The following is a 72,089-nucleotide window of genomic DNA, read 5'->3' as shown; positions in this document are numbered from 1 at the left end:
ATTTAAGTAATTTCGCTACAAAAATCAATCAACTATATGATTGATCCAATTAAATTATTAATTGATATGGGCAATAAATTTCAATCAAAAAATGTATATATTGCGCCCCCAAAATCTTATTTAGTTTTATTTGAAATAAAAGAAAATATCCGTTGATTATAAAAAAATCTTAAATATTTTATTTTTCTGAATTATGCTATAGACTAAAGAATTTGGTTTTTGTTATTTGTGTGTTTTGTTCTAACATAACTTTATGATCATACATACACTGTTAGAAAAATATGTTTTTCATATGTTCCGATATAAACAAAATGTGTTTCGGGCACAATTTTTAAACACAATATATTTACGTGCAAAAATGTAATGTTCCTAAACTAGCATTAAATGTTTGGGACACATATGTTAATATGTTACAATATATTATGTTTAGGGTATGAATGTTTCATAAAAAATAATATGTGTGAATGTAAACACATATACAAATTAATAAATTTCGAGTAAACATATATATTATTATTCAACATATATATTATTATTATTATATATTATTATTATTATGTTGTGATATTTTATTCAAAGCGACAGAGAGAGTATAGAGAAAGAAATAGAGATGGAAACCGGGAGGGTTGACCAAAGATATCAACATAACACAGCGAGAGAATCAAAAGAGAGCAATTTCTGTGAAACCGCTTGTATGTTGTTTCGGAAACCTATTTTATTATAAGGTCCAAAATTTGATATGCTTAAGTCTAAATGTTATTTAATTTTAATATTAAATTGCGTATTCGGAGTAAAGAGAATAGACATTGGGAACCAAGACAATAAACATTTGAAAAAAAAAAAACAGCATGCGTTTTCTCCTTGAGAGTAGCATTTTATGTATGTGTGGACATTTGTTTTGTTTATCATTTTGACATTATGGACAAATTTTTTTTTCTTGGTTCGTTAAAAGAAATCAGAACGGACGAGGAGTAAGTCCAAATATTCAGGGAAAGGAAATTTTAAAAAAAGGTGGAAAATATACAAAAATTACAAAGGGATCTTCATAAAAATAACGAAAGTGCACTATACTCTTTTTAGAGTTGGGACAGTAAAATGAAAAAAGGAGGAAATAGTGAAAAATTAAACAGGAGGATCTATAAAACCAAAGTTTAGTTCCTCTTCATTAATAAGTAGTCCAAGAGGAGTTGACGGACACCTTCAAATATAAAAGCGTGCATTAAGTTCGAGTTTTGCAGCTAAAACAATTGAAATATTTTGTTTTCTTTAAAATGAATTATTACAGAAAAGTAAAAGGCAAAACAGGGTCATTTTAGAGCGATAATGCCAACTTAATACCGGCCTTAAAGGTAAAAATGAAATTAAGTACAAAACACGATAAGTTTTAAATGCGTGTAAAATGGTGTTAAATGCTAGTAAAAAACTGTTCGCGCCTAAATAAATTTATGTGTATATTATAAAATTATTTATATATGTTTATACTCAACTCCACGTTCTTCTGTTGTTAGAGTTTTTGAATGCCTTCCAAAATTTCAAACTTTTATACCAAAAGCAGTTTTTTGTTATAAAATTGTTACTTTTGCAATAAAAAAATAATATTTTATCCAAAAGCTCAGTCCATTTCGTTTATATCAAGCACTGTTTCTTACACAGAAAAAAAAGTGTCTCGTAAATTTAAGAAGATTTTTACAATAATTTATTACAAGAATTTTCCAGAATTTTAGTTCATTTTTCGTATCTTTAACGAAAATTATCTACTCGAAAGGAAATTTTACAAATTTTAAGTAGCAATCGTTTAGTTCATAGCCTACAAAATACGATGGAAATTTCCTTAAAAATTTTCTTAACTGGTAGTTAAAAATTCTTTCGTCATACTATAAAACTACTTATGAAATGTAAAATACTTTCTAAATAATAAGTGTAATTTACTATAAAGAGTTTTTGTATGAGAAAATATTTTTTGACGAAAATTGAACTTGAAAGCGGATAGCAATTTCTTACTGGCAATTTCTATAGTTAATAATAGTTGGTACAACATTTCTCAATGAAATATTTTTAGTTCACATGTAATTAAATTTATAGACATTTTCGTCAAAAATGGGTAGATATCATTTCATGAAGTTTTTGCTGATTTTAAGTTAAACGTTTCATCGTTCTTATACTGATATGCATTTAAGAGTATTGTTTTTAGAGTAAATTGTGGACAGATGCGATGAACTAATGCATAGTACAGAGATCTTTCTCGTCAAAGTGGAATATGTTTAATGTAAAGATGATGTTACTTGAAATTTTTTTGAGAGTGAGAGCGTGCAATGCAATAATGAGAAATGGTAGGGAGTGATGGGGATGTTGTGTTTGTTCCCAGAGAGCAATTATGTCCGACGTGTCGGACGTCCGAAAACGTCTGCTAAATCTCTGCACCCTCACAAAAAATCGCTTCTGTAACATATACTCCCAAACATATTTTGCTTCAAGCATATACATTTTTGGGTATTGCCCAAACATTTATATGTTTGATCTCTTCCAATATATAATATGTTTGAAAGCATATTGGTCTAAACAATATATGTTTGGGTAGTCTAAGTTCCAAACATTTTGTATTTTTGCATCCAAATTCAATAATGTTGTCTTCCAAAAAACAATATGTTATTATGTGAACATATGATATGTTTTGAAGCATTTTGCACCCAAAAATATTATATGCTTAAAAAAATTCTCCCAAACAATATTGTGCTCAAAATTTTATTTATTTATTTATATATTTACAATCATAATGAATTATGAAAATAAAAAGGTAATATAGGTGCTAACAACATAGGTTTTCGACCTGAATGCTCAAAATTTTGTTTCTGCCCAATTGTATATTCCCCCACATCTTTCTCACTTCCACGAGATTTTTTAGTTCTTAGCACCTTTTTCTGTAATACAAACATTGTAGAAGAAATTATTCAATTTTATGATTTTTTTTATTTTAAATTTACCTTTTGCCGGACGGGGAGTCGAACAGCGGACCACACAGTTTGTAAGGATCAAAGAAGTAGCTGATCAATTGCCCAAGGAAAAATAAAATGTTAATTTTGTAATAACAAGCAACAACCACCAACTTAGTTCAATATCGCTCCCTGTTAAATAGCGCTCCAAGCTACTAAACACATATATGTTTATAGGCTATTTCTAAATTAATATATGTTTGCATCCAAGCATATTATATTTACAAACATTTTATGTCCCAAACATAATATGTTCTAACATATTAACATATATGTCCCAAACATGTTATGCTAGTTTATGAACATTATATGCTTGCACTCAAAAATATTGTGTTTAAAAATTTGTGTTCCAAACATATAATGTTTATAGCCAAACATATGAAAAACAGTCTTTTTCATCCGTGTGGTATTATATCAGATATTTAGCCGAAAATCTGTTATTTCTTCCGAGGTTTATCCGACTTTGTCTGCACATTCTCTGATATTTTTTCAGACGATGTCTGCACAATCTCTGAAGTTTTGTACGAGAACTAACCGACGTAGTCGGCAGAATCTCTGAAAGGAATTTTGTCAACTGAGATTTGACCGAAAACCTCTGCCAAAGTTCGGAGGGAATTTTTGTTTTTGCATTTTGTTATTATTTTTGCATTCCATTGTCAGTTTCTATTGTAATATCACAGATCGTACAAATAAAACGGTGAGTGATAAACAAAATAGTGGCAAAGTGAAGTGTTAAAATATAACAATATCATAACGGTGTTCTAAAAAAAATAAAAAACTTATATTTAAAGACGACAACATTGCTTCAAAATTTTCTTGGTCAAATACGAACAACAACATACCTGTCAAGGGTTTCTATTTTATAAAGTTGCTTAAAGGTATTTAAAATAGCGCTATTGTTATTATTATTATTTTAATGATTATAAATTTATTTTTTAGATGACACATTTGAAAGAATTCCTCAAACGTCGAACTCTACTATTGAATTAAATATGAAGGCTTTTTTCAATGCAGCAAAAGATCGACTGAGTAAAAGAAATAAGAGAAGGATTGCCGAACTATAATGTATATATTTTTTAACAATATCAGGTTACATTATATTTAACCGCTATTTATGCGTATTGAATTGACTTTAAAAAATGAATTGTAATACGTTTCAAAACAAACATTGATCTCTTAGCATAACATAGATTTTTAATAACTTTGAAATATAATTTTAGTTTAAAATCTTTTTAAATAACTTTGAAATAAAGGAGCAACTCTAGTTTAGCTATACCTCGTAAAAAAAAATTTTTTTTTTTGGGTCGATAGAGAATTAAATTTGACATCGAAATAAAAAGTAACCGGTTGGCGGTCGCAACCGGTTAACCGGTTATTCGAGCCTAAAATGTAAGCAAATAATCGTTAATAAAACCGGTTTTAGTGAACCGATTACTTTAAAATGTACATCACTAGAAAGCTAAAGGTACGACCTTTCAAATGAGGTACAACTCAAGTTTATCCGGTTATCAGTTTAGGTTTTAGATGAAAAAATACGTGTTTTTGAACCGGTTTTTTGACAAAACCGGCTTTTAATCCAAAAACGCTCGATGTAAAGGTTCAAAATTACTAATTGCATTGTGTAGCTAACACTTCTACCTATCCGTCAATCTTATTTGCAAGCCGATATCTCCGTTAGAACCGGATATATTTGATCTGAAATTTAATTGTAACCGTGAATTTGAATTTATCGTTAATAAAACCGGTTTTAGTGAACCGATTACTTTAAAATGTACATCACTAGAAAGCTAAAGGTACGACCTTTCAAATGAGGTACAACTTGTGTTTATCCGGTTATCAGTTTAGGTTTTAGATGAAAAAATACGTGTTTTTGAACCGGTTTTTGGATTAAAAACCGGCATTTAATCCAAAAACGCTCGATGTAAAGGTTCAAATCGCACGATTTCTTTGAAAAAAATTTCATTTTGTCTTTTCAAACCGGATATGGATAGGATCTTGGTAATATGTCTAATTGTAGGAATAAGAAAGCGCCGCAGGCAAAAATTTTTTCAAAAAAATCGCGAGATTTTTTTAAAATTTTTTTTTATTTTTCAAACCGTATATGGATGGGATCCGGGTAATATGTCTAATTATAATAAGAAAGCGCCGCAGGCAAAAATTTTTTTATTTTTTAACCCGTATATGGATATATAATAGTTAATATCACCGGTTATAGTAAAGATAGCAGCTTGACTTTGACCTTGACGGAAAGGTAGAAGTGTTAGCTACACAATGCAATCCGTTATTTAGTACTTTTATATGGAGAAGTTTTTGAGATATAAGCTTATTTATAAAAAACCGGTTCCGAAAAATACAAGTTTTTACCCGTACAGCTGGAACAGATGAAGCTGATATAACGGTTCATACATCATTTTAAAGGTCTCTTCAAAAACTTTCTAGTGATGTACTTTCAAAAGTAATCGGATCTCTAGAACCGGTTATATTAAGGATTTTTAACTTACACTTTGGAACCGAATAACCGGTTATCCGGTTACGACCGCCAAGAAAAAAAAGTTGTTGTTGTAATCTACTCAAAGAGTACTACCATCTGTGAAGTTTTGAAAAAAATCTGAGAGGTATAGCTAAACTAGAGTTTAGCCCTCGGTAGAAAGTCGGACAAAGTGTCCGACAATCGTCCGAATTTCTCCGAACAAAATCGGACATAATGTCCGAGAAAGGTCCGAAATTCTCTGCTAAATGTCGGTAAAATTGTCAGAGAAAGTTCCGAGATGCTCTGCTAAATGTCGGGAAAATGTCCGAGAATTGTCCGAACTTCTCTGCATATTGTCGGTCAAACTATCAGATTTCCCTCAGAATTGCCCATCCGAATTCGGACCGAATTCTGTCGGAATGTCTGGACAATCTTCCGATTTCCCTCAGACATTTCGGTCCGAATTCTTGTCAACCGTTCATTACACTTTCCGAACGATTTCGGGCCGAATTCGGAATCAGACTCGGATGATTTAGCAGACGTTCTTTCAGAATTCGGACCGAATTCGGAAGTAATTGTTCGCTGGGTTCTTTCAGTGGTTTGTGTGTGTGTGTTTATTATTCGATAATGGATTATTTGTCTGGGTGAGGTGTTGTTTTCAATAAAGGCACATGTGTTTTTGTTGTTGTAGAAATGTTTTGGCTTTGCTTGGTTTTGTTTGGCATGCTTCAGTTGTATAGTTGGCGTTGGCGTGGGCTGTTGCACCTTTTTAGCAAGTATGTAACAAAGGAATATAAAGGTATGAAATATTTTGGTTTTTTTGAGACATATATTGGTGTTTGTTTATTAAAACTTTTAAATGAAAGTTATTAATATTTTAGCGATGAGGTGTACAATGGCGAAGTGATGGTCGGTAGAAAAAAGTTATTAAGAATGTTCAAAATGCTGAAATGGAAAGTATATTGAAATTGTTTTATCTAATTTAATTTTTATTATTCAATGTAAAAAATAAGTATTCAATTTCAGAGTAACTCCAGATGAATTTGAAAAATTATTTGTTACACCTCAGCGTATAGTTTAATTATAAATAGTTAAGTGTTCTTTTTTCAATGTGGGTTTCTTTTAAAAAATAATATTCTTTATGTATATTATTATTTGCTAATTATTATTATTATTCTTTGTTGTAAAAAAATATTTAATTTAAGAGCAACCCCAGATGGATTCGGGCGAATTTTTATATTTCTCCTCAGGGTATAATTTAATAGAGAAGTGATAAGTTTTCTTTTAAAAATTGGCTTTCTTTTCACTAGAATATTTACGTTTTTATGACCTTTTTATTATCAAAATTACATGTTTTTAATACTTTATTATACCCTCCATCATAGGATGGGGGTATATTAACTTTGTCATTCCGTTTGTAACACATCGAAATATTGCTCTAAGACCCCATAAAGTATATATATTCTGGGTCGTGGTGAAATTCTGAGTCGATCTAAGCATGTCCGTCCGTCCGTCCGTCCGTCCGTCCGTCTGTTGAAATCACGCTAACTTCCGAACGAATCAAGCTATCGACTTGAAACTTGGCACAAGTAGTTGTTATCGATGTAGGTCGGATGGTATTGAAAATGGGCCATATCGGTCCACTTTTACGTATAGCCCCCATATAAAGGGACCCTCAGATTTGGCTTGTGGAGCCTCTAACAGAAGCATATTTCATCCGATCCGGCTGAAATTTGGTATATGGTGTTGGTATATGGTCTCTAACAACCATGCAAAAATTGGTTCACATCGGTCCATAATTATATATAGCCCCCATATAAACCGATCCCCAGATTTGTCTTGCGGAGCCTCAAAGAGAAGCAAATTTCATCCGATCCGGCTGAAATTTGGTACATGATGTTGGTATATGGTCTCTAATAACCATGCAAAAATTGGTCCACATCGGTCCATAATTATATATAGCCCCCATATAAACCGATCCCCAGATTTGGCTTGTGGAGCCTCTAAGAGAAGCATATTTCATCCGATTCGGCTGAAATTTGGTACATGGTGTTGGTATATGGTCTCTAACAATCATACAAAAATTGATCCACATCGGTCCATAATTATATATAGCCCCCATATAAACCGATCCCCAGATTTGGCTTGCGGAGCCTCAAAGAGAAGCAAATTTCATCCGATTCGCCTGAAATTTGGTACATGATATTGGTATATGGTCACTAACAACCATACCAAAATTGGTCCAATCACACAAAAATTGGTCCATATCGGTTCATAATCATGGTTGCCACTAGAGCCAAAAATAATCTACCAAAATTTTATTTCTATAGAAAATTTTGTCAAAATTTTATTTCTGTAGAAAATTTTGTAAAAATTTTATTTCTATAGAAATTTTGTTAAAATTTTATTCGGTTCATAATAAAATTTTCATCATTGTCATAATTTTATTTCTATAAAAAATTTTGTCAAAATTTTATTTCTATAGAAAATTTTGTTCAAATTTTATTCGGTTCATAATCATGGTTGCCACTCGAGCCAAAAATAATCTACCAAGATTTTATTTCTATAGAAAATTTTGTCAAAAGTTTATTTCTATAGAAAATTTTGTTAAAATTTTATTTCTATAGAAATTTTTGTCAAAATTTTCTTTCTATAGAAAATTTTGTCAAAATTTTTATTTCTATAGAAAATTTTGTGAAAATTTTATTTCTATAGAAAATTTTGTTAAAATTTTATTTCTGTAGAAAATTTTGTCAAAATTGTATGTCTACTTTACCGCAACTTAAGTAATTCGATTGTGGATGGCAGTGTTTAGATGAAGGTTCTACGCAATCCATGATGGAGGGTACATAAGCTTTGGCCTGGCCGAACTTACGGCCGTATATACTTGTTTTAGTATTAATTTAATCAAATATTTTTGGAAACCAATTTAATATTTTTAATGTAAAAAACAAATATCTAATTTCAGAACAACAATTTGGAAACATTTTTATGAATTGGTAAGCTTTATTTAAGATTTTTTAACCAGAATATTTACTTTTTTTATGCATATTATTTCTTTAATTAGATTTTTGGAAACCAATTTAATGTTTTTTATTTAATGTAGAAAATAAATATTTAATTTCAGGGTAACCCCAAATGAATTTCGATAACTTTTTAACCTCAGCGTACAATGTAATAGAGAATTGGTAAGTTTTAAATTAAAACTTTGGCTTTCTTTTAACAAGAATATTTATTGTATTATGTCCTTCACATCGATAACAACACAATTTTATGAGTTAATATATTACTTAATTCATTATTTCTCTAATTGTTTCAGGTACCAACTTTATGAGGTACGTTTAATAAAATGCCCCCAAATATGGTAAGTTACAATCTAATTAAAAGAGCTAAAAAATTATATTTATTACATGTTAATTTTTAACCATTTTCATTATTCCTTCCATTTTTTTCAGCAAGATATGTGAAAAATATACTTACGATGAATAAAAAACTAAGGAAAAGTCAAAATGTCCGAAAAGCGAGTTAAAATAAACTACTTTCTTTTTCCACGTGGTCACAATTTTCATTCACAAAAACATTGTATTAAGAACTTCCATCATAAGTTTTTTATAATAAACTACTTTTGCTTAAAGAAAGTTTACTTTTAATGTATGAACATTTTCGTAATAGTATAACGGTTTGTTGTTCATTTAATTATTTAATTTCTCTGTACTGTGGAATGATTGATTTAAAAATAGTTTAGTCGTCGACATTTTAAAGAGACTGTTAACCAATTTTTATTATCGGGTTTCCCAAAAAATAAGCAAGTAAACCAAAATAATACTGACTTTTTAACTTGGTAGGGGTATATAAATCTTATGGTGTTGTAAAAATGAACTAAAATACAATCTTATAGATTAACTAAAATTTAAGAGAATTATAAACTAGACAAGTTGAAAAAAATCTTAAGGGCTAAATCATGGTCAATATTACTACAGTTTAGTTCATTTTGCAATGGAAAAGGGTTCACTGTTTTTTCAGTGTACAGTAAATCTTTAATAACCCACATTTCGAAGTTTCACTATAAAAAATTTCTTACAGTATAAATATAAATGTGTAAATTGAACCCACGACTCTTTGCATACATGGCAGACATGCTAACCACTGCTCCACGTGGCCAACAAATGTATGTTTCTGTTGAATAGTGTTATGTTTGCAAGGGCTCGTGGGCTCTGCAACTAATATTTTTGGGCTCAAAATGCTTCCAAACATATAATATGTTCACATTAAACAAACATATTAATGTTTCAGCAGTATCCAATAATATATGTGCTTCATGCAAAATACAAAAAACATATGTTAGAGAGGCGATTTTTTTGAGGGTGTAGTTTATCGTTCTTATGTTTTAATTCTGTCAGTTGGTACTTGTGCGCGTGGCACGAAAATAGCTTGACGTGCGTGAGCATGCCTGAATAAACATTTTGTTGCTTGAACGTGGGTGAGTGTGAGCCAAATTGCACTTACGCACACACCTTTACAGTACAGTATTCATATAAAGCGTGTTGATTTATCCCCTCTTAAGGTCGAGTTTAGCCGCATAAATCGTCATTTTTCACGATTACCCATTTTCTTTATCCATTTTAAGGAATACAAACTTTGTTCTTTGTGCCATTCCACACCAAGTTATAATAAAATTTGCAACAAATACTCAGCAAAAAAATTTGGAAGTTCTTCCAAAGGCATAACTTTAAAAGCACTTCCAGAAGATGCACTCCCAATGATGTTCTTTATTTAACTACCCAGGAAGTTCTTTTAATTCAATGCTTTATATTTGGGTTTTTCATACTCTTAATGGGTAATTTTAAATTTCTTGTTTCAAATTGGTTAAAAACAGAGTAAGAATTCATAAAATGGTACACATTATTTAAATTTTGGCAAAAAAAAAGGCTAAATCCAATCTGAAAAAATTGTTAATTTTTGAAAATATTTGAGGTCAAACGTTTCCGACAAGCGTTAGAATTCATTAAAAATTACAAAATTTATTTATTTGACAAAATATTACAGAATTTTTTAATTTACATCCAAAACATTGAATTCAGATCACACCTAAAGAAGTGATGCAAAGTCAGTGCACCGGCTGTTGAAATGGAGGACTTCCGTCCTACACGCAAAAAAATAATTGTTTCCCCCAAACGAAATTTTAGACAAACAAAGTTCTTTCTCATAAAGACTAACTCAAAAAAAAAAACATTGTTTTCTTGCTAATTGCATTTTCCCTCATATCTTTCTTACATCCACGAGGTTTTTTAGTTCTTAGCACCTTTACCTGTAATACCAACAATGTAGAAGAAATTATACGATTTTATAAATTTCTAATTTTTTTTTTACCTTTCGCCTGGACGGAGAATCGAACCGCGGACCATGCACTTTGTAAACCAACACACTAACTACTGAGCTATGTACCTGTTATGGTCATCAATAGATAATTATCCATATAAGTTATATTTATATAGCATAGCTTGCGGCGCCCACGAACCGAATAAACAAAGTTTATTTAACAGAAACAAACATTTAGTTTGGTACGTGGGTTCGATCCCTGCTTCGACCAAAGTTTTTTTACATATATTTCAGATATGTTCAGAAGATTCCGAAAAAATGTTCAACATTACATTGTACTATATTAAATTTTGAAGTGTAAAATGTGTCTTATTAAAGACCTAAAGTCAGAAAAGAACAGTGTTTGATATAAACGAAATGGACTGTGTTGTTGTTTCAAAAATAACTTTTTTTATTGAAAAAATAAAAATTTTGTAACAAACGAATTTTTTGGTGATAAAAGTTTAAAATTTTCGAAGCAATTCAAAAAACTCTAACAAAAGAAAAACGTTTTCGGTACACGTTTTCCAAACGTTTTTTTTTTTTTGCACCACTTCCGGATCCAAAAAGAAAATTTTCATTAGTTTTTTGGCGGCGCTTTTTTTGCTGGGTATGTATAATTTTATACCTTTTTTACTGATTTAGTTTTCACTTTAGCGGCTAAACTCGAACTTAATACTCGTACTCACCTTTATAGTTAAAACCTTTTGCTTTTTAAATTAATTTATACGACATGAGATTATCTGTATATGTTCGTTTTCAATTGTATCTGTTACCATCGAGGCAGTTGAAATACATGTGTTCGCATAAAATTTGTGAGACAATGCAGAATGCGTGCGGGAGAGTGTGGGCGGTAGGTTCTTCCAATTTGTCGATGCATCGCTTCAGTAGGGTTGTCGTCGTACCATCCTTGCCTTTGACATTAGCAATACTCTCAGGAATTTCGGAGTAGATTTCTTTCATCCCATTGTGGCTCTTTGGCGGATAAATCTGAATTTTATTTATTTTGATTTTTTTGTCATGCCCTTCAAGTTCAAAAGATTAGGCTATTACGCTATACAAATTTCAACGAATAACTCTACACACTGAAAAAAAAAGTTAATTCAGTTGTGGTGAAAATGAACTACCCTGTGCGAAAATTGAACTGAATTGTATTCATATTTTGAAATTTCCATAATACGTTGTTAACGAGAATTCACTGATATATTGGAATTTGTAACTGCACGCAGAGAATGAATATGATCACCTCAAACATGTTTCAAGAGCAAAATGTTATTTTTGTATGGTGACCATGAACATGTTTGTCACTAAAATGATATTTTCTCGTCATATATCAGATACATGATTTCCGACAAAATAACATGGTTGCGAAAACCATGTTACATGGTCACCACCCAAAAATTACATTTTGCTCTTAAAACATGTTTGAGGTGATCATATTCCTTCTCTGTGTGTACCATTTGCAAAATCCATCCTTCTCATAAAAACAAAAAAAAAAATCATTGGCATTAAATCATTACCATATTAACCATGCCGTATTTCAATATACTTGCTATTGTTGTTCACAAAATTTTTGAGATATACTTGGAATAAAGATAATTTCATTGAGAAAAATTCTTAAAACATTTTAAAAATAAAATAAAACAAAATTCCAAGCCAAAAAAGCGGACAATTGAAGTAAGGATACTCTCATAAAATTTAAAAGAAAAGACACAATTCTCATTTAAAATTGAATTTGACGTACTTGATTCTAGGAAACAAAATTTAAATTAGTCTTTTTCAACTTTTTTTCTTAAGGAGCTATCAAAGATCTTTAAAAAAGTTTTAAAGGCAACTTACATATCCAAATTCAGACTCGGCTTCAAGTAGAAATTATCCTATGTTTCAAGTAATAACTACACTGAAAGAAGAGTTTTCTTTTCTGAGGAGCTAAGATTTAGACAAGCAAAGTTTTCTTTTGCCGCTAAAGAATTTTCTTTAAAGTAAAACAAAACCAATTAGAGACTATCGTTGAATCAGATATCATAAATTTGGCTTTGTTTGGTCTAAAAGAATATAGTTTATTAGAAAGGGAATATCGTTTGTCTAAAATTTCGTTCCTGAGGAAAGTATTTTTTCTTTGGGTGTAAAGTATTGAAAAATATCTCCTATTTTGAACGCTTTTTTGCTTTGCAGCAAAGATACAAAAAGTCAATTAATTCAAAGACGATTTAATTAATTTTAAAGCATTTTTCTTTTATTAATTAAGCCATGTTGACTTTACACAGCAAAAAATAACACCAAAATATTTCCATTATATTTTATAATATGCAATTACTATTTTTTAAGAAACGGAATAGCAACGAGCCGTACATAACTCAATGAGCTATCTTGAATGAAGACATTTAATGCTTGCATTAATCCGATCCGAAGCTGTTTTCATTATTGTTATTATTTATATTATTGTTTATGCCGGCTCAGTTCTTGATTTACGTTAAACAGTTATCAATTCAATCTATTTAGTACTCGATTCAATCATGAACATGTCTCAAATTTGTCATCATTTGTTCTTAATTTAAGTATGAAAGGTACTTAAGTTTTGTAAATACATTGCTGATTTTAAGAACGACCTTTTCTTAATTCAATCATTTATCGAACTTTATTTAGGAACACTCAGCACTTAAAACCGAAAAAGAGTGAACTATAGTTTACGAAAAATGAACTAGCCCATAGTAAGAATGACCATAGACTATAGAAGTAGAAACCACCAATAAAAACAAAACACGAATGAAGTAAGAGGAAGCACGCTCAAAAAACCCAGCCAACTGCACTCAAATCGATGATTTGATGGTAGAGTAGAGGATGATGATGAGTAATGTGGTAATTCCGAAACGTGCGTCCATCCATGTATTTGGGCTTTGCCCAAATACATTTGACAAACATTCTTTTCCTCTGTTGGTTAAGCTACACTTGTAGTTTAGTCGATACATGGTTTTAAGCTGAAATCAAAAACAACAACAATGATTAAAGAAAGAAACCAACAATAACAAAACAAAACGAATGAAATTTTTATTTTTTCCAAAACAAAAAACAACAAAAATATTGTTTTCGTAAATACTTGTTGTGAAATTATGAATTTTTTAATAATATATATGGACGGTTTCATAAAATTAATGAAACTTTACTTAATATATGAAAAAAATACTGGTTTTCTCTTAGCGTGAGAGAGCCACAACATAGAGTTACTCTCATATATAACAATACAAGCATATAATATGAGACAAAAAAGGAAACATGACGTATTGGAGGCAATACGTGTGTTTGAGTTTTTCAGTACAGTTTGAGTCGCCGTCACGATTCGAAGATTATTTATTGCTGTAAAACAGAAACAATATTAAATGGAAGCGCTGGTGATCATAAGTAATATAAAATATGATAAAATTATGTTCTTTACTGGCTGGACTTGCGATTTTTCGTAAATGGGTTGATACATTTTGACCAATTATGCAGGCTTGAAAGGGGAAAAATCTAAAAGAAAAGTTACATGTACTGCATGACGATTGTAGTATATATATGTAAAAGTACATATTTTTCAATGACGAAAAATATGTATACTTCATTTATAATATTAAAAACTCCATTCATACACTGTTAGAAAAATATGTTTTTCATATGTTCCGATATAAATAAAATGTGTTTCGGGCACAATTTTAAAACACAATATATTTAAGTGCAAACATATAATGTTCCTAAACTAACACTAAATGTTTGGGACATCTATGTTAATATGTTAGAATATATTATGTTTGTGGCATGAATGTTTCATAAAAATCATATGTGTGAATGCAAACATGTATAAATTTACAAATTTCGACTAAACATACATATGTTGTGATATTTTATTCAAAGCGACAGAGAGAGTATAGAAAAAGAAATAGAGATGGAAACCGGGAGAGTTGACGAAAGATATCAACATAACACAGCGAAAGAATCAAAAGAGAACAATTTTTGTTAAACCGCTTTTATGATAAGGCCAAAAATTTGATATGCTTAAGTCTAAATATTACTTAATTTGAATATTTAATTTGAATAAAGGGAATAGACATTCGGAACCAAGAGAATAGACATTTGAAGGCATATGTTTTCGCCTTGAGAGCAGCATTTTATGTATGTGTGGGCATGTGTTTTGATTATCAATTTGGCATTATGGGCACAATTTTTTTCTTGGTTCGTTAAAAGAAATCAGGGGTCTTCATAAAAATAACGAAAGGGCACTATACTCTTTTTAGAGTTGGGACAGTAAAATGAAATAAGGAGGAAATAGTGAAAAATTACACAGTAAAATGTATAAAAACAAAGTTTAGTTCCTCTTTATTAATAAGTAGTCCATGAGGAGTTGACAGACACCTTCAAATATAAAAGCGGGCATTAAGTTCGAGTTTTGCAGCTAAAACAATATAAAAAGTTTATTTTCTTTAAAATTAATTATTAAAGAAAAATAAAAGACATTTTAGAGCGATGGTGTTAAATGCTAGTAAAAAACTGTTCACGCCTAAATAAATTTATGTTTATATTCTTCTTCTTTTGTTAGAGTTTTTAAATTCCTTCCAAATTTTAAAGTTTTGTGCCAAAAACAGTTTTTTGTTACAAAATTGTTATTTTTGCAATAAAAAAATAATAATTTACCAAAAATCAGTCAATTTCGTTTATATCAAGCACTGTTATTGACTATAAATCTTTAATAAGCCACATTTCGAAGTTTCATTATAAAAATTTAATATAGTATAGATATAAATGTGTAAATAAAAAAAAAATGTTCGGTCGGAGCAGGAATTGAACCCACGACCCTTTGTATGCAAGGCAGACATGCTAACCACTGCTCCACGTGGCAAACAAATGTATGTTTCTGTTAAATAATGTTATGTTTGCATGGGCTCGTGGGCGCTGCAAACTATGCTATATAAATGTAACTTATAACGATAATTATCTACTGGTGACTATAACAGCTACGTAGCCCAGTGGATAGTGTGTTGGCTTACAAATTGTATGGTCCTCGGTTCGATTCTCCGTGCAGGCGAAAGGTAAAATTAAAAAAAAAATTAAAAAAGTGAATAATTTCTTCATCATTATTTGTATTACAGAAAAAGGTGCCAAGAACTAAAATATTTCGTGGAAGTGAAAATTACGAGTATGTTAGGCAATGAGCACAATCGTCTTTGGGAAAAATTCTTCCAAGCATATAATATTTTTGGGCTCAAAATGCTTCCAAACATATAATATGTTCACATAAAACAAACATATTAATGTTTCGGCAGTATCCAATAATATATGTGCTTCCTGCAAAATATGTTTGGAATATATGTTAAAGAAGCGATTTTTTTGAGGGTGTATTATGTATACATTCTTGGTAAATGAAAACCTGTATTTTTATACCCACCACCATAGAATGGTGACGGGGGTATAATAAGTTTGTCATTCCGTTTGTAACACATCGAAATATCGATTTCCGACTATATAAAGTATATATATTCTTGATATATTCTGTCTGTCTGTCTGTTGTAATCACGCTACAGTCATGCAATAATGAAGCAATCGTGCTGAAATTTTGCACAAACTCGACTTTTGTCTGCAGGCAGGTCAAGTTCGAAGATGGGCTATATCGGTCCAGGTTTTGATATAGTCCCCATATAAACCGACCTCACGATTTGGGGTCTTGGGCTTATAGAAATCGTAGTTTTCATCCAATTTGCCTGAAATTTGAAATCTAGAGGTATTTTATGACCATGAAGAGGTGTGACAAAAATGGTGAGTATCGGTCCATGTTTTGGTATAGCCCCCATATAGACCGATCTCCCGATTTTACTTCTTGGGCTTATAGAAACCGCAGTTTTTATTCAATTTACCTGAAATTGGAAATCTAGAGGTATTGTAGGACCACAAATGCGTGTGCCAAAAATTGTGAGTATCGGTCCATGTTTTGGTATGGTCCCCATATAAAACGACCTCCCGATTTGGGGTCTTGGGCTTTTAGAAACCGTAGTTTTTATCCAATTTGTCTGGAATTGGAAATCTAGAGGTATATTAGGACCATAAGGAGGTGTGCTGAAAATGGTGAGTATCGGTCCATATTTTGGTATAGTCCCCATAAGAACGATCTCCCGATTTAACTCCTTGGGTTTCTAGAAACCGAAGTTTTTATCCTATTTGCCTGAAATTGGAAATATTCTGGTATTTTAGGCTGACAAAAACGTGTATCGGATTAAGTTTTTATCGGTCCATTTGGTAATGCTTCCATAGAGACAATGTAAAATTTCCAGATTTTACTTCTACAGATTTAAGATTTCAAATCAAGACGTTATTTTATAATTTTCTTGCACACTTGCAAGAGATGTTAATGATTCCTCTAAAACTCAAACAAAAATGGTTCTTATAAATCCAGAATCTGATATAGTCCTCATAGGTGAAATCTTTAAATTTATCTTCGGGAAGTGTCCTCAAGTCCTCAAGCCCTCCTGAAATTTCAAAGGAAACCCTAATATTTGGTTCATGGTGGTGGGTATTTAAGATTCGGCCCGGCCGAACTTAGTGCTGTATATACTTGTTTATTTTATGAATTGTTTTCATATAATTTATGAATCCCGTTGTTGGAAAACTTTTATGAACACTATTCATAAAATAAATGTATTATTTTTTTGTGTGTATTACATTTGAGTCATGGTGGTGTGTATGTAATATTTGGCCGGGCCGAACTTAATGACGTATATACTTGTTTCTTCTTGGTTCGTCAAAACAAATCGACACGTACAACGAATAAGTCAAAATATGCATACAAAGGAAATTAAAAAAAATTAAAACTATAAAACAATAAAATTCATATTTATTAGTGTTTCTAAGTACGATAAAATTTTTAATGCAATCAAAATGTTTTTAAATGCTGGTAAAAAATAGTTCTAAATAAATTTATATGTCGGTTTTTGCAACCAAAAATAATTTTTGATCGAAAAACACAGTCCATTTCGTTTATATCAAGCACTGTTCTTTTCTGACTTTAAGCCTTTAATAAGACACATTTTGAAGTTTCATAGTAAAAATTTAATATACGAGTATGTAATGTCGAACATCTTTTCGGAATCTTCCGAACATTTTTGGAGTATATGTAAAAACAAAACTCTTTGATGTTCGGTCGAAGCAGGGCCCAAAACAAAAAATAGCGAAAAACTAAAAATAACGGGATATCTCAAAAACTGTTCCATAAAAAAAATTGTTAACCTCCATTTTCGAATTCAGCAGATCAAACTACATAGTCACCTCTCATCAAATGTACATGAAAAAATTTTATTTTGTAAACTAGTTTAATTGTATACTGATGACAATAACAGTTACGTAGCCCAGAAGATAATGTGTTGGCTTACAAACTCTGTGGTCCGCCGTTCGATTCTCCGTCCAGGCGAATAATTTATTGTACATTGTTAACAGAAAAAGGTGTTAAGAACAGAAATAAAGGGTGATTTGTTAAGAGCTTGATAACTTTTTTTAAAAAAAACGCATAAAATTTGCAAAATCTCATCGGTTCTTTATTTGAAACGTTAGATCGGTCCATGACATTTACTTTTTGAAGATAATTTCATTTAAATGTTGACCGCGGCTGCGTCTTAGGTGGTCCATTCGGAAAGTCCAATTTTGGGCAACTTTTTCGAGCATTTCGGCCGGAATAGCCCGAATTTCTTCGGAAATGTTGTCTTCCAAAGCTGGAATAGTTGCTGGCTTATTTCTGTAGACTTTAGACTTGACGTAGCCCCCAAAAAATAGTCTAAAGGCGTCAAATCGCATGATCTTGGTGGCCAACTTACCGGTCCATTTCTTGAGATGAATTGTTCTCCGAAGTTTTCCCTCAAAATGGCCATAGAATCGCGAGCTGTGTGGCATGTAGCGCCATCTTGTTGAAACCACATGTCAACCAAGTTCAGTTCTTCCATTTTTGGCAACAAAAAGTTTGTTAGCATCGAACGATAGCGATCGCCATTCACCGTAACGTTGCGTCCAACAGCATCTTTGAAAAAATACGGTCCAATGATTCCACCAGCGTACAAACCACACCAAACAGTGCATTTTTCGGGATGCATGGGCAGTTCTTGAACGGCTTCTGGTTGCTCTTCACTCCAAATGCGGCAATTTTGCTTATTTACGTAGCCATTCAACCAGAAATGAGCCTCATCGCTGAACAAAATTTGTCGATAAAAAAGCGGATTTTCTGCCAACTTTTCTAGGGCCCATTCACTGAAAATTCGTCGTTGTGGCAGATCGTTCGGCTTCAGTTCTTGCACGAGCTGTATTTTATACGGTTTTACACCAAGATCTTTGCGTAAAATCTTCCATGTGGTCGAATAACACAAACCCAATTGCTGCGACATTTCATTCATCGACATTTCACGGTCTTCAGCAACACTCTCAGAAACAGACGCAATATTCTCTTCTGTACGCACTGTACGCATTCGTGTGGTTGGTTTAATGTCCAATAAAGTAAACTGAGTGCGAAACTTGGTCACAATCGCATTAATTGTTTGCTCACTTGGTCGATTATGTAGACCATAAGTCGGACGTAAAGCGCGAAACACATTTCGAACCGAACACTGATTTTGGTAATAAAGGGTGATTCTTTTGAGGTTAGGATTTTCATGCATTAGTATTTGACAGATCACGTGGGATTTCAGACATGGTGTCAAAGAGAAAGATGCTCAGTATGCTTTGACATTTCATCATGAATAGACTTACTAACGAGCCACAACGTCGAATTTTCAGTGAATGGGCCCTAGAAAAGTTGGCAGAAAATCCGCTTTTTTATCGACAAATTTTGTTCAGCGATGAGGCTCATTTCTGGTTGAATGGCTACGTAAATAAGCAAAATTGCCGCATTTGGAGTGAAGAGCAACCAGAAGCCGTTCAAGAACTGCCCATGCATCCCGAAAAATGCACTGTTTGGTGTGGTTTGTACGCTGGTGGAATCATTGGACCGTATTTTTTCAAAGATGCTGTTGGACGCAAGGTTACGGTGAATGGCGATCGCTATCGTTCGATGCTAACAAACTTTTTGTTGCCAAAAATGGAAGAACTGAACTTGGTTGACATGTGGTTTCAACAAGATGGCGCTACATGCCACACAGCTCGCGATTCTATGGCCATTTTGAGGGAAAACTTCGGAGAACAATTCATCTCAAGAAATGGACCGGTAAGTTGGCCACCAAGATCATGCGATTTGACGCCTTTAGACTATTTTTTGTGGGGCTACGTCAAGTCTAAAGTCTACAGAAATAAGCCAGCAACTATTCCAGCTTTGGAAGACAACATTTCCGAAGAAATTCGGGCTATTCCGGCCGAAATGCTCGAAAAAGTTGCCCAAAATTGGACTTTCCGAATGGACCACCTAAGACGCAGCCGCGGTCAACATTTAAATGAAATTATCTTCAAAAAGTAAATGTCATGGTCCATTTCTTGAGATGAATTGTTCTCCGAAGTTTTCCCTCAAAATGGCCATAGAATCGCGAGCTGTGTGGCATGTAGCGCCATCTTGTTGAAACCACATGTCAACCAAGTTCAGTTCTTCCATTTTTGGCAACAAAAAGTTTGTTAGCATCGAACGATAGCGATCGCCATTCACCGTAACGTTGCGTCCAACAGCATCTTTGAAAAAATACGGTCCAATGATTCCACCAGCGTACAAACCACACCAAACAGTGCATTTTTCGGGATGCATGGGCAGTTCTTGAACGGCTTCTGGTTGCTCTTCACTCCAAATGCGGCAATTTTGCTTATTTACGTAGCCATTCAACCAGAAATGAGCCTCATCGCTGAACAAAATTTGTCGGACGTAAAGCGCGAAACACATTTCGAACCGAACACTGATTTTGGTAATAAAATTCAATGATTTGCAAGCGTTGCTCGTTACTAAGTCTATTCATGATGAAATGTCAAAGCATACTGAGCATCTTTCTCTTTGACACCATGTCTGAAATCCCACGTGATCTGTCAAATACTAATGCATGAAAATCCTAACCTCAAAAGAATCACCCTTTACATACAGTGGCCACAGTGACATGGTATCAATTAGTCCAGAGGAAATGGACTGGGCGAAGATGGCTTGGCGTAATTGCTGGTAACCTAATGGAGTGCAATGGACAAAAATAACTGTTTGTGACGCTCGGACCGGATTTCGTAACGTTCAATGGTGTGTAAAGAATGCATGTCCTTAAAAATGTAAGTGCGTGCATGCTAATCGTGTGATGCTGCAACCAGATCTGTTCTTTGGAACGCCTTTCCAATGTTGCTGAATCAAATTAATCATCAACGACTGCCTAGTCGAATGTTGTCCCAGCCACAAGGCTCCCGAAATTAAGACAAATTAGCATAGCGCATTAGTTCATAAATTTACCAATTGAATAGAAGGAACTTAATGGAAAACAATGCGCCTGTAAAGGAGAAGAAGATATTTTTTGAATGAAATTTCTGGCCTTTAACGACATATTTTTATCAGTTATAATAAAAAAATTTTTTCCTCCCAAACGAAATTTTAGACAAACAAAGATCGTTTCTCATTTGCTTTTCGCTGTAAGGAAGTTTATTTGGAAGAAAAGACGTATTTCACAAAGTCTAAACTAAAAAAGAACCTTTTCTGGCAAATTGGATTTTCCCTTCACATCTTTCTCCCTTCCACGAGGTTTTTTAGGTCTTAGCACCTTTTCATGTAATACAAACAATGTAGAAGAAATTATTCGATTTTATAATTTTTACCTTTTTTACCTTTCGCCTGGACGGAGAATCAAACCGCGGACATTAGCGTAGCTAGGCAATTTTCCTAGGGGGGGCTATAGCCCCCCTAGCTAAAACTTTATAGACTGAACTTATAGGTTCAACTAATGTTTTATTTCATAAAATTGAATAAAAAAATAGACATCAATATAACTCGACAATTAATTCATAATAAAGCAACTAAAAGTACCCTACGGGAAATTGGTGCAAATTGCCACTGACAGACCTATCACAGAACTGGTACGTGTGGTCCAGTTAGTTGCAATTTTCACATTTAGTGAAATAAAATTATCAGAATATCCTTTTGTTCGACATATTTCAAAAGTTTTTTTTTTTTTCATTTCGGGTTCGATTAGGAGCCCAAATTGAAAGAGATTTCTAAGAGTTTGTCCGAGACTGGTTCCTGAGGACCTGTTTATGGGTTGCTCCTGCTAAATTGTCCCAGGACGTGTCCTTTGGGATGAGTCCAAGACGCGTCCTAAAATGTAAGTTTACTCCGTCAATGACAAACCAATGTTAAAGTGGACGGTCCCTTCCATACGTTTTGATCAGAACTGGGACTGGTCCATACACACCAGTGACTAGTCCTGTACCAGTTCTGTGGTTGATCCATTTCCCGTAGGGTAGTTCCACACTTTTCCCAGAAAAAAATTGGGAGTTGTTCTAAAGGCACAACTTTAAAAGCACTTCCAAAAATGTCCTCACAAAGAAGTTAACTATTTTAACTACACAGGAAGTTTTTTTACTTAATTTTTTTATATTTTAATGCGTAATTTTTTGTTTTCTTTTTTAAATAGTTTAAAAAAAGAGTAAGAATAAATAAAATGGTACAAATTATTCAAATTTTGCAAAAAAAAATACTAAATCCATTATAGAAAAATCGATAATATTTAAAAAAAAACGTTTCAAACAAGCGTTAGAATGCATTAAAAATCATAAAAAAGTATAAAATTATTTATTTGGGAAAATATCACAAAATTCTTAATTCACATTCAAAACACTGAATTCAGATCACACCTTAAGAAGTGATGCAAATTCATTGCAACAGTTGTTGAAACGGTGGACATTCGTTCTATGACAAGTTCATATTACATTCATCGCTTCTCCGCCAATTTTGTACCACTTCCAGATCCAAAAAGAACATTTTCACTTCTTTTTTGCAGCATTAAGGTATAAATTTATGAAAGAATAGTTTTAATATCAATTACTATTTTTTATTCAACTAAATCATAAGTTCAACCACAGCTTTATTTCATAAATATCAGACTTCTACCACAACCCAAGTAATTCGATTGTGCATGAAAGTCTTTAGTGAAACTTTGTGCGTTGTACGAGTATATACTTGTTTAATTTTTATAAAAATGTAAAATCGTAAATAGGTTTTCAAATTCTGGGGGGGCTAAAATTTTTCTGGGGGGGTCGAAGCCCCCTCCCCAGAGGCCTTCCTACGCTTATGACCGCGGACCATGCAATTTGTAAGCCAACACACTATCCACTGGGCTACGTAGCTGTTATTGACATCAATAGACAATTATGGTTATAAGTTATATTTATATAGCATAGTTTGCGGCGCCCACGAGACGATTAAACAAACTTTTTATAATAGACGTCCGCCTTGTATACCAACACGCAAAAAATTAATTCTTTCCTCCCAAACGAAATTTTAGACAAACAAAGTTCGTTTCTCATTTGCTTTTCGCTGCAAGGCAGTGTATTTGGAAGAAAAGTATATACTTTTTGTGATAAACGTTTATTCTTTTCCAAGATGTAAAAACATTTTCATAAAGACTAACTCAAAAAAAACATTGTTTTCTTGATAATTGCATTTCCCTCACATCTTTCTCACATGCACGAGGTTTTTTAGTTCTTAACACCTTTTTCTGTAATACCAACGATGTAGAAGAAATTATACGATTTTATAAATTAAATTTTTTTACATTTCGCCTCGACGGAGAATCGAACCGCGGACCATGCACTTTGTAAGCCAACACACTAACCACTGAGCTATGTACCTGTTATGGTCATCAATAGATAATTATCCATATAAGTTATATTTATATAGCATAGCTTGCGGCGCCCACGAACTGAATAAACAAAGTTTATTTAACAGAAACAAACATTTAGTTTGGCACCGTGGAGCAGTGGTTGCTACGTCCGACTTGCATGCCAAGGGTCGTGGGTTCGATCCCTGCTTCGACCAAGATTTTTTTGTTTTGTTCAACATTACATTGTACTGTATTAAATTTTGAACTGTAAAATGTGTATTACTAAAGACCTAAAGTCAGAAAAGAACAGTGTTTGATATAAACGAAATGGACTGTGTCTACGCCACGGGCCAAATATGGTACAGAGAAGGACGTACGTAACATAAAGGGAAAATAAAAAAAAAAAAAAAAATATATATATATATATATATATATATATATATATATATATATATATATATATATATATATATATATATATATATATATATATATATATATATATATATATATATATATATATATATATATATATATATATATATATATATATATATATATATATATATATATATATATATATATATATATATATATATATATATATATATATATATATATATATATATATATATATATATATATAAATGAATTACATTAAACTTAGTGACAGTGAATTGTATTAAACTGTGTATATACACCCTCAAAAAAATCGCTTCTGTAACATATACTCCCAAACATATTTTGTTTCAAGCATATACATTTTTGGGTATTGCCCAAACATTTATATGTTTGATTTCTTCCAATATATAATATTTTTGAAAGCATATTGGTCTAAACAATATAATATGTTTGGGTAGTCTAAGTTCCAAACATTTTGTATTTTTCCATCCAAATTCAATAATGTTGTCTTCCAAAAAACTATATGTTATTATGTGAACATATAATATGCTTGGAGGCATTTTGGACCCAAAAATATTATATGCTGAGAAAACTTTTCTCCCAAAGAATATTATGCTCAAAATTTTTTTTTGCCTAATTGTATATTGCCCCACATTTTTTTCACTTCTATGAGTTTTTTTAATTCTTAGCACCTTTTTCTGTAATACAAACGTTGTAGAAGAAATTATTAAATTTTATAATTTTTTTTTTCAATTTTACCTTTTGCCGGACGGGGATTCGAACAGCGGACCACACAGTTTGTAAGCCAGCACACTAACCACTGGGCTACGTAGCTGTTATGGTCATCAAGAGATAATTATCGTTATAAATTATATTTATATAGCATAGCTTGCGGCGCCCACGAGCCGATGCAAACATAACATTGTTTAACATCATAACATTGTTAAACATACATTTGTTGGCAGCTTGGAGCAGTGGTTGGTCGTCCGCCTTGCGTGACAGGGGTCCTGGGTTCGATCCCTGCTTCGACCAACACCATTTTTTTTAAATATATTTTTTAACATATATTCCAGATTCGTTCGGAAGTTCCCGAAAAGGTGTTCAGCATTACATACTATTATATTAAATTTTTACTACGAAATTGTAAAGTGTGTTTTATAAAAGATTTAAAGTCAGAAAAGAAAAATGCTTGATATAAACGAAATGGACTGAGTTCAAATCAAATATTATTTTTTTATTGCAAAAATAAAAATTGTGTAACAAATAAAGGTTTTTGTATACAAGTTTAAAATTTTCGAAAAAATTCAAAAACTCTTACAAAAGAAGAACGTGAATTCGAGTATATAAAAATATTTTTCCATCGAATCCTAAGGTTAACGATAACCATTCAAAAGCACATTATATTTAAATTCTAAACAGTAATTTTACAACAGCACATAAATTTATTATTAATTTATTATTAATATAGAAATACAAATAAATATGAATTTTTATTAACGAATAATTTTGTACTTAATTTAATTCTTAAGGCCGGTATAAATTGGTATTATCGCGTTAAAATGGCAATGTTTACCCTTTTACTTTTCTTTAATAATTTCTTTTAAAGAAAATAAACTTATTCAATTGTTACTTTGGATCTTTCCCCACCATGTTATAATACAATTTACCGGAAAAAGTTGTAATGTTATTCTGGTTTTGTCGCTAAAATGAGAAATAATTTTTTTATTTTATTTTCGAAAAAATCCGTCAACTCCTCTTGGACTACTCATTAATAAAGATGAACTAATCTTTGTTTTTATAGATCTTACTGTTTAATTTTTCACTGTTTCGCCCTGTTTTCATTTTACTTTCACAACTCTAAAAAGAGTGCACTGAAAAAATATTGTCGTGAGGCCAAAGAGTTCATGTCCTTAAAATAAGAATACAACTTTTGCTTAGCTTAGAAGACGCATTTCTCTAATATAAAGTTTTTTCCATGTTCAAAGGTCGATACTTTCAATGAAGTCGTGTTGTCGTTATAATTAAGTGATTTGACTTAAAAATGGGTATCATAACATGAAAGAACAAATTTTTGGACTAAGGTCAACTTGACTTTAATAATTCAGAAAAATTCTTTAAAATTAATGAAACTGTCTTTAAATTTGTTGCATTTTTGCATCTTGACTACAAGGCAAAAATCATTAAAAAATAGGATATGTTTTTCAATACTTTATTTTAAAGACATTTTTTACTTGAAACATAGCATAATTTCTACTGGAAGTCTTGTTTTTAACGGACATTTTATAGCATATGAAAAAAAAAACTGAAAAAGCGAAAAATTGAAATGTGCTTCGTAGAGTCAAGTACACAAAACCCCACTTAAACGAGGATTGTGTCTTAAAAGCATCCTTACTTGTATTCTCCGCTTCTTTGGTTCGGAATCAATACAAAAATTGTTAAAGTGGAGACACAATCTTTGGAACCGGACATGCTTTTTGTTCAGTGTATAGTGCCCTTTCGTTAGTTTTTATGAAGATCCCTTTAATTACCTTTGTTTGAATATTTTGACTTACTCGTCCTACGCTCCGATTTGTTTTGACGAAACAAAAAAATTGTGCCCGTAATGCGAAATTGATAAACAAAACTCATGCTCTTTTTTTCAAATATATTTTATCTTGGTTCCGAATGAATTTTCTCTCCGAATACTCATTTTAATATTTTACTTAAGCATATACAATTTTTGGCGAAGTCTTATATCACAACATATATATGTTTACTCATAATATGTAAATTTATACTTGTTTATATTCACACGTAGTATTTTTCCTATATTTAATGAAATTTTCTTTGTGTATATATATTTGTGATGCGCCAATTGGTTACTTTCATTATTTTACTTCCAGCGTACACTTTGTCTCTCTTTGTAAACACATATATGTTTATGGGCTATTTCTAAATTAATATATGTTTGAATCCAAGCATATTATATTTACAAACATTTTATGTCCCAAACATAATATGTTCTAACATAGTAACATATAAGTCACAAACATATTATGCTAGTTTATGAACATTATATGTTTGCACTCAAAAATATTGTGTTTAAACATTTGAGTTCCAAACATATAATGTTTATACCCAAACATATGAAAAACAGTCTTTTTCGTCCGTGTATTAACCAGAAGATTAAAACACATTTTATCCGAGAAATAAGACATTGAATAAAATCGAATTTCAAAACGAACAAGAAAAGGTGTGTGAAATCATTCAACAAGTGTCAGCTGGGCGCATTAACAGACTGTGTTGTTGTTTCAAAAATAACTTTTTTTATTGAAAAAATAAAAATTTTGTAAAAAACGAATTTTTTTGGTGATAAAAGTTTAAAATTTTCGAAGCAATTCAAAAAACTCTAACAAAAGAAAGATGTTTTCGGTACACGTTTTCCAAACGTTTTTTTCTTTGCGTGAAGGATCCTGCTTCGACCGAACACCAAAAAGTTTTTGTTTACATATATTCCAGATGTGCTCGGAACATTCGGAAAATATGTTCAACCTTACATACTACTATATTAAATTTTTACTATGAAACTTAAAGTCAGAAAAGTGCTTGATATGAACGAAAGGGACTGTGTTTTTGGTTCAAAAATAATGTTTTATTTTATTGAAAACATAAAAATTTTGTAAAAAACAAATTTTTTTTTTGGTGATAAAAATTTAAAATTTTCACAGAAATCCAAAAAAATGTACACACAAAGAAAGTTTCATTAAAAGTTTTCTTCTACCATTGTATGCTAGGGTGAAACATAATATATTTGAACAATACAAACAATATTTTGTTTTGACCAATCCTGAAAATCACTCACTTTCGTCTAGATTTGGGTTTCCGTAACTTCCTTTCGTTCGTTCGCATGACTTACGTTACTGTCAAATGCGTTAATAAAGTTTATCGATTATGAAGTTTTTTCTTATTTATGAATGCCTTTTTCCACAAAACGAAAGGTTTGTGCAAAGTGACTGGATTTGACATTTCTGTTCGACAAAATGCGAACGAATTGGGTTAGAGAAACCCAATTTTGGTGGTTAAAATTACGTTTTCGTTCGCATTGATTGTCGTCTCACTTGTCGTTTAAAGAGAGCTTAGAGAAACCCCAATCTGCAGATTTTCGTTTTGTATGCGAACGAAGACTAGAATTCGGATAACAGAAATAGGCTGTTATTTAAACTTCACAATAAACAATTTTGTTTTGTGGGTGGGTTATCTTCCTTATTTCCACATGATTGGTTTTGTCATCTACACTTGCTCTTCTATAATTCAAACAATTTAGAAACATATATTCAATTTCATAGATTGCTGTAATGTCTCCTTCTGTTCGGACGGAGCAAGAACCTTCTGAAACACGAACCCTGCGTTTTCGAAGCAAACGCATTTTCCTGTGGGCCACTTAGTCCTGGTAATCTGGTCTTATATCGATGTGTTTATTTTTCAATCTTATCTACTTACAGACCAGTATGAAATAGAGGTATGCCCGTGACAAGAAATTGTCATGTCTAACACGTGAGTTACTCTGATGGCACGGTGTGAGTGTGCGTGAGCGTGATTAACCACCCAAATGTCGTGCTTGAGTCACAAAAATGATATCTTCGTGAGTGTGCGTGAGTAATGAAAGTAATCCCGCTCTCGAGCATAAAACGCTTACGAGAATTCATAATCATGCTCATGTTTTCAGTTGGGTCCCACAGGTGAATTACTCATAAAATTGTCATGAGTCATTTCTCATGAGTCACGACATTTTTCTTGAGTCAAGATATTTTTCGTAACTCACGACATTTCTAACCGTCTTTAAAAGATGTTCGTGCGTATTTAATACATTTTCCAAAATTATTTCTAAAGGTTCAGGATGCGTGGAATTATATATAGGAAGAATTCTATTAGATAATTTAACTAACTATTCTTTGTATATTCTCCCTTGAAATAGTTACCGAATTTCGTAAATATTGTGAAGAACTTTTTACTCAAATACGAAATAAATAAATAAATTTTGTACTAAATACCCTACACTAACTTTTATCGTAAACTATACGTACTGTCAACGAAATTTTCTTCATCATTCGTAATTAAAGACCAATTGGAATGGTCGTAAGTCACTAGACTTTTCTTTCAATATTGTACTTTTCTGTCAATACTTTGGGGAAAAATTAATTTTCAATTTGATCGTGGATGCTTTGAAAGTTATGTTCTGTTAGGTTGGTTATGTGGCAGCCCGATGTATCAGGCTCACTTAGACTATTCAGTCCATTGTGATACCATATTGGTGAACTTCTCTCTTATCACTGAGTGCTGCCCGATTCCATGTTACGCTCAATACAAGGGACCTCCTTTTTATAGCCGAGACCGAACGGCGTTCCACATTACAGTGAAACCACTTATAGAAGCTTTGAAACCTTCAGAAATGTCACCGGGAGGTGGGATGATCCACCGCTGACAAAACTTTTTGGTGTTCGGTCGAAGCAGGAGTTGACCCCACGACCTTGTGTATGCAAGGCGGGCATGCTAACCATTGCACCACGGTGTGATTCAACATAATTGCACAGAGAGCAACGACCACTTCCATCGTCTGGCGCAACTAACTTCACATGTAATATAACTTGAATGTCCCAGTGTAGCAGTTGTTACTATAATCTCAGTACATGCTCAAAAAAGCACGCACGGTTCCAAAGATTTTGTCGTTACACTAATGAATTTGGTATTCATTCCGAGCCAAAGAAGCGTAGAACTGATGTAAGGATACATTTAAGACACAATTTTCTTTTAAGTTTCGAGTTTTTCTAGTAAACAAATTTTAATTTATTCGTTTTTTCCAGTTTGTTTCATCTATATATATTATATTTCAACGCTTTTTTGTTTTGTAGTAAATATACAAAAAGTCAAAAAAAAAAAAAATTAAAAACTATTTCATTAAGTTTGAAGAATTCTTTAGAATTTTTAAAATCAAGTTGACCTTAGTCAAACAAAATTTTCTTTCATGTAAAGATACCCATTTTTAAATCGAATCACCTAACTATAGGGACAAAATTAATTTAAAATTAAAAATAATTAAGTTTATCGGATATTGGACAAGGAAAAAAACTTTATATCAGAGAAATATGTCTTTTATACTAAGAAAAATTCACACTCGTATTTTAAGGACATGCAATCTTTGGCCTCACGACAATATTTTTTTCAATGTATGACCAAAGTTGTTTTACAGATCTAAGTTAATATTATCTGGCCTCAATTAACGTTATAGAGACTTGATAAATAAACGATGTTACATTGTTCTCCTCGCAGACGTAGTATACTCTTATGCTACTTTGTCCAGTGATGCCAACTCCCGGAAGGCAAAAAGCACCAAAACTGTATTATAAATTCTGACATACCACCTCCCACCACAAAAACTACTAACACCAACTAAAATTCAATGCTCTACTAAAAAAAACTCCTAAGGTATATTATAGAAGATTTCGTGTATTGATTTGACGCATTTGTACTTTTATGAAGTTATGAACCTCTATTCAAATGTACACCTTGATCACTTTGAATGCTTTCATCCAATTCATTTTGGTCAGTAATGTCTTTCAAATTTCAAAATATTTTTTTAAAGGAGAAAAAAAATTTTTTTACATTAAATTTGGAAATATTAATATTTATTTCAGTTATGAGTGCTTTTGTTAATTTAATACAAACGTTTTTAATTACATCTTTATCAAGTTCACAAATTTACATTTGGCAATGTAGTTGAGTTTAAGATTTTGAAAGTCTAATCCGAATTTTTAAATGAAAATATATCGTCAATTGAAATTAATACTGTTCAAATTAAAAAAAAAAAACACCAAAAGCACCAAATTGGCATCACTGACTTTGTCAATTGCTTTCATGTTTTAACTGGATACAAATATAGGATATATCAAGTTGAATAAGTTTTACTGAAAGCATTCGTTTCAATACGAATGGAAACAATATTTCGAAAGATATTAGCTGCGACTCTACTCTTTTGAGGAGAAATTACCCACTCCCTTAAGGGGAAATTTGGTATTTCAACACGGTCAGCTTGAATACACATCGATTCTTTGTTTTTAGGTCAAACCACGTGGTGGAACTCAACTCATTTACAAATCTCTCCTCAGTTTGTGGAACATGATTGCGTGCAATGTGTTTCCACTAACAGCTCTCTTCACCATTACGTGTGTGAGGTTACCGACTACCACTCACAAAGCACAAATCCATTGAAAAGTTTTTGCTTTGATTTTGGATAATTCGAGAATGATGAATTGCAACACTTCATAACAAACATTTTAGCACTATTTGTGATAATGGAATAATGATGAGAGATGGCATTGCCAATTTCTTCATCAGTTGAAGAATTTGTCACATATGGCAACATAATATATACTTCAAAGACTAAGAAGCAGTAATCCTTTACGAAAACTACAAAAACAAGGAATTAAGTAATTTTGGCATGGAAAAGCTGTAAGACGTATTCGTCCTACCCAGAATATGTAAAAAAGGGGCCAGAACGCTCTTTAGTTGGATTTGCCGGACATACGTAAATGAAAGAAAGAATTTTTTTTGTAAAAATATTTATTTCATATTCACAAAAACTCATTTTTATACCCACCACCATATGATGGGGGGGTATATTAACTTTGTCATTCCGTTTGTAACACATCGAAATATTGCTCTAAGACCCCATAAAGTATATATATTCTGGGTCGTGGTGAAATTCTGAGTCGATCTGAGCATGTCCGTCCGTCCGTCCGTCCGACCGTCTGTTGAAATCACGCTAACTTCCGAACGAAACAAGCTATCGACTTGAAACTTGGCACAAGTAGTTGTTATTGATGTAGGTCGGATGGTATTGCAAATGGGCCATATCGGTCCACTTTTACGTATAGCCCCCATATAAACGGACCTCAAAATTTGGCTTGCGAGGCCTCTAAGAGAAGCAAATTTTTTGAAATTTGGTATATGGTGTTAGTATATGGTCTCTAACAACCATGCAAAATTTCATCCGATCCGGCTGAAATTTGGTACATGGTGTCAGTATATGGTCTCTAACAACCATGTAAAAATTGGTCCACAACGGTCCATAATTATATATAGCCCCCATATAAACCGATCCCCCGATTTGGCTTGCGAGGCCCCTAAGAGAAGCAAATTTCATCCGATCCGGCTGAAATTTGGTACATGGTGTCAGTATATGGTCTCTAACAACCATGCAAAAATTGGTCCACATCGGTCCATAATTATATATAGCCCCCATATAAACCGATCCCCCGATTTGGCTTGCGAGGCCTCTAAGAGAAGCAAATTTCATCCGATCCAGCTGAAATTTGGTACGTGATGTTAGTATATGGTCTCTAACAACCATGCAAAAATTGGTCCACATCGGTTCATAATTATATATAGCCCCCATATAAACCGATCCCCAGATTTGACCTCCAGAGCCCCTTGGAAGAGCAAAATTCTTCCCATTCGGTTGGAATTTGGTACGTGATGTTAGTATATGGTATCCAACAACCATGCAGGAATTGGTTCATATCAGTCCATAATTATATATAGTCCCATATAAACCGATGCCCAGATTTGACCTTCGGTGCCTTTTGGAGAAGCAAAATTCATCCGATCTGGTTGAAATTTGGTACGTGGTGGTAGTATATGATATTTAACAACCATGCCAAAAGTGGTCCATATCAGTCCATAATCGTACATACCCCATATAAACCGATCCCGAGATTTGGTTTTGGAACCTCTTGGAGGAGCAAATTTCATCCGAGTGAGTTGAAATTTGGTACATTGTGCTAGTATATGGTCGTTAACAACCATGCCTAACTAGGTCCATATCGGTCTATAGTTATATATGGCCCTCAGATAAATCGATCCCCAATCACACAAAAATTGGTCCATATCAAGTTCATAATTGTATGTAGCCCCCATATAAGCGACCCCCATATTTCAATTCTGGCTCTCTACGTACAAAAAGTCCATATCGATTCGTAATTATTTGTAGACTTAACTATACATACCTTTTTTGTCTAATATATACTTTGTATGGACTAAATCACAATTTAGAAAACGATGTTAAGAAGTTTTAAGATACCACAACCCAAGTAATTCGATTGTGGATGATAGTCTTTCGTAGGTTTCTACGCAATCCATGGTGGTGGGTACATAAGATTCGGCCTGGCCGAACTTGCGGCCGTATATACTTGTTTTTTCTTAAAATTCCTCAACCATTCCATACATAAATAATAGCTTTTAGTTTGTTTGTTTTAATAAAATATGTTTGTAAGGTTATTTGGCCTTTTTCATTCCGTCACTGATACACTTAATATAGTAAGATCAAACTCTCTTGTAAATATTAAAGTTGTAAAGTCACAATAACTTTTTTAAATATGTAACTATCTCCCTATTCTAATGTAAATATATAAAAATGGTGATATTGAATTTTGAGGTCGGTGATTGGGAAAACGGTTCATGGCATTTGAACGATTTAGTGTGGGATATTTAACAAACAAACGTGGGAGTGGTCACAGCAAAGACAACAAACTCTAGGAAGATAGGAAATTGGCTACTGAGGAGATCAAACCATTTACCGTGTTAGTTTCATACTCGAACCAAAAGCGTATACTACATGTATTGACATAGCATTAAAATGCAAATAAAAAGAAATTAATTGCACGAAATAAATTTTCTTAAACGGGAAAATGTAATTTTTTTTTGTTGCCTAAAATTTAACATTGTTTCATTAAGAAAATTAAGTTTTTCATTTAAAAAATAAAAACGAAAAACAAATAAAAAAATTACAAACATGTATGGAACTAACATAAATGCAACATTTGGTATGACGCAAGCCAATTTCCTATCTTTCTCAAGTTTATTGTCTTTGGGTCACACAACTAGAAATTTAAAAAATCCAATATCATGGGAGATACGACGTTGAAACTTTGCAGTTGCATGTTATTTGATAAAGACGACTTCAGGAATTGATCATTGTTCCTCTCATACAACTAGAAAAAAGTCACCCCTTCTTTAAGTTAAAATGAACTAATTGTGAAGAAAGTTGGACATCGTTTTCTAGGTCAAACCACGTGGTGGAACTCAACTCATATAACATAACATAGGTTTGTCATGGAAGGGGTAAATTTACACTTTTTGACTCGTCTTGGACTCATTCCAACGGACACGTCCTGGGACAATTTAGTAGGAGCACCCATGAACCAGTCTCGGACAAAATTTTGGGAATCTGTTTCGTTTTTGGCACGAACCCCATCAGAAGTGAAAAACTTTCGAAATATATTGAACACTACACTCAAAAAAAAGTGAACCCTATATTTCACTAAAGCCGATTTAACTCTCTTTTAGTTCATGGAATTATTGCTTTTTCAGAATTATTCCATTACTTTATTATTTTTTTGTGTACATTAGTTAAATTAACTAAAACAGAGGAAAAAATTATACACAAATAAAGCATAAAGATTAACTAAATTCGTGTCTCCCACAAAATAGTGCAGAATTTCTTAAAATTTGTAAATTTTACCAATAATGCGTCTATCGTGAACTTCGTATGTCACTAAAGACATTCTTGCAATTTTGAACTCCAATTTTTTTCCTTCAAACAACAAAATTTTCTTTAGCAAGCGAAAAAAGTTAATTACGTCTAAAAAATTTTCTTGAATTTGCCGAAAAATATTTACTTATTTCTTTGATGTCGGCGTGATGTCAACGTTTGTAATACTGTTTAGTTAAATTTTTGTAAAAATAATCGAAATTTTCTAAAATTAACCAAAATTGTTCTTCCTGGTGGGTTCACTGTTTTTTCAGTGTAGGTTATTCTGATCAAAGACAATAAACTCTAGGAAGATAGGAAATTGGCTTGCGTCATACCAAATGTTGCATTTACCATGTTAGTTCAATACATGTTTGTAATTTTTTTATTTGTTTTTATTTTTTAAATGAAAAACTTAATTTTCTTAATGAAACAATGTTAAATTTTAGGCAACAACAAAAAAATTACATTTTCCCCTTTATCGAAATTTATTTCGTTCTGTTAATTTCTTTTTATTTGCATTTTAATGTTATGTCAATATTTGTCGTAAACGAGTTTAGTTCGATAAACGAAAAGTATGAAACTAACACAGTAAATGGTTTGATCTCCTCAGTAGCCAATTCCCTATCTTCCTAGAGTTTATTGTCTTTGATTCCTACCAAAAACAATGGAAGATGAAGATGGGAAAATGGCAGCAGAGGGTATCTGCAAACGTGTCGTTTATGATTTTTTGTTCCACAAATTAAACTAAGAATAAAAAGAAATTTATATCAGGGAATGACGTAGAACAATCGGTCAAAAGTTTCTCATTATTATTTACACAAAATTTAACATCACTTGTGAGTTTTTAACAAAAAATATTGCAAATTAAAAATGAACGAACGTGTATGTATCGAACACCGTAAATGCAACTTTTGGTATGACGTCGCCCATTTTCCAATCTTCCTTTTCGATTGTTTTTGATTCCTACTACAAAAAAATAATACACATAGGGTCCTTCCTTAAAAACAACATACAGATAAATAAACCATCCGCTAATAACAAACACATACACTTTTTCACTTCCATGGGAGTTATTTTGAGAATGTCTTGCAAATTACGATAATTTGTTATTTTTTGTTGATTTTTAGTGGAAAAAATAATGTTATGCAAAAATATATGTATAAGATCCAAAAAAAAGAATACTTTTTTTTAGAAAAATATTTAATAAATTAAATTTCCGTTGCTGAGATTTGTATCAGCGTTCTTTATTTTTTCATTCATAATATAAAAGAACATCTTAGGAAGCTGTTAGAATGTCATGCCGTGGTGTCATATTAGGTTCATGTTACAAACATTTCAATAGACGTTTTGATGCCCCTTTGTTCAATGGCGTTTGTGGCTGAGTGTGATAAGGCGTTCTGTTATTGTGCCAACAGTCCCAGATTCAACCCCCGGTAGAAGCGATGAAGTTTTTCAATTTGTAAAAATTATATAATAAGAAAATAAAAGTGTAACAAAAAATATTGATAAAAATAAAAAGTGAACAAAAAAAATAAAAAGTGATAAAAATAAAAAGTGAACAACAAAATTGTTTTTTAATTTCTTAAATTTCTTCATCCAACACGCAGAGAAGAAACATGATTGTCACAATCATATTCGAAGAGCAAAATAATATGATAAGGGATATTTTTGCGGCGACCATGTAACATTTTCACCTGCAACCATGTTTGCTCAGTGAACGTGGTTCTAAGAAAAATAAAATTGTCCTCATCTAAAATGTTACTATATTGATAAAAAATTATTTTGTTTGAATCAAAAGACAATGGTCACGATCTAAAATATTTTGATCTTTATGAAAACACTTTTTTCGTCGTCGAAAAAAGGACGTCACTTGAGAAAAGAAAACACCAAGTTAACTTTATTTATTTGTTTTTATTTGCCCATCAAATGTTCAAACCAAAAACAATAGATGATGAAGACGGGAGAATGGGCGACGTCATACCAAAAGTTGCATTTACGGTGTTCGATACATACACGTTCGTTCATTTTTAATTTGCAATATTTTTTGTTAAAAACTCACAAATTATGTTAAATTTTGTGTAAATAATAATGAGAAACTTTTGACCGATTGTTCTACGTCATTCCCTGATATAAATTTCTTTTTATTCTTAGTTTAATTTGTGGAACAAAAAATCATAAACGACACGTTTGCATCGAACGCCGTCAATGGTTTGATACCCTCTGCTGCCATTTTCCCATCTTCATCTTCCATTGTTTTTGGTTCAAACCAAAAACAATAGATGATGAAGACGGGAGAATGGGCGACGTCATACCAAAAGTTGCATTTACGGTGTTCGATACATACACGTTCGTTCATTTTTAATTTGCAATATTTTTTGTTAAAAACTCACAAATTATGTTAAATTTTGTGTAAATAATAATGAGAAACTTTTGACCGATTGTTCTACGTCATTCCCCGATATAAATTTCTTTTTATTCTTAGTTTAATTTGTGGAACAAAAAATCATAAACGACACGTTTGCATCGAACGCCGTCAATGGTTTGATACCCTCTGCTGCCATTTTCCCATCTTCATCTTCCATTGTTTTTGGTTCAAACGCAGGCATCATGTAACTGAAAATAAAAATAAATTATACCATAAGCAAAATGCAGAACAAAAACCAGGTAACTTTTTTTTCAATTACACTTTCCTTTTTTGTGTTCACATAAAAGCACGTGCCTCTTCTGAATAAATAAATTAACACAAAACACTGTAATTCCGTATTCTCCGTCTATTCCAAGCAAAAATCAACACGCGACTGACGCGCAAAATGAAAATCGTGTGTATCTACTCAATGTTTTTATAAAATTCTTTTCGCTGCAAAAAAGTTAAAAAAATAATGGTCTCAAAAATGTACATGGTCTTTATGGCCATGTAATGGTTCTAGACATGTTTATACCTAACCTACAAAAATATTTTTTTCCATGAAAAAATCGAAAAATTGAATGGTCAGGTACATGATTTTCCTGACCATGTAATGGTCTCAAATTCTATCATTTAAATAATAGAACATGTTTGCAGCATTTGAGAACCATTTAAATGCTTATTGCCAGCATACATTTTTCTCTGCTCGAAAATTATTTTTACAAATACAAAATACATGGTTTTCGCGACAATTACATACTCCAGATAAGCATTAAATGGATGCGGCAACCATGACCACACATGTTTTTTTCTGTGCGTGAAGGCACAACTTCTAAAGCAATGCAAAGTATCCAAAAATGGTGTACTTGCGTTCTATGACAAGCCCATGTAAAATTCATAGGAGATGATCCAAGTTTGCACTACTTCCGGATCACAAATTGGGTATTCAAACTACTTTTTTGGAAGCTCTTTTTCTACTGGGTTTACTTTCAATTTTGCACAAGGATTAGAATTAGTCAAGTGTGCTAAATTTGGTGGACATCGGTTCAGCTTTAGAAATAGCTCTATATTCTATATTCTAGGTGTGCATGCCCAATTTAGTTGATCTATTTCACCCGAGTTGGTGAGTTTTAGGGCAAATTTTTGGAGCAGTTTGTTAAGCAACGGTCTAAATATATCGTTGGAAAGGTACTTACCCAGCAAAACCTGGGTAAGCACTTGTGGTTCTTCCAGTAACACCGGTAATCAAAAACTTACCACTTGTAGTAATAACAGGTTGGCTGATAAGTCCCCGGTCTAACAAAGACAAACACATTTTTTTTGTCAAAATTCGTTTTTATTATTCAAAATAGTTCCCTTCAAGAACGATACAACGATTATAACGACGTTCCAATTTTTTGATACCATTTTGGTAGTACTCCTTCGGTTTTGCCTCAAAATAGGCCTCAGTTTCGGCGATCACCTCTTCATTGCAGCCAAATTTTTTCCCTCCGAGCATCCTTTTGAGGTCTGCGAACAAGAAAAGTCGTTGGGGGTCAGATCTGGAGAATACGGTGGGTGGGGAAGCAAATCGAAGCCCAATTCATGAATTTTTGTCATCGTTCTCAATGACTTGTGGCACGGTGCGTTGTCTTGGTGGAACAACACTTTTTATACCCAGCGCCAAACTGTGGAACAGGGTATTATAAGTTAGTGCACATGTTTGTAACACCCAGAAGGAGACGAGATAGACACATGGTGTCTTTGACAATAATGCTCAGGGTGGGTCCCTGAGTCGATATAACCATGTTCGTCTGTCCGTCCGTCCGTCTGTCTGTGAACACATTTTTGTGATCAAAGTCTAGGTCGCAATTTAAGTCCAATCGCCTTCAAAATTGGCACATGTTCCTAATTTGGGTCAGAATAGAACCCTATTGATTTTGGAGGAAATCGGTTCAGATTTAGATATAGCTCCCATATATATCTTTCGCCCGATATGCACTAATATGGACCCAGCAGCCAGAGTTTTGTACCGATTTGCTTGAAATTTTGTACAAACATAACACTTTGTCGTATAGTAAAGTGAGCAAAATTTGATTGAAATCGGTTCAGATTTAGATATAGCTCCCATATATATCTTTCGCCGGATATGGACTAATATGGTCCTAGAAGCCAGAGTTTTGGGCAAATTTGTTTGAAATTTTGCACTAGGAGTACAATTAGTAGTATAGTCAAGTGTGCAAAATTTGGTTGAAATCGATTCAGATTTAGATATAGCTACCATATATATCTTTCGCCGGATATGGACTAATATGGTCCTAGAAGCCAGAGTCTTGGCCCAATTTGTTTGAAATTTTGCAGTAGCAGTACAATTAGTAGTGCAGTTAAGTGTGCAAAATTTGATTGAAATCGGTCCAAATTTAGATATAGCTCCCATATATATCTTTCGCCCGATATGGACTAATATGATTCTAATAGCCAGAGTTTTGGCCCAATTTGGTTGAAATTTTGCACAGAGAGTAGATTTAGCACTGTAGCTATGCGTGCCAAATTTGTTTGAAATCGGTTCAGATTTATACATAGCTCCCATATATAGCTTTCGCCCGATTTACACTCATATGACCACAGAGGCCAATTTTTTACTCCGATTTAGTTGAAATTTTGCACACGGTATAGAATTAGCATTGTAGCTATGCGTGCCAAATCGGTTGAAATCGGTTCAGATTTAGATATAGCTCCCATACACATGTTTTTCTGATTTCGACAAAAATGGTCAAAATACCAACATTTTCCTTGTAAAATCGCCACTGCTTAGTCGAAAAGTTGTAAAAATGACTCTAATTTTCCTAAACTTCTAATACATATATATCGAGCGATAAATCATAAATAAACTTTTGCGAAGTTTCCTTAAAATTGCTTAAGATTTAAATGTTTCCCATATTTTTTACTAACATTGTGTTCCACCCTAGTGTATAGCCGACTTAAATTTTGAGTCTATAGATTTTGTAGAAGTCTGTTAAATTCTGTCCAGATCGAGTGATATTTAAATGTATGTATTTGGGACAAACCTTTATATATAGCCCCCAACACATTTGACGGATATGATATGGTATCGAAAATTTAGATCTACAAAGTGGTGCAGGGTATAATATAGTCGGCCCCGCCCGACTTTAAACTTTCCTTACTTGTTTCTTCTTCATATGGGGCCGTTTTGCTGCGATTTCGACCTTCAAACGCTCCAATAACGCCATATAATAGTCACTGTTGATGGTTTTTCCCTTCTTAAGAAAATCGATAAAAATTATTCCATGCGCATCCCAAAAAACAGAGGCCATTACTTTGCCAGCGGACTTTTGAGTCTTTCCACACTTCGGAGACGAAAAAACGCGGGTGTATTACGAGTTAACAACTGCAAACACCGCTCAGAATCATCAACACGTTATTGTTTTGGTCAAATGTGAGCTCGCGCGGCACCCATTTTGCACAGAGCTTCCGCATATCCAAATATTGATGAATGATATGACCAACACGTTCCGTTGATATCTTTAAGGCCTCTGCTATCTCGAGCAACTTCATTTTACGGTCATTCAAAATCATTTTGTTGATTTTTTTTTGATATTTTCGTCGGTAACCACCTCTTTCGGGCGTCCACTGCGTTCACCGTCCTCCGTGCTCATTTCACCACGCTTGAATTTTTCATACCAATCAATTATTGTTGATTTCCCTGGGGCAGAGCCCGGAAACTCATTATCAAGCCAAGTTTTTGCTTCCACCGTATTTTTTCCCTTCAGAAAACAGTATTTTATCAAAACACGAAATTCCTTCTTTTTCCATTTTTGTCACAATAACAAAAGTTGATTCACAACAGACGCTCTATCTCACAAACTAATTGACTTACAGATTCGTGACACCAATCATTTGAAGGTTGGTAGTATATAAAAATAATATGCATTTAATACTAGCGACGCCATCTATGTGTCAGACCGGGGACTTATCAGCCAACCTGTTACTTACGATTTAAAAATAATAACTTACTTGTGTAGACCAAAAGTGATTCCTTTTATTAATTCCAGTAATTAAAATCGTATCTTGAGGTCCGGGTTCGAATCCTGTTGAAACCTTTTTTTATTCTTATTAAATATTTATTAATTGATTTTTTCTTTACTTGTTTTTAATAGAATAACCAAAAACTCCTATTACCATCAGTGACCCCAAATTATGATATTTTCCTCCCCAAAAATACCCAATTTAAATTCCGCACAAAAATCTCCAATACAAGTTTTTTTTTTTTTGAAAACAAAAAATATTTTAAAGTAGAAAAATTGTGTGGCCAAAGTTGGTAGAATTCTACCAGAAATTTTAGTTTTTTTATTGTTTTATAGATTGGTAGAAGTTTTGACGTTTTCTATAGACATATGACATAAACAAAAAAAAAAAAAACAAAATTCAAAATTTGATAAAATTTCGACAAAATTATCTATAGAAATAAATTTTTTACAAAATTTTCTATAGAAATAAAATTTTGGCAAAATTGTCTATAGAAATAGATTTTTGACCAAATTTCCTATAGAAATAAAATTTTGTTAAAAAGGAATAAAACGATTTCTCGAAAAAAAAAATCCCCACAAAAATTCCCACATTTATCCACGCAGAAAAAAGTGTCTTCAAAACTAAAGGAAAAAAGTTCATCAATTTAGTTTAGCCATTTTGTTTCCATTCAGTTACATTTTTGTGTGAAATAATAAAATTTACTTGTTTCAGTAAAAAAATCCTAAACTGAAAGCAGTTACGAATAGTTCATTAACTAGAATAAGGCATGGAATTTTACTAATACTGTTTTCTTTGATGAGTATAATAATTTACTACTGAAAAAGAAAATTTTATTCACTGATATTAAAGCATTCGTAAAAATAAACAAAAGCCGAAGTAAAACCAAGCTTCCTCAAATTTAGTAAAATTTACTACTAAGACGTACGTTACGTACTAAGAAGTATTTAATCCTTTCAAAACTTAAGGAAACACACTTGTTATAATATAGGAAAATTTCCTACATTTCTTTATCTACCTGTAATCGATACCTGCACCCTCAAAAAAAATCGCTTCTTTAACATATGTTCCAAACATATTTTGCAGGAAGCATATATTATTGGATACTGCCGAAACATTAATATGTTTGTTTTATGTGAACATATTATATGTTTGGAAGCATTTTGAGCCCAAAAATATTATATGCTTGGAAGAATTTTTCCCAAAGACGATTGTGCTCATTGCCTACCATACTCGTAATTTTCACTTCCACGAAATATTTTAGTTCTTGGCACCTTTTTCTGTAATACAAATAATGTTGAAGAAATTATTCACTCTTATAATTTTCTTAAATTTTACCTTTTGCCTGCACGGAGAATCGAACCGAGGACCATACAATTTGTAAGCCAACACACAATCCACTGGGCTACGTAGCTGTTATAGTCGCCAGTAGATAATTATTGTTATAAGTTACATTTATATAGCATAGTTTGCAGCGCCCACGAGCCCATGCAAACATAACATTATTTAACAGAAACATACATTTGTTTGCCACGTGGAGCAGTGGTTAGCATGTCTGCCTTGCATGCAAAGGGTCGTGGGTTCAATTCCTGCTCCGACCGAACATTTTTTTTTATTTACACATTTATATCTATACTATATTAAATTTTTATAATGAAACTTCGAAATGTGGGTTATTAAAGATTTATAGTCAGTAACAGTGCTTGATATAAACAAAATTGACTGATTTTTGGATAAAATATTATTTTTTTATTGCCAAAAAAAATAATAATTTTGTAAAAAAAAAACTGTTTTTGGTACAAAACTTGAAAATTTGGAAGGAATTAAAAAACTCTAACAAAAGAAGAACGTGGAGTCGAGTATAAACATACATAAATAATTTTATAATATAAACATAAACTTATTTAGGCGTGAACAGTTTTTTACTAGTATTTAACACATTCGCTCTAAAATGCCTTTTATTTTTCTTTAATAATTTATTTTAAAGAAAATAAACTTTTTAAATTGTTTTAGCTGCAAAACTCGAACTTAATGCCCGTCAACTCCTCGTGGACTACTTATTAATAAAGAGGAACTAAACTTTGTTTTTATACATTTTACTGGGTCATTTTTCACTATTTCCTCCTTATTTCATTTTACTGTCCCAACTTTAAAAAGAGTATAGTGCCCTTTTGTAATTTTTATGAAGACCCCTGATTTCTTTTAACGAACCAAGAAAAAAATTGTGCCCATAATGCCAAAATGATAAACAAAACACATGTCCACACATACATAAAATGCTGCTCTCAAGGCGAAAAAATATGCTGTTTGTTTTTCAAAAGTCTATTCTCTTTGTTCCGAATGTCTATTCTCTTTATTCAAATTAAATAATATTTATGGCCTTATCATAAAACAGTTTTCCGAAACAACATACAAGCGGTTTCACAGAAATTGCTCTCATTTCATTCTCTCGCTGTGTTATGTTGATATCTTTTTATTCAACCCTCCCGGTTTCCATCTCTATTTCTTTCTCTATACTAACTCTTTCTCTGTGTCGCTCTCTGAATAAAGTATCACAACATATATATGTTTACTCGAAATTTGTAAATTTATATATGTTTACATTCACGCATATTATTTTTATGAAACATTCATGCCCCAAACATAATATATTCTAACATATTAACATATTTGTCCCAAACATTTTGTGTTAGTTTAGGAACATTACATGTTTGCACTTAAATATATTGTGTTTTAAAATTGCGCCCGAAACACATTTTGTTTATATCGGAACATATGAAAAACATATTTTTCTAACAGTGTGCCATCGATGTAATCGACATGTTTGCGCGTGGGTTGTTTTTTTAGTTGGAATCGCGTTGTTATGGTATACGGAGAGATTGTTAAAAAATAATATAGTAAAATAATATAATAAAAAACAAATAAAATATATAAAATATTTGTTATTTGAGATTAGTGAGAAAAATGTTCGTTTTTTGAAAATTGGTTTATAAAAAAAGAAAACACCAGCAGTATAGCAACCCCTTCATTCGTCTTCGTTTTGGAATTTCAATTATCAGGTAAAATTCAGTGACGCTAACCTTTTGTGAAAAAATTGGTTTAGGATTTTTTTGTTTATATTTGTAGGTATTGAAATTGTAAAAGGTGCACCCAGAGAAGGAATATGATCACCTCAAACATGTTTTAAGAGCAAAATGTTATTTTTGGGTGGTGACCATGTAACATGGTTTTCGCAACCATGTTATTTTCTCGCAAATCATGTATCTGTTTTCGGCAAGCAGGTTATATTTGGCGAGAAAATAACATTTTAGTGACAAACATGTTACATGGTCACCATACAAAAATAACATTTTGCTCTTGAAACATGTTTGAGTTGATCATATTCCTTCTCTGCGTGTGGACAACATTGCTAGGCAGCAACTTATTCAAAGTGAAAGGTACTAGAAGAAGAAAAAAATGTGTTTTAATATTTCAAGGCCAGTCGATTCTGTTGATTCTAAATTAATATATTTAATATATTAATAAAACATGTCTTTTATTGAAGAAAAAGTTGCTTATATAAACACATAAAATTGTATTTAAAAACAAAGTTAAGCAGTTCTAATTTTGAAGTAGAAGGTTTACCACAAATATGTAAGATTTGTCCAAATGAAATGAATTCAATTCAGTTAAATTTTTCCATTCTGTAGTATAGTGGTACATAAATATAGGAAAATGTTAACTAATATATGGAATGCATTCTACCTAATTTCTACGAAAATCATATAGTTCAAACAAATAAAAGTGTCTTTGGCGCTATACGAAGTTCAACTTTCTTCACAATGAGTTCTTTTTAACTTAAAGAAGGGGTCATTTTTTTCTGAGTGTGGAAATTCCCCACCAAATCCTTATGTTCCAACTCAGAAATTCTATCCCCATCAGCGTTGCCAGAATTGTTTCACCAAAAACCGCAAGATTTGCCCAAAAAATAGCTAAGAAAAGCTTAAAAATGCTAAAAAAATAGCTAGAAACAAAGCAAATTTTTTTTGTATCAAAAGTCACATTTTTGATTGAAATTTAACAAACTTAAAGGTTTTATTTCACTTAAAATGCATTTTATTTTAATTGTATTCATTTTAAATCTACTTCTGTGAGACTGTGACAATATCTAAGCCATATGAGCTCTGTTTGCGTACTCGATACATTTTGATTGATATCACAATTTTTACTGTAAGTCCTTCGTTTACATTTCCCAGTAAAAACTTGCAATTATCAGCTGGTTAATCATCAACAAATCCAATGTGCAATATATTGCACAATGTCACATAGAAGTGCATTCGAAAATATCAATACATTTCGTTTTAATTGGTTTAAAACCGCTGAATTAATGATAAATTCGTGAACGTGTACACTGCTCCTAATTTTACCCAAGAGAATAAAACCCATTTTTACTGTCTTACAAGTTTATACAGAATAACCTTTATTGGGAAATTACCCAAACAAACTTATTGTTGTCCAGTTTTCGTAAATGTTAATCCATTCCATTAATAAATAGACGATTTGTTGTTATCGCGCGTTTAATAATGTTTTGATCCTATCAATACGATTGTTTTTTATTTATTTTTTTGTGGTGTGAAAAACTAATACCAAAAAAAATTCAAAACTTTATTTCCTTAATTATTTCTTACATACACTGAAAACAAACATGTCCGATTCCAAAGATTTTGTACACTAATGATTTTGGTATTGATTCCGAGTCAAATTTGAATTTATTCGTTTCAGCTTTTTCTTCGTGAATGAAATGAAATAAGGTGTTGAAAAACATCTTCTATTTTTGAACGCTTTTTTGGGATGCGGTCAAGATACAAAAACTCCACAAATTTAAAGACTATTTCATTAACTTTAAGAAGTTTTTAGAATTGACCCTAGCATTCTTCCATGTAAAGTTACCCATTTTTAAGTTGAATCTCTTAACTATTAGGAAAAAACAACTTTATCGCCTTTGGGACAAGGAAAACAGTTTATATAAGAGAAATTCACAAATGCTATTATAATCAAAATTCGCGTTCCTATTTTAAGAACATGAAATCTTTCGCCTCACGACAATATTTTTTCAGTGTACAAAGCAATTCACATCTACTTTTTTAAAATAAAAATGATAAACGAGTCAAATGCTAATATTCCTAATAATTTACTGACAGTTTAAGGAATCTGTATGGTAATGGTAGATTTAAAGTTTACGATAACTTTTATGAATATGAGGAAAAAACTTTACAACAAGGTGTATTTACTGCAAAAATGCCCGCATAATGGCTGGAACCATTATCAATGTTTCAATTGAGTTTTGAAATATGTGGACACGAAAATAAAAAAGCCAAAAATAGCTAAAAGAGTCATGAAAAAAAGCCAGAAAAAAGCTAAAAACTAAATGCATTTTTCCCGCTAAACGTCTTCAAAAAAAAAAGTCAAATCTAGCGGGAAAATAGCTAAATTGGCAACACTGATCCGCATTCACGAAAAAATATCCCCAATTTGGGGGAAAATCCCCAATACTGGCAACACTGATTACCATGTATGAGTACAAGTATGCCTGCGCCAAATAAGTAACAACTTCTTCGTACATATATCAGCAGTAATACTATTACATGCACGCAGAGAAGAAACATGATTGTCACAATCATATTCGAAGAGCAAAATAATATGATAGCAGCTATTTTTGCGGCGACCATGTAACATTTGAACCTGCAACCATGTTGGCTCAGTGAACATGGTTCTAAGAAAAATACAATTGTCCTCATCTAAAATGTTATTATATTGATAAAAAGAATTTTGTTTCCATTAAAAGACAATGGTCACGATCTAAAATGTTATGTTATTCGTCAAAAATGTTTTTCTTCTAGTTAAAAGAACATGGTCACAACCTAAAATGTTTTGATTTTTATGAAAAAACTTTTTTCGTCGTCGAAAAAAGGACGCCACTTGAGAAAAGAAAACACAAAATCAACTTTATTTATTTGTTTTTATTTATTTATAAACTAATTCATTGTTTATTTGTATTTATAATGTCGTGCAAGCAAACTTCACATATTTTTACACACTCTAGTTTGGTTCAATTTCAACAATAAGTAATCATTCCATATTTACTTCGTGCCCATCAAATGTACAAACGCAGACATCATGTAACTGCAAATAAAAATAAATTATACCATATATCAAAATGCAGAACAAAAACCAGGTATATTTTTTTCAATTACACTTTCCTTTTTTGTATTCACATAAAACCACGTGCCATTTCTGAATAAATAAATTAACACAAAACACAATAATTCCGTATTCTCCGTCCATTCCAAGAAACAATCAACACACGACTGACGCGCAAAATGAAAATCGTGTGTACCTGCTCAATGTTTTTATAAAATTCTTGTCGCTGCAAAAAAATTAATAAATTAAATGGTCACGAAAACAATGTACATGGTCTTTATGGCCATGTAATGGTTGTAGACATGTCTATACGTAAACTATAAAAATATTTTTTTCTCTGCAAAAAAGTCAAAAAATTGAATGGTCAGATACATGATTTTCCTGACCATATAATGGTCTCAAATTCTATCATTTAAATAATAGAACATGTTTGCGGCATTTGAGAACCATTTAAATGCTTATTACCAACATATATTTTTCTCCGCTCGAAAATTATTTTTACAAAGACAAAATACATGGTTTTCGGGACAATTACATACTCTAAATAAGCATTAAATGGATGCGGCAACCATGTCAAAACATGTTTTTTCTGTGCGTGTGGGCATGACATTGGAGGAAAGTACTTCGGTGCAAGCATGCCAGCAGTCGAAAAATAAGTACTTCGTCACAAGCATACCAGCTCTTCAAAAATAATAAGTTTATCGTAAATAGTCTCAAAAAGAGCGAGTGAGTTGCTGCTCTCATATCTATTTATAGATTTTATTCTCTCTTATAAGTTAGTTCATATTCTCGGTCTTGGTTTACCCCTTTCTCTCGCTCTTTTTATACTTATGGTACAATTTGTACTTTGAAATCTCTATGACGCACAGTGTGTCCTTCCCATACATTCGACGGCCAAAAATAGAAGGAGTTGTACGAGAGTAATGAAATTTGGCACGAGTTCCTAATATAATAGAATTAAGAAAATTTCAAAGTATCGACAAAATCGGTTCAGATTTAGATATAGCTCCCATATATATCTTTCGTCCGATATGCACTTATACGGCCCTAGAAGCCAGAGTTTTACCCCAATTTGGTTGAAATTTTGCACTAGGAGTACAATGAGTAGCATAGTCTAGTGTGCCAAATTTTATTGAAATCGGTTCAGATTTAGATATAGCTCCCATATATATCTTTCGTCCGATATGAACTTATACGGCCCTAGAAGCCAGAGTTTTACCCCAATTTGGTTGAAATTTTGCACTAGGAGTACAATGAGTAGCATAGTCTAGTGTGCCAAATTTTATTGAAATCGGTTCAGATTTAGATATAGCTCCCATATATATCTTTCGTCCGATATGAACTTATACGGCCCTAGAAGCCAGAGTTTTACCCCAATTTGGTTGAAATTTTGCACTAGGAGTACAATGAGTAGCATAGTCTAGTGTGCCAAATTTTATTGAAATCGGTTCAGATTTAGATATTGCTCCCGTATATATCTTTCCCATACAAATAATATTTCAAAAATGCCATATCTTCTGTAAATTTATAATTAGAATGTTTATTTTTCGCAAAAATGCATACAGCATCTATTAAATGCTGTTTTGAAAATATGAAGAAAATCAGCCCACTGTAACACCCGTCCCCCGTACAACCCCCATACAAAAATTGTACAGTTCACTCTATTTAATTTATTAACAACATTTTCACATCTTCGTGATAATCTAATTTTTTAAGCTTCAATTTCGTTCTTAATGAATTGATGTATGGGTCGGAGGATATCAACAAATGATGCATTACGTCTTCGTTAGTAGAACAGCGCCCAGTCTTGCGCGAGTTATATAGCCTATAATGTTTATAGTCTTTATTCCTCGCTTCCTGCTTCATTATGGTATGTAAAAATTTATTTAAAAAAAAATAATAACTGATATATATAGCGTTATATTTTCTAATTTTGCAAAAATAAAATGCACATCAACATAGGTTCTATTTTTAGAATGACTGCAAGAACTGCTACAATTTTAAAAGATTCTACACATTGCGTGTAATAATAAGTGACGTTATTATTCATTCAATCCCAACGTCTTTAATAGCTCAGTGGATAGAGTTGGCGGCTGGTGTGCGAACATCTGGAGTTCGAGCCCAACTCATGCTCAAGTTTTCATTATGGTATGTAAAAATTTATTTAAAAAAAAAAAATAATAACTGATATGATTTTAATTTCAGTGTACGAGCACTTTATACACTATTATCTTACAAATATACTATTTATAGTAATAGACATGCACACAGGCAAAACAACAACAAGCTGTAACGAAAGAAAGAGTGCGCAGTTGTTGATGCATTCGTAAAATAACTCATATTTTTTACTGTAATTTTTTGGTATAGGACTCCATGTTTCGCACTGCTTCGCACACAACTAAAAGTTTAAAGGAAAATCATAAATGTTTATTTTTTTGGCCCAAAATAAAAAAAAATAATTTGTTGTTTTTTTTTTTAATTTTAATTTTTTTTTTTAACTTACATAATGCTTGATGCCTATTTAAAGTGAAAAAAATTTCTATAAGGTACACCCGGTGTATAGTAACAATGTTTTAAATATGACATAGAAAACTAACCTATTTGAGACTTGTTGACATATGTCAACTTTGCGCTGCTCGGGACAGAAAACCAATGGAGATATTTGCATAAAATTTTACACACATGACCTTTGTAATATAGTTTAACCAACTGTGCAAAAATCATCAAAATCGGAGAGCAGGTCCAAAATGATTTATTGCCGCAGCGGACACAGTGTGTGACGCCAGGAGGAATCGAACTCAGACCTTTTGTTTTGTAGTCCAACACACTATACCCTACTCCACGGAATGGATTTATTCAATGATGTAATTTTGCAATATAAATGATTGCCTATACAACTTAAGAAAACAAGGGTGTATTTTATTGGCATTATAAATAAATATGTTGCAATTGTCTCTGAAATGTAATTTTCGCTACTATTAACGCAAAAAAAAAGCAACTTTTCAATAAAAATGTAATTAATTAATATTTAATAAGAATAAAAAAAACAAACAAAAATAATTTTAAAACAAGTAAGTAAAATAAAAAGACGGGCGGGACCGACTATATCATACCCTAAACCACCCCTACTGAATTAGTAAACATTAGCATTTGGTATAGTTTTTATCATTGGTATAGCTTTTGGAGATAAAACGCATCTCCATATTTAAGAACATATTTATGGGAGTCTTGTCACAAACTGAGCAGCAATGTCTGATATCAGGAGCTACACGGACGAAAAAGACTGTTTTTCATATGTTTGGGTATAAACATTATATGTTTGGAACTCAAATTTTTAAACACAATATTTTTGAGTGCAAACATATAATGTTCATAAACTAGCATAATATGTTTGGGACATATATGTTAATATGTTAGAACATATTATGTTTGGGACATAAAATGTTTGTAAATATAATATGCTTGGATGCAAACATATATTAATTTAGAAATAGCCCATAAACATATATGTGTTTACAAACAGAGACAAAGTGTATGCTGGAAGTAAAATAATGAAAGTAACCAATTGGCGCATTACAAATATATATACACAAAGAAAATTTCATTAAATATAGGAAAAATACTATGTGTGAATATAAACAAGTATAAATTTATATATTATGAGTAAACATACATATGTTGTGATATAAGACTTCGCCAAAAATTGTATATGCTTAAGTAAAATATTAAAATGAGTATTCGGAGAGAAAATTCATTCGGAACCAAGATAAAATATATTTGAAACAAAAGAGCATGAGTTTTGTTTATCATTTTCGCATTACGGGCACAATTTTTTTGTTTCGTCAAAACAAATCGGAACGTAGGACGAGTGAGTCAAAATATTCAAACAAAGGTAATTAAAGGGACCTTCATAAAAACTAACGAAAGGGCACTATACACTGAACAAAAAGCATGTCCGGTTCCAAAGATTGTGTCTCCACTTTAACAATTTTTGTATTGATTCCGAACCAAAGAAGCGGAGAATACAAGTAAGGATGCTTTTAAGACACAATTCTTTTTAAATGGGGTTTTGTGTACTTGGCTCTACGAAGCACATTTCAATTTTTCGCTTTTTCAGCTTTTTTTCATATGCTATAAAATGTCCGTTAAAAATAAGACTTCCAGTAGAAATTATGCTATGTTTCAAGTAAAAAATGTATTGAAAAACATATCCTATTTTTTACACGACTTCATTGAAAGTATCGACCTTTGAACATGGAAAAAAACTTTATATTAGAGAAATGCGTCTTCTAAGCTAAGCAAAAGTTGTATTCTTATTTTAAGGACATGAACTCGTTGGCCTCACGACAATATTTTTTCAGTGCTTTTTAGAGTTGTGAAAGTAAAATGAAAACAGGGGGAAACAGTGAAAAATTAAACAGTAAGATCTATAAAAACAAAGATTAGTTCCTCTTTATTAATGAGTAGTCCAAGAGGAGTTGACGGATTTTTTCGAAAATAAAAGTGGGCATTGAGTTCGAGTTTTGCCGCTAAAATTATTTCTCATTTTAGCGGCAAAACCAGAATAACATTACAACTTTTTCCGGTAAATTGTATTATAACATGGTGGGGAAAGATCCAAAGCAACAATTGAATTAGTTTATTTTCTTTAAAGAAATTATTAAAGAAAACTAAAAAGGTAAACATGGCCATTTTAACGTGATAATGCCAATTTATACCGGCCTTAAGAATTAAATTAAGTACAAAATTATTCGTTAATAGAAATTCATATTTATTTGTATTTCTAAATTAATGGTGTAACATGCTAGCAAACAATTGTTCACGCCAAAATAAATTTATGCGCTGTTGTAAAATTACTGTTTAGAATTTAAATAAAATGTGCTTTTGAATGGTTATCGTTAACCTTAGCATTCGATGGAAAAATATTTATATATACTCGACTTCACGTTCTTCTTTTGTAAGAGTTTTTGAATTTCTTCGAAAATTTTAAAATTGTATACAAAAACCTTTATTTGTTACACAATTTTTATTTTTGCAATAAAATAATAATATTTGATTTGAACTCAGTCCATTTCGTTTATATCAAGCACTTTTCTTTTCTGACTTTAAATCTTTTATAAAACACACTTTACAATTTCGTAGTAAAAATTTAATGTAATAGTATGTAATGCGAACACCTTTTCGGGAACTTGCGAACGTATCCGGAATATATGTTAAAAAATATATTAAAAAAAAAATAAAAAAAATGGTGTTGGTCGAAGCAGGGATCGAACCCAGGACCCCTGTCACGCAAGGCGGACGACCAACCACTGCTCCACGCTGCCAACAAATGTATGTTTAACAATGTTATGTTGTTAAACAATGTTATGTTTGCATCGGCTCGTGGGCGCCGCAAGCTATGCTATATAAATACAACTTATAACGATAATTATCTCTTGATGACCATAACAGCTACGTAGGCCAGTGGTTAGTGTGCTGGCTTACAAACTGTGTGGTCCGCTGTTCGAATCCCCGTCCGGCAAAAGGTAAAATTAAAAAAAATTATAAAATTTAATAGTTTCTTCTACAATGTTTGTATTACAGATAAAGGTGCTAAGAACTAAAAAAACTCATGAAAGTGAAAAATATGTGAGGAAATATACAATTAGGCAGATAAAAAATTTTGAGCACAATATTCTTTTGGAGAAAATTCTTCTCAGCATATAATATTTTTGGATCCAAAATGCCTCCAAACATATTATATGTTCACATAATAACATATAGTTTTTTGAAGACAACATTATTGAATTTGGATGGAAAAATGCAAAATGTTTGGAACTTAGACTACCCAAACATATTATATTGTTTAGACCAATATGCTTTCAAACATATTATATATTGGAAGAAACCAAACATATAAATGTTTGGGCAATACCCAAAAATTGATATGCTTGAAGCAAAATATGTTTGGGAGTATATGTTACAGAAGCGATTTTTTTTGAGGGTGTATAGTTGATTTTGCACCTGCAGAGTTAGTATGCCACAAATATTGAGTCATTATTAAAAAAAAGGAAATCGCTCAATTAGATGTGGGTAATAAATCCAAATTTGGACAACTCGGGCAATATTATTATGTAAGAGCTATATATAAGCCTATATATAAGCTAGTACATCTAAATTTGGAATTTGAGTACAATTGGTTAATAAATAAAAGTATTATGGCCAAATTTGGGAAAATCGATGCATATAAATGGGAGCTATATTTAAATCTGAACCAATTTGTATAATATTTTGCAGGTACACCCTCGAAAAATTCGCTTCTTTAACATATGTTCCAAACATATTTTGCAGGAAGCACATATATTATTGGATACTGCCGAAACATTAATATGTTTGTTTTATGTGAACATATTATATGTTTGGAAGCAAGGCATGTCTGTCTTGCATGCAAAGGGTCGTGGGTACAATCCCTGCTCCGACCGAACACTTTTTTATACCCTCCATCATAGGATGGGGGTATATTAACTTTGTCATTCCGTTTGTAACACATCGAAATATTGCTCTAAGACCCCATAAAGTATATATATTCTGGGTCGTGGTGAAATTCTGAGTCGATCTAAGCATGTCCGTCCGTCCGTCCGTCCGTCTGTTGAAATCACGCTAACTTCCGAACGAAACAAGCTATCGACTTGAAACTTGGCACAAGTAGTTGTTATCGATGTAGGTCGGATGGTATTGAAAATGGGCCACATCGGTCCACTTTTACGTATAGCCCCCATATAAAGGGACCCTCAGATTTGGCTTGTGGAGCCTCTAACAGAAGCATATTTCATCCGATCCGGCTGAAATTTGGTATATGGTGTTGGTATATGGTCTCTAACAACCATGCAAAAATTGGTCCACATCGGTTCATAATTATATATAGCCCCCATATAAACCGATCCCCAGATTTGGCTTGCGGAGCCTAAAAGAGAAGCAAATTTCATCTGATCCGGCTGAAATTTGGTACATGGTGTTGGTATATGGTCTCTAACAACCGTGCAAAAATTGGTCCATATCGGTCCTTAATTATATATAGCCCCCATATAAACCGATCCCCAGATTTGGCTTGTGGAGCCTCTAAAAGAAGCAAATTTCATCCGATCCGGCTGAAATTTGGTACATGATGTTGGTATATGGTCTCTAACAACCATGCAAAAATTGGTTCACATCGGTCCATAATTATATATAGCCCCCATATAAACCGATCCCCAGATTTGGCTTGCGGAGCCTCAAAGAGAAGCAAATGTCATCCGATCCGGCTGAAATTTGGTACATTATGTTGGTATATGGTCTCTAACAACCATGCAAAAATTGGTCCACATCGGTCCATAATTATATATAGACCCCATATAAACCGATCTCCAGATTTGGCTTGCGAAGCCTCAAAGAGAAGCAAATTGCATCCGATCCGGCTGAAATTTGGTACATGGTATTGGTATAAGGTCTCTAACGACCGTGCAAAAATTGGTTCACATCGGTCCATAATTATATATAGCGCCCATATAAACCGATCCCCAGATTTGGGTTGCGGAGCCTCAAAGAGAAGCAAATTTCATCCGATCCGCCTGAAATTTGGTACATGATATTGGTATATGGTCTCTAACAACCATGCAAAAATTGGTCCACATCGGTTCATAATTATATATAGCCCCCATATAAACCGATCCCCAGATTTGGCTTGCGAAGTCTCCACGAGAAGCAAATTTCATCCAATCCGGTTGTAATTTGGAACATGGTGTTAGTATATGATCTTTAACAACCGTGGCAGAATTGGTCCATATCGGTCCGTAATTATATATAGCCCCCATGTAAAACGTTCTCCAGATTTGACATCCGGAGCCTCTTGGAGGAGCAAAATTCATCCGATCCGGTTCAAATTAGGAACGTGGTGTTAGTATATGGTCGCTAACAACCATACCAAAATTGGTCCAATCACACAAAAATTGGTCCATATCGGTTCATAATCATGGTTGCCACTAGAGGCAAAAATAATCTACCAAAATTTTATTTCTAGAGAAAATTTTGTCAAAATTTTATTTCTAGAGAAAGTTTTGTTAAAATTTTATTCGGTTCATAATAAAATTTTCATCATTGTCAAAATTTTATTTCTATAGAAAATTTTGTCAAAATTTTATTTCTATAGAAGATTTTGTTCAAATTTTATTCGGTTCATAATCATGGTTGCCACTCGAGCCAAAAATAATCTACCAAGATTTTATTTCTATAGAAAATTTTGTCAAAAGTTTATTTCTATAGAAAATTTTGTTAAAATTTTATTTCTGTAGAAAATTTTGTCAAAATTTTCTTTCTATAGAAAATTTTGTCAAAATTTTTATTTCTATAGAAAATTTTGTGAAAATTTTATTTCTGTAGAAAATTTTGTCAAAATTTTATGTCTACTTTGTCAAACTGAATTATATACGTATTGGATCGATCTTTTTGATTTAATATATACCACGTATGGACTTACATCAATTTAGAAGATGGTGTTAGGAGGTTTTAAGATACCTTGCCATCGGCAAGCGTTACCGCAACTTAAGTAATTCGATTCTGGATGGCAGTGTTTAGAGGAAGTTTCTACGCAATCCATGATGGAGGGTACATAAGCTTCGGCCTGGCCGAACTTACGGCCGTATATACTTGTTTTTAATTTACACATTTATATTTATACTATATTAAATTTTTATAATGAAACTTCGAAATGTGGGTTATTAAAGATTTGTAGCCAGTAACAGTGCTTGATATAAACGAAATTGACTGATTTTTGGATAAATTATTATTTTTTTTTTATTGCAAAAATAACAATTTTGTAACAAAAAAGTGTTTTTGGTACAAAACTTTAAAATTTGGAAGGAATTCAAAAACTCTAACAAAAGAAGAACGTGGAGCCGAGTATAAACATACATAAATAATTTTATAATATAAACATAAATTTTGAACAGTTTTTTACTAGCATTTAACACCATCGCTCTAAAATGCCTTTTAGTTTTCTTTAATAATTCATTTTAAAGAAAATAAACTTTTTAAATTGTTTTTGCTGCAAAACTCGAACTTAATGCCCGCTTTTATATTTGAAGGTGTCCGTCAACTCCTCTCAGACTACTTATTAATAAAGAGGAACTAAACTTTGTCTTTATACATTTTACTGTTTAATTTAATTTTAATTTTTTAATTTTACTGTCCCAACTCTAAAAAGAGTATAGTGCCCTTTCGTTATTTTTATGAAGATCCCTTTGTAATTTTTGTGTATTTTCCACCGTTTTTTTTTTTTTTTTTTTAATTTCCTTTGCCTGACTATTTAGATTTACCCCTTGTACGTTCCGATTTCTTTTAACGAACCAAGAAAAAAATTGTGCCCATAATGCCAAAATGATAAACAAAACACATGTCCACACATACATAAAATGCTGCTCTCAAGGCGAAAACACATGCTGTTTTTTTTTTTAATGTCTATTCTCTTTACGCCGAATACTAATTTTAATATTCAAATTAAATAATATTTAGACTTAAGCATATGCAATTTTTGGCCATAAGACAGATTTCCGAAACAACATACAAGCGGTTTCACAGAATTTTTTTCTTCTTTTCTTTGATTCTCTCGCTGTGTTATGTTGATATCTTTCGTCAACCCTCCTTTCTTTCTCTATACTCTCTCTCTGTCGCTCTCTGAATAAAATATCACAACATATATATGTTTACTAGAAATTTGTAAATTTATATATGTTTACATATTATTTTTATGAAACATTCATGCCCCAAACAAAATATATTCTAACATATTAACATACCAGAGAACGGCTGCGATCTACCGCAATCGAACAGTGTATTTAGTAAACACCAACATCTGCAATCTTAAAACACCAATTGGTAAAAAAAAAATTCAACCACCAATATCCAATGCAACCGACGACTGTCGGTGTTTGTTAGTATGAGTGTTGGTCTCTCGAAAACACCGTAGTAAAGCAATCACACAAATTGGTTACCCACACTGTTAGAAAAATATGTTTTTTATATGTTCCGATATAAATAAAATGTGTTTCGGCCACAATTTTTAAACACAATTTATTTAAGTGCAAACATGTAATGTTCCTAAACTAATACTAAATGTTTGGGACACATATGTTAATATGTTACAATATATTATGTTTGGGTCAAGAATGTTTCATAAAAATAATGTGTGTGAATGTAAACATATATAAATTTACAAATTTCGAGTAAACATATATATGTTGTGATATTTTATTCAGAGAGCGACAGAGAGAGAGAGAGAGTGAGAGAGTATAGAGAAAGAAATAAATTTATGTGTATATTATAAAATTATTTATGTATGTTTATACTCGACTCCACGTTCTTATTTTGTTAGAGTTTTTGAATTCCTTCCAAAATTTCAAACTTTTATACCAAAAACAGGTTTTTGTTACAAAATTGTTATTTTTGCAATAAAAAAATAATATTTTATCCAAAAGCTCAATCCATTTCGTTTATATCAAGCATTGTTTCTAACTGTAAATCTTTAAAAATCCACATTTCGAAGATTCATTATAAAAATTTAAATTAAATTAAAAAAAATGGTTCGGTCGGAGCAGGGATTGAACCCACGACCCTTTGCATGCAAGGCAGACATGCTAGCCACTGCTCCACGTGGCAAACAAATGTATGTTTCAGTTAAATAATGTTATGTTTGCATGGGCTCGTGGGCGCTGCAAACTATGCTATATAAATGTAACTGATAACGATAATTGTCTACTGGTGACTATAACAGCTACGTAGCCCAGTGGATAGTGTGTTGGCTTACAAACTGTATGGTTCGATTCTCCGTCCAGGCGAAAGCTAAAATTTAAAAAAATATATAAAATTTAATAATTTCTTCAACATTATTTGCATTACAGAAAAAGGTGCCAAGAATTAAAAAAAAATCGTGGAAAAAAAATTATGGGAGGGAATGAGCACAATCTTCTTTGGGAAAATTCTTCCAAGCATATAGTATTTTCGGGCTCAAAATGCTTCCAAACATATAATATGTTTACATAAAACAAACATATTAATATTTCGGCATCTGTGCTTCCTGCAAAATATGTTTGGAACATATGTTAGAGAAGCGATTTTTTTGAGGGTGCATATCTCAGCAGTTTGGTATTCTCTTATTTATTACTCTCTCAATTCTCTTCAGCTAATGCCAATTGCTAGTAATTGTTGTCGTTGAGTGCAATCACACTTAAGTGCCAACCTCGTTTTTTGTTTACCGAGCGTTGTTACGATGTCTATTGGTTTATGATTGCAAGACAATGCATACGAACATTGTTATATATTATTGGTGTTTTTATTCTCGCATTTGTATCAATGTAAAAGATCGCATGGTAATAGGTGTCTTACTCACTGCCACCGACATTTTGTGGGTAAGATTGCAATACGAAAAAAAGCCACCGGTTGCAGTTCTCTGTAACATACGTGTCCCAAACATTTAGTGTTAGTTTAGGAAAATTACATGTTTGCACTTAAATATATTGTGTTTAAAAATTGTGACCGAAACACATTTTGTTTATATCGGAACATATGAAAAACATATATTTCTAACAGTGTGGGAATGAAAAATATGATGTGAAATTTTTATACATTTTGAACTAATTATGATATCACTATGAAATATTGCTGAATATATCATTCCCAAAATTCGTATCGAAGATCCCCAAACTGGGGACATATATTAAAACAATGTAATTTGCATATTTCTGAGCAGTTTGCCGGTAGGATGTTGAAACCCTTTACAGTTAATTAGTGGGCATATAAGGTATTTCGGAAAAGATATCGGCTTAGCAATCGATGCTTTGACAAATGAGACTTCTTTAAAAATTTGTTTTTTCTTTTTTACAAATTGCCAAGCATATTCTTCATCCACGTATATTTTCAGAATTTGTGTAAACGTATTTTATGTTTCGCCCTAACGATATTTTGTTTAAGGCTCCGAATATACAAATTGAATAATGTTTAGAGTTAAGCATTTCAAATTGTTGATTTTGACGAATGCAAGAATGGTGTTCAAGCAGATGTTAAGTTGATGTCTTTTGTTATCTATCTACGTCGCCATCTTTATCTTTTTTCTCTATTCTCTCTTTGAATTTCTAAATTAATATATATTTGTATCCAGAAACATTATTTTTAAGAAAATGTGATCTTCCAAACATAATATGATCTAATATATATGCTTGTACTTAAAAATAAATGAGCTAAAAATTCGAGTTCGAAACACATAAGTTTTATAAAGGAACATATGCAAGACAGTCTTTTTCGTGCGTGTACGACTTGACCTAAATGGCAGTTAAAAGCTTAAAACGTATTCTTATTTGGTGTTCTATAAGAAATAAGCAAAAATTGGGAGAAGTCTAGAAAAAATAAAAATAAAAAAAATAAAATGAATGTAGGTGCATTTTCCGAAAAAATTGGGCAATTTTTTTTTTTTTGAAATTCCAAATCTAAAGCACATGGGTACACAATTTATTCCTCTAAAATGCGTAGAATTTTGTAGGCAATGAAGTAAAGAAAAGAAAACAATAATCCGCCTTCCCCTTTCTAGTTTCAAAATACTGAACCCATTTTGATAAAATTTTGCACAAAAAAATAAGTTGTGGGGCTTATACTCACAAACTATAAAAGATATTCGCACGCGCACGTATAAGTGGCAGTGGGGCACATTCAAATACTTCATTTCCTGTGGAACATGCCACTTATGCTTCCGGTGATGATAATGGAAATGTTTCAGTAGTTAAACTCGGTTGGTGTTTTAGATACATTGGAATTGCTTTATGGACTCCAATCTAATGACATACCATATGTGATCATGTAAGGCTGACACTTTTAAACACAGTTCAGCATTTGGTAAATGACAAACTTCTGAATATTTTAATTTTAGACAATTTTCGTTTCTATGCAATCTGTTTGAAGTGGATGAAGGACTTTGTTCTTTATCTCAAGATCTAACATTAAACAATGTTTACTTGATTCAATTTGGAAATTTATAATATTATGCATATTATTTTTCTTCCAGAATTTCAATAACGATTCTTCTAGAACTGTCCACCAAGAAACAAAATTGGAAATCGAACCAAAAATGCGTGCACGCACAGAAAAAAACATGTTTGGACATGGTTGCCACATCCATTTAATGCTTATCTAGAGTATGTAATTGTGTATTTTGTCTTTTTAAAAATAATTTTCGAGCGGAAAAAAATATATGTCGGCAAGAAGCATTTAAATTATTCTGAAATGCCGCAAACATGTCCTATTATTTAAATGATAGAATTGGAGACCATTACACGGTCGGGAATATCATGTACCTGACTGGGCTATTGTCAAGCGGAACCTAAAGAAGACCAAAAAACTGCTAAGGACGAGCAGCAGTTCAAGGCAAACTGGCTTTCTGCGGCGAAGAAGGTGGACAAGGTGGCTGTACAAAATCTGATGGCAGGTGTCAAGCGTGAGGCCCGGCAATTCGGATTTGGAAAAGCGAAAGCCTAACTGAATATTTTTCCTGAATTTTATACTAATTGAACTTGAAAAAGAAATTTAATTTGATTTTTTAAATAAACGATTTCACCGATTTACACGCGTTTTCCCTTGACCAAATTTTGACCGTATCACCCTTTACAATAAAATTAAATAAAAACTAAAATGAATCCACGGATGGTTTCTTTAATTTCAGAAGCATTAACAAACGAATGAAATCTTATTGGTTGTGATTGCCAATTAGACTGTTAATGTGTCCAAATTATTGTTAGCCAAAAAATTTTATGTATAGTTGGAATGGACAACAGTTGCCCAGCAAAAAAAGCGTCGCCCAAAAAGTAAAGAAGTTGTCCTTTTTGGATCCGGAAGTGGTGCAAAATTGGCGCAGAAGCGATGAATTCAACATGGGCTTGTCATAAGACGGATGTCCACCACTTCAACAGCTGTTGCACTGAATTTGCATCACTTCTAAAGGTGTGATTCGAATTCAATGTTTTGGATGTGAATTAAGAAATTTTGCGATATTTTGACAATTAAATAAATTTTAAAATTTTTATGATTTTTAATTCATTCTAACGCTTGTCTGGAATGTTTGACATCAAATATTTTCAAAAACTCGCAAGTTTTCTAGAATGGATTTACATTTTTCGGCAAAATTTAAATAATTTGTATATTAATATATAATTATTAATTCTTGGTCAGTTTTTCCCATTAAAAACATGAAAAAAGCGAGTTATAAAAAATTGACTCAAATGAACTTCCTGTGCAGTTAAAATAAAGATGTTCTTTGAGTGAACACTTTTGGAAGTGCTGTTAAAGTTGTGCCTTTAGAAGAACTATCAAATTTTTTTGCTGGGTGGTTGCTTTAAAAAAATTTGTCGGTTATATTCTGATAGTAGATGAGACTGAATAATTTGCAAACAAATTGTTTCGCACAATAAATTTGTTTTGTGTGTGTATCTAATTATAACTGATCAGATATTGTTGTAGATTTAATTATATCCACATCGATAGGGAACATATTGTGTTAGATATGATTAGATGTAATGTCGCATCCCAGAATATATATATATATATATATATATATATATATATATATATATATATATATATATATATATATATATATATATATATATATATATATATATATATATATATATATATATATATATATATATATATATATAAAGGGTGATTTTTTTGAGGTTAGGATTTTCATGCATTAGTATTTGACAGATCACGTGGGATTTCAGACATGGTGTCAAAGAGAAAGATGCTCAGTATGCTTTGACATTTCATCATGAATAGACTTACTAACGAGCCACAACGTCGAATTTTCAGTGAATGGGCCGTAGAAAAGTTGGCAGAAAATCCGCTTTTTTATCGACAAATTTTGTTCAGCGATGAGGCTCATTTCTGGTTGAATGGCTACGTAAATAAGCAAAATTGCCGCATTTGGAGTGAAGAGCAACCAGAAGCCGTTCAAGAACTGCCCATGCATCCCGAAAAATGCACTGTTTGGTGTGGTTTGTACGCTGGTGGAATCATTGGACCGTATTTTTTCAAAGATGCTGTTGGACGCAACGTTACGGTGAATGGCGATCGCTATCGTTCGATGCTAACAAACTTTTTGTTGCCAAAAATGGAAGAACTGAACTTGGTTGACATGTGGTTTCAACAAGATGGCGCTACATGCCACACAGCTCGCGATTCTATGGCCATTTTGAGGGAAAACTTCGGAGAACAATTCATCTCAAGAAATGGACCGGTAAGTTGGCCACCAAGATCATGCGATTTGACGCCTTTAGACTATTTTTTGTGGGGCTACGTCAAGTCTAAAGTCTACAGAAATAAGCCAGCAACTATTCCAGCTTTGGAAGACAACATTTCCGAAGAAATTCGGGCTATTCCGGCCGAAATGCTCGAAAAAGTTGCCCAAAATTGGACTTTCCGAATGGACCACCTAAGACGCAGCCGCGGTCAACATTTAAATGAAATTATCTTCAAAAAGTAAATGTCATGGACCAATCTAACGTTTCAAATAAAGAACCGATGAGATTTTGCAAATTTTATGCGTTTTTTTTAAAAAAAAAGTTATCAAGCTCTTAACAAATCACCCTTTATATATATATATATATATATATATATATATATATATATATATATATATATATATATATATATATATATATATATATATATATATATATATATATATATATATATATATATATATATATATATATATATATATATATATATATATATATATATACACGGATGAAAAAGGCTGTTTTTCATATGTTTGGCTATAAACATTATATGTTTGGAACACAAATTTTTAAACACAATATTTTTGAGTGCAAGCATATAATGTTCATAAACTAGCATAACATGTTTGGGACATATATGTTAATATGTTAGAACATATTATGTTTGGGACATAAAATGTTTGTAAATATAATATGCTTGGATGCAAACATATAATAATTTAGAAATAGCCTATAAACATATATGTGTTTAGTAGCTTGGAGCGCTATTTAACAGGCAACGATATTAAATTAAGTTGGTGGTTGTTGCTTGTTATTACAAAATTAACATTTTATTTTTCCTTGGGCAATTGATCAGCTACTTCTTTGATCCTTACAAACTGTGTGGTCCGCTGTTCGAATCCCCGTCCGGCAAAAGGTAAAATTAAAATAAAAAAAATCATACAATTGAATAATTTCTTCTACAATGTTTGTATTACAGAAAAAGGTGCTAAGAACTAAAAAATCTCGTGGAAGTGAGAAAGATGTGGGGGAATATACAATTGGGCAGAAACAAAATTTTGAGCATTCAGGTCGAAAACCTATGTTGTTAGCACCTATATTACCTGTTTATTTTCATAATTCATTATGATTGTAAATATATAAATAAATAAATAAAATTTTGAGCACAATATTGTTTGGGAGTTTTTTTTTTAAGCATATAATATTTTTGGGTGCAAAATGCTTCCAAACATATTATATGTTCACATAATAACATATTGTTTTTTGGAAGACAACATTATTGAATTTGGATGCAAAAATACAAAATGTTTGGAACTTAGACTACCCAAACATATATTGTTTAGACCAATATGCTTTAAACATATTATATATTGGAAGAGATCAAACATATAAATGTTTGGGCAATACCCAAAAATGTATATGCTTGAAGCAAAATATGTTTGGGAGTATATGTTACAGAAGCGATTTTTTGTGAGGGTGTATATCTAGTTTTATGAACAATATCTAATAATACCCAGCAAAAAAATTTGGAAGATCATCCAAAGGCACAACTTTAAAAACACTTCCAGAAGATGTACTCCCAATGATGTTCTTTATTTTAACTACTCGGGAGGTTCTTTTAATTCAATTTTCTATAACGTGGTTTTTTCATACTTTTAATGGGTAATTTTAACTTTCTTGTTTCAAATGCATTAAAAACGGAGTAAGAATTCATAAAAGGGTACAAATAATTTTAAATTTTGTCGAAAAAAAATTCTAAATCCAATCTGAAAACATTGTGAATTTTTGAAAATATTTGAGGTCAAACGTTTCCTACAAGCTTTAGAATCCATTAAAAATTATAAAAAATTTAAAAAAATATTTATTTGACAAAATATCACAGAATTTTTTGATTTCCATTCAAAACATTGAATTCGGATCACACCCAAAGAAGTGATGCAAATTCAGTGCAACGGCTGTTGAAATGGAGGACTTCCGTCCTATGACAAGCCCATGTTAAATTCATCGCTTCTGCACGCTCACAAAAAATCGCTTCTGTAACATATACTCCCAAACATATTTTGCTTCAAGCATATACATTTTTGGGTATTGCCCAAACATTTATATGTTTGATCTCTTCCAATATATAATATGTTTGAAAGCATATTAGTCTAAACAATATATGTTTGGGTAGTCTAAGTTCCAAACATTTTGTATTTTTGCGTCCAAATTCAATAATGTTGTCTTCCAAAAAACAATATGTTATTATGTGAACATATAATATGTTTGGAAGCATTTTGCACCCAAAAATATTATATGCTTAAAAAAAATTCTCCCAAACAATATTGTGCTCAAAATTTTATTTATTTATTTATATATTTACAATCATAACGAATTACGAAAATAAACAGGTAATATAGGTGCTAACAACATAGGTTTTCGACCTGAGTGCTCAAAATTTTGTTTCTGCCCAATTGTATATTCCCCCACATCTTTCTCAGTTCCACGAGATTTTTTAGTTCTTAGCACCTTTTTCTGTAATACAAACATTGTAGAAGAAATTATTCAATTGTATGATTTTTTTATTTTAATTTTACCTTTTGCCGGACGGGGATTCGAACAGCGGACCACACAGATTGTAAGGATCAAAGAAGTAGCTGATCAATTGCCCAAGGAAAATTAAAATGTTAATTTTGTAATAACAAGCAACAACCACCAACTTAATTCAATATCGCTCCCTGTTAAATAGCGCTCCAAGCTACTAAACACATATATGTTTATAGGCTATTTCTAAATTAATATATGTTTGCATCCAAGCATATTATATTTACAAACATTTTATGTCCCAAACATAATATGTTCTAACATATTAACATATATGTCCCAAACATGTTATGCTAGTTTATGAACATTATATGCTTGCACTCAAAAATATTGTGTTTAAAAATTTGTGTTCCAAACATATAATGTTTATAGCCAAACATATGAAAAACAGCCTTTTTCATCCGTGTGCGTTAATTATGCACAACTTCCGGATCCAAAAAGAACATTTTCATTACTTTTTTGGCGACGCTTTTTTTGCTGGGTATATAAATATATATCTTAATACAGTTGTTTTCGCTTACAGTCCACATAATTGCACAACAATAATGGACAGTGTGTGAAATGGGAGAACAATTTACTAGATTTTTCAGATGAGTTATATGGTGAGATTGGACTGTCCAACAAGATAAAGCTTCCTTCCATGTTGCACGCCTCACAAAAATATTTTTTAAGTTTCGTGATATACCTTTACTGGACTGGCCATCGCTAAGTCCCGATCTAAATCCTATAGAAGATCTCTGGGTACTATTATATGCTAAGGTATTTGCGAAGTCCAAGCAATATACAACACCCAGAGAACTGAAGATATGGCAATTCTGAAAAACGTGGTAAGTTCTATGCGTCACAGATTAGAGCCAGTTTTAATAAACAATGGCAATACTGTCGTATTAGTTAAAAAAACTATCTAAATTTTATTTAGACATATAACTAAAATATAATTTTGAACATATAAATATTTTCAATGATTAAAAATAAGTAAAGATTTAGTTTATGTATTTTAGTAACAGTTAATTTTTTTGTTAAATATCTACACAAATAAAATTTTGGAAAAAGTTTCTATAAACAAATTTTTTGGAGAAAATTTTCTATAGAAATAAAATTTTGATAATAAATTCTATAGAAATAAAATTTTGAGAAAAAAATCCATAGAAATAAAGATTTGAGAAAATTTTTATAGAAATAATATTGTGAAAAAATATAAATACAATTTTGACAAAATTTTCTATAGAAATAAAATGTTGACAAAATTTTCTACAGGAATAAAGTTTTGACAAAAATTTCTATAGAAATATTTGTTTGGTAAATTTGTGGTAATCTTCAAATTCTGTTAGATTTTTTTTGGCACGAGTGGTAAATGTTGTTACCACACATTGTTAAAGATCAAGCCTTGCCGGCTTCTAATTTCCTCCTCTAGAGCCACCAAAATGTACAAATTTGCATAATATTTTGCGGGTTTGATTAATACCACAAAAGGTTACTTTGTGCAAAACTTGAGTAAGATCAGTTATGAAATGAGTCCTCTATGGTCAAACATAAGGTTATTATGGGCAAATTTTTCAAAATCGGTCGATACATATATGGGAGCTATATCTAAATCTGAACCGATTTCGATGAACATACCGTTAGTACTACAGAGGACTGGATCTAGTCAACTTTAAGTAAGATCGGATAATAAATAAGGGTTATATGGCCAAATTTGGGAAAATCGGACTATACATATAAAGGGTGATTTGTTAAGAGCTTGATAACTTTTTTTTTAAAAAAAACGCATAAAATTTGCAAAATCTCATCGGTTCTTTATTTGAAACGTTAGATTGGTCCATGACATTTACTTTTTGAAGATAATTTCATTTAAATGTTGACCGCGGCTGCGTCTTAGGTGGTCCATTCGGAAAGTCCAATTTTGGGCAACTTTTTCGAGCATTTCGGCCGGAATAGCCCGAATTTCTTCGGAAATGTTGTCTTCCAAAGCTGGAATAGTTGCTGGCTTATTTCTGTAGACTTTAGACTTGACGTAGCCCCACAAAAAATAGTCTAAAGGCGTCAAATCGCATGATCTTGGTGGCCAACTTACCGGTCCATTTCTTGAGATGAATTGTTCTCCGAAGTTTTCCCTCAAAATGGCCATAGAATCGCGAGCTGTGTGGCATGTAGCGCCATCTTGTTGAAACCACATGTCAACCAAGTTCAGTTCTTCCATTTTTGGCAACAAAAAGTTTGTTAGCATCGAACGATAGCGATCGCCATTCACCGTAACGTTGCGTCCAACAGCATCTTTGAAAAAATACGGTCCAATGATTCCACCAGCGTACAAACCACACCAAACAGTGCATTTTTCGGCTTCTGGTTGCTCTTCACTCCAAATGCGGCAATTTTGCTTATTTACGTAGCCATTCAACCAGAAATGAGCCTCATCGCTGAACAAAATTTGTCGATAAAAAAGCGGATTTTCTGCCAACTTTTCTAGGGCCCATTCACTGAAAATTCGACGTTGTGGCTCGTTAGTAAGTCTATTCATGATGAAATGTCAAAGCATACTGAGCATCTTTCTCTTTGACACCATGTCTGAAATCCCACGTGATCTGTCAAATACTAATGCATGAAAATCCTAACCTCAAAAGAATCACCCTTTATATGGGAGCTATATCTCAATCTGAACCGATTTCGATGATTTTTTGCACATATAGTAAGTGCTATAGAAGATTAGATTTAGCCAACCTTGAGTAAGATCGGTTAATAAATAAGGGTTTTATGGCCAAATTTAGAAAAATCGGGCGGTACATATATATGGGAGCTATAGCTAAATGTGAACCGATGACGAAGGATGACGTTAGTGTACAAAAAATAAGGATGACTGTCCAGGGTTAAGATCGGTTGATAAATAAACGTTTTATGTCCTAATTTGGCAAAATCGGGCGATGCATATATATGGAAGCTATATCTAAATCTGAACCGATTTCGATGAAATTTTGCAGACTTAAAGGGTGATGCAGAAGATTATTTTGTGCTAAATTTGACGACGATCGGTTAGTAAAAAAAGTGCAACGTGACCCCATTTGTCGAAATCGGGCGATACATATATATGGGAGCTATATCTAAATTTGATCCGATTTCTTCCAAATTCAATAGCGTTCGTCCTTGTGCCCAAAAAACTCCCTGTACCAAATTTCATCAAAATCGGTTAATAATTGCGACCGGAATCCTGTGAACAACAAATACATGGACAGACGAACGGACGGACGGACACCAAGCGCTAGAACGACTCAGGAGGTGATTCTGAGTCGATCGGTATATATTTTATGGGGTCTAAAATCAATATTTCTGGTAGGCACATTTTTTGGCCGATCAAACTTATTATACCCTGACCACTATGTGGTTTAGGGTATAAACATGGGGGAAATACATAACAATTATAAAGCGATCTTCAGAAAGAAAATAAGTTTAGTTACTCTTTATTAATAAGTAGTCCAGGAGGAGTTGACGGACACTTTCAAAAATAAAAGGGGGCATTAAGTTCGAGTTTTGCTGCAAAAATTATTTTTCAGTTTAGCGGCTAAACTCGAATCTCTAAAAGCAGAATAACATAACTTTTTTGGCAAACTGTATTATAACTTAGTGTTTATAACATAGTATATTATAAAATTATTATGTTTATACTCGACTTTCATCTTTTGTTATAGTTTTTGAATTTATTCGAAAATTTAAAACTTTTATACCAAAACATTTTTTTGTTACAAAATTGTTATTTTTGCAATAAAAAATAATATTTTATCCAAAGGCTCAGTCCATTTCGTTTATATCAAACACTGTTTCTGACTGTAAATCTTTATTAACACACATTTCGAAGTTTCATTGTAATATACGGGATATAAGTGTTGGTAAGTCCAGGTATCTTTCTCAGCACTGCGGAGATCTTGATGAACTTAACAAGGCCTTCGTTAATGTTCCGACCATACCAATTGATGTTTCCTTTTATGGTAATAGTAATAGAACTGCGGACGATTCTGATATTTATGGCTCTTTTGAATTTCGATGTGTCTCATATGATGAGGTGGTTATTAGCTTCTCCAAAGTGAAGTCTAACGCCGTTGGTCTTGATGGTATTGATCCAAAATTTATTAGGATCATACTTCCAACGATTTTGCCTTTTGTTACCCATTTTTTTAATACGATTTTAACCACAAGTATGTACCCCACTATGTGGAAACATGCGAAAATCATTCCGGTTCCTAAATCTAATTTGGATTTCCGTCCCATATCTATACTCAGCTACTTGTCGAAGGTTTTCGAGAAGATATTGCACTCTCAGATGTCAGAATATCTTCACCGGGAGTCACTGTTGACTGGTAGGCAGTCTGGGTTTCGCCCGGACCATAGTTGCATCACTGCCCTGGCGGAGGTTTCAGAATCGTTGAGAGGAGATATTGATGACAACAAAGTTGGATTTCTTGTACTTTTGGACCACTCAAAAGCGTTTGATTCTGTTGATCATCAATATCTGGCCATGAAATTGAGACGTTTCTTTAAATTCTCATCAACCGCATTGGACCTGATTACGTCGTACCTTAAGGACAGGATTCAAACAGTTTATAGTGGAGGCGATAGATCGGGACCTCTACCTGTATATAGGGGTGTACCACAGGGGTCCATTATAGGTCCGTTATTATTCTCACTATATGCCAACGATCTCCCCCTACAATTAGACTGTAATGTAGCTGATGACGTCCTGGTTTTCCTGAGCGGCAATGTTGGCAGTATCAGGGACACTGTAGAGAGGCTTAACTATGATCTTAACCGTGTATTTAATTGGGCGAAGGCTAACGGATTATTGCTGAACCCTACTAAATCGAAATGCCTTATAATACACAGGAACAAGCATTTCCACCCACATGCGCCGGATATTATTATAAATGGTCAGAAGGTAGATGTTGTCACCAGAGCGAAGAATTTAGGAGTAATTTTCAATAGTTCACTTAGTTGGACAGATCATGTCAATTCTGCTGCGGGCCAGACTTATGCTAGGTTAAGAGCGCTGTGGTTAAGCCATTCCTATACGCCACTGAACATACGAATTCTCTTGGCGAAAACTTTACTAGTACCAGGACTGATTTATGGCTGTGAACTTTTTGCTAATTGTGACTCGGGGAGTCTACGGAGGTTAAATGTTGCCTTCAATAGCATCATCCGTTATGTGTATGGACTGAATAGGCGACAACGGGTCGCACATCTAGCGAATTCTTTTTATGGATTCAGTTTTCAGACTCTCCTCAATTCAAAGGCTTTGATATTTTTGCAGAAACTTATAGTAAAACGGACACCGGATAACTTGTATTACAAATTGAGATTTGCAAGATCAAGCAGAGGAAGAAAAATAATACCATTTAGGCGTCGTTGTCTTGTTTCCGAATGGCATTTCTTTATCAGTACAATACGTCTTTGGAACACATTACCGAGCAACATACAAAGCATCAGCAACCCCTTTATTTTTAAAAACCAAATATCATAAACTTCTATTTACATACTATCACGCCTTTGCATTTAATTGTAAAATTTTTCTTCGATATTATTATGAATACTAATAACACATTACTTTTCAAAAATTATTTATTATATAAATTATTAATATTTAAAAGAAATGTTTTTCCTCAATTTTTTTTTTTTTTATAAAATTTCCCATAATATGAATTATTGTAATCCTAATTAAGATGGATATTATTTCAACTATTGAAATCTGCACTATAATTATAAGACATTGTCTTGCTGTGTAGAAATATACAAATAAATAAATAAATATATAAATTAAAACAAAAATTTTGGTGTTCGGTCGGAGCAGGGATTGAACCCAGGACCCTTTGCATACTAGGTGGACATGCTAACCATTGTTCAACAAATGTACGTTTCTGTTGAATAATGTTTTGTTTGCATCGGCTCGTGGGCGCTGCAAACTATGCTATATAAATGTAACTTATAACGATAATTGTCTATTGGTGACTATAAGAACTACGCCAGTGGATAGAATACCTTCAGAAGAGATTTCTACTTTTTGCGTTACGTGGTTTAGGTTGGGCTGATCCTTTGGATCTCCCGCCTTATGCCAATCGCTTCAAGTTGATAGATTTACCGACTCTGGAGCGAAGACGTTTAGTGTTTGATGTGGTTTTTATTAGTAGACTCTTGAAAGGTGAAATTAACTCACAACAATTGATTAGTAAACTTGACTTTAATGGTCCTTCACGTGTTACGCGACAATATTTTCCATTGAAACTACCCGTATTTAGAAATAATTACGAGGAACACAGTTCCTTTTACCGGCTCTGTAAACATTATAATGAATTTAGCAACGTATTTGATTTATCTGATCCGATACATACTGTTAAACGGGTTTGGATACACGTCGCCCAGCATCGAACACCACTTTAAGCTTTGCCATGGAACTTCGTTATAATTCTAACTAAGTCTTTTTTCCCTGTACCTTGAAAATTGGCTGTCTCGAGAATTGTTCCAGTAAACTTCTCTGCTGTTCTGATCGTATCACTGTTCCTGCCTTCCAAGTTGTTCCTGCTAACCTATCTCATCTGTCAGCAAATTGTTCCTGTCTCTACCGTTCCCTTTGTCTCTTCTATTTACTGTTTCCTGAATGTCGTCTCACCGATTTCCTGTAATCTGATCACTTCATTTGTTCCTGTCACCGGCTTACATTTTTTTGTTCCGGCTTGTGACTATTCCGTTATTATGCCAACGTACACCAGTTTTTTTTTCTTCTCAACTTCTTTTTTTCTGGTTGTAATAGTCACATTTTAAAGAAGTTGAATCTATATATTTTGTTCATAAAACCCAGTTTTTTTTTTGGTCCGTATTTTTTTTTAACTTTAACGTAATTATAAACTTATTGTATTATTGAATTTATCTTCAATCTGGCTTACCATAGCTGAATAAATAAATAAAAGAAACCCACATTTTAAAAGGAATACTTACCAATTTGTGATTATACGCTGAGGTGTAACAAAAAATTTTCTAAATTCATCTGGAGTTACTCTGAAATTGAA

This window comes from Haematobia irritans, chromosome 2 (genome assembly GCF_050003625.1).
Source record: "Haematobia irritans isolate KBUSLIRL chromosome 2, ASM5000362v1, whole genome shotgun sequence".
Lineage (NCBI taxonomy): Eukaryota > Metazoa > Arthropoda > Insecta > Diptera > Muscidae > Haematobia > Haematobia irritans.
This window is presented reverse-complemented; position numbering follows the sequence as displayed.